Source organism: Talpa europaea (genome assembly GCF_964194135.1).
Source record: "Talpa europaea genome assembly, chromosome: 1".
NCBI lineage: Eukaryota > Metazoa > Chordata > Mammalia > Eulipotyphla > Talpidae > Talpa > Talpa europaea.
Window position 1 is genome coordinate 134,774,904 of NC_140073.1, and position 61,646 is coordinate 134,836,549.

Here is a 61,646-nt window from a genome sequence, read left to right on the forward strand (position 1 = left end):
CAGAGTAAAGAGCATTTCCGCTAGCCTCTAGATTCTCCAGAGACAACCTCAGGGCCTTGAAAGTCTCAGCAGAATTCCAACAGATGGTGAGATGACAAACATATGCATAATTCCTCTAACCCTGTGTGCATGTGCATATACGCACATGTGCATGCAGATGTCTGTACCTATTGGGTTTACATTGCTAGAAGCAATGATGGGGAAAAGGTGAGGAGGGAAGAAAAGTGTTGAGAGAAAGAAAAATGAAGAGATATTTATATTAGGGGAGATACCACGTTCCCCACCCCACCTAACTGTAGGCGGATCTGAGTGGCCAGGTAAGGCTATGTAACACGGAAGGCAGGTGGGCACTAAAAAAAGAAGAGTTCTTGTTCCTGTGACCCAAATTGCACCCTGGAACTGCTGGGAAAAGAACATGGAAGGAGACACGTGGAGAAGAGACATGTAGAGACCCCTGGAAGAGGCAAATGTGTGAGAGACACATGGCTAGGTGGACAGTGGCAGCCATTATCTTGATGTGCTATCTCCTTCTGTCCTGGCTTTCTGGGACCTGCTTCACACCGCTTTCTTATGGTCCCACCAGAACGTGCCTTAAACTTGTGACAAGTTTTTGTGCTTAAGCAGCCCCACCTCAGGCCAACTCTGTTTGTCTGGGCATTTGCCCATGAAGGGTTGAGTGATTTAGGGTATTTTATTGGGAAAAATATCCTTTCTTCCCTATGCACACTCATTCTATTAAAGTTCTTTCACATTAAGAGTCACTTTGCATTTGTGCACACACATGACCAGACCCCTTTAAAGTGTGCAAGTTTGGGGGTTCCTGGATATCCCTTGTTCAGGCACTAAGATTTAGAGCTAAATGTAATCTTTGTGTCACTTTTCTTTTTTGCTAAAGCCATTGCCATACTAATGGCAATCGTTATGAATGATGTAACTATTCTTAGCTTACATCTTAAGGGAATTTTTTCATTAACATGTGTATTCTTTTTAAAGATAAGGGGAAAACGACCAATTTAGATATATGGTATTAAGCCATTAAGACACAGCAGGACATGCCTTATTGGGTTTGAAATTGCCAATGAAAGCTTTTTGCTATAATTATGCACACCCTTAGTGATTTCAGTGGGAACAAGCTCTGAGGGGTCTTAGGAAGATTCACAACAGGCACAAAGCAAATCTCTGGTTTAGACTGATAAATAACCGGTAATAAGGGGCTCCCTTGACTTCATTCATGGAAAATAAAAAGGAAAATAAATTAATTTGTGCTATTTGTGAAAGGGGAAGCCTGACAATCTGCAAAGGCTACACTGGCAACAATTTTATCTTGCCTCTGTAGGTTTCCTCCTCCTCTACCAAGATCAACTTCAAAGTCGATTTCCAGAGTGGAGCTATCAGAGGAGTGAGAAGAAATGGAGCACTGGACCCAGATGACAAAAAAAATGGTCCACGGCCCCAAGCTTTCCCCCCTGAAACCAGGCACACAGTGCCAGGATCTGCCCTTCCTCTAATTTTCATGAATTTCTTTCTATTTCATGAATTTCTTTGACATCCCTTTTTTCTGTTTGTTTTTTTAAGATTGATTTATTTATGCATACAAGAACTGGAGTCTAGGCCAGAGGTGTAGGGGGGTGAGAGGATTCACCAGAGACAGAGAGGGGAGCAGAACAGGCAGACTGACTGAAATACACTGCTGAGGGGAGCAGCGGGCGAGACAGGAGAGGTCTGCTGCACCATGTGTGTAGCTCCCAGGCTGGGGATCAAACTCATCCTGCAGTGGCTGGCAATAGCTTGATAGCACTGAGACTTTAACCCCCGTGCCACCAGCAGGCCCCTTTGACATCTGTTTTTAAAGGTCTCCCCTCTACCCAACACTGCTGTGTCAAAAAGTATTTTCACTTCTCTTTCAAAATGCCTCTATTTTGTGCAAAATGATGCACCTATTAATGCATCTGACAAAAGTACAGGGTGCTAGGCAACAAACCTGCCTAAACTTAGTTTTGATAGCAGAGTTAAAAAAATGTCCAGGCAAAGAGGAAATGTCCCCTACCCACTCTGAATTCTCAGGCTGGTCCAACAATCAGATTAGCATCAGACAAATGAATAGGGGAAAAAAACAAATTTAATTATATACATATGGATAATCCACATGGATGTGGATTCTAAAGTGAATGGGCCAAAATGAGGGTATATATTGATATATATTCAGAATTAAGGAATGGGATAGGGGTCTGGGGTCTCAGGAGGAGTGGAGAAGAGGTGACATGATGAAAAGGTGACTCATATGATGAAGACCAGCTGCTCTGAAATTATATATTTGCCCTGCCATATAGGTAGGTTTCACTGAAAGATTATTTCTATCCTAAATTAGGATTCCCCAATTTTCCCATTTCTCGTTCTTTGGAAAATTCCCCAATTTTCATTCTTCTAGGTAGTTAAGGGAGTGGTAAAAGTTTCTCATGAGCCTGCAGGGTTCAACTTGACCTCAGTTTAAAATAATCCACATGCCAAAGTCACATATCTTGGGGAAGCCTATTTCAACATCTTGAAGAGGTCTCTTTCAAGAGAAATTATCAATGTATGGGGCAGAGGAGGGAAAGCACTTCCTTCCAGCAGAGAGGGACCTAACTATACAAGACCAGGGATCTAGAGCCTCATGGCATCTGGCATCAACAGCCTAGGTGGAAGTCTGAACATGTGGACAGACTTGAGTCACAGGCGACTCAGTATTACTAACCTTGCATTTTCTCTTCTTTGTATCTAATGGGGTGTGTGTGAGAGAGAGAGAGAGAGAGAGAGAGAGAGAGAGAGAGAGAGAAAGAGAAACCACTAGAAGTTCTGTCAAGAAACAACTGAAGGGGCCTCCCTGGTGGTGCAGCGGTTGAGCGCTGGGTTGCGAAGCTGCCCGCAGCCTCTGCAGTGCAGGTTCGATCCCCAGCTGCAGGGCGAGGGTCCCAAATGGCGCGCAGACCTCTCCCACCGTCTGCTGCTCCCCTCAGCAGTGTACTTCGGTCCTTCTGCCTGCTCTGTTCCCTGCTCTGGCTCTGGTGAATTCTCTCACCCTCCCGCGCTTCTGACTGTACCCAGTGCTTGTACAAATGGATGAATCTTAAAAAAAGAAAAAAAAAGAAACAACTGAAGGGCATACTAAGACATTTCTTCCTGGCTAAGAGAAAGCACATAAATATATATAGATATATACAGAGAGATATATAGATATATATATATATATACAAAATGTGTATTTATATCCTCAAACATCTATTTTTCAATTATGTTATGAAGAAGTTGGAAATAGGAGATAAAATAGAGTGTTAATATTCATACCTGGCTTTTATCCTGCGGAGTGGATTGGGCATGACCAAGCCTGGGTCTGCTTCTTACCTTGGGCTTGTCATTCAGTTCCACACTTGTACCATTTTATTGCATGTATATTCATTTTCCTTATGAAAATCATCAGATATAGATATATATATATAGCAAAATGACCATGTTTAGTACTCCCTCAGGTCTCTTAATTTTTTTCTAAATATTGAAAAATATCTTTATCAGAAAAAGTTTATTAGATTTGCTTACTGGTTGAAAATCCATTTTCCAAGTATAATGTGAATTATAGTATGAAAAGAGTTCTTTGGAAAAACGGAGTGATCAAATCTAGGTTTGCAGATCACTACTACTGGAGCTTAGCTTAAAGAGAACTGTGGAATGACATGCTAACTGGAAATTTCTCTGGGAAAATATATTTTCCTGCTCTGAATTTTGATAAAAGCATTTCAAAGGTCAGGTTGAATCACATCATAAATCAAAAACAGTTAAACATCCGCAATTTCATTTGAATGAGTCTAATACAATTGGTCTGAGAAAAGTATCATTACTTTTCTACTTGGTTATAATAAAAATTCCACTCTAATTGTATACGTAAATGAGTGAATTTTATGTAAATTGTATCTTAACATTATGACTGAACATGTCCTCCAAAATTTCGCATATTAAAACCTTACTCCTCAGTATAGCCTTTGGGAGGTAACTAGGATTAGATAAGGCCATGAGGATGGAGCCCTCAAGAATATGAAGCAATCTGCAGCCCCTGCAGCGTGAGTTCTATCCCCCGCCAGGGAGCTGGCCCACATGGCTCAGCAGACCTCTCCTGACTCGCCTGCTGCTCCCCTCAGCAGTGTATTTCAGTGGAACCACCTTTTCTGCTCCCCGCTCTGTCTCTGGTGAATCCTCTCACCCTCCTGCACCTCTGGCCTGTACCCCATATCTTTTATGCATAAATAATTTTTTTAAAAAAGAAAGAAAGTTATTTTTCTATTCCTCTTTTCAAATCATTGATCAATCATCACTGAGCTTCCATGAAGCTTAATGACTTATCCAGAGAATGGAAAACCAACCCATAAATGAAAAGCTCAGACCTTGCTCTTCTTGGCTCAGTTCCCTAGCTCATAAGACATCAATAGAGAAAGGCCCAAGGCATTCCCACTGTTTGCTTTTCTCTAAGACAGGATAATTAAACCAAGGTCACAGAATGTTTTATTAGAGAAAGCACCAGTAACTAAAGTCCACTATCTCAACTGCTCCTTTTTCCAAGATAGAGTTAACCATTAACTTGAGTGCACAAACAAGGACTTTGTCTTTTTCTCTGATGCTCTTCCTTCTACTGTGCCACACCCGCTTCTCCTCACCCCACTTCCCAAGCCCACCACATTTAAGTGTTATTGCAGACGAGCTTCCTGTGAATCCAATTCAACCAGGAGAATCCATATGGGAGAGGAAAAAAAACAGCATCAGCACAGCATTCTGAAAGCCTTGCACTTGGTGCCTGGCAGGACACAGAACAGTGGCGCGCATCCCTGGTAGCAGGTGGCTCTACTAAGCTCCGGGAAGTCCTCTGGGGGATGCTTCCCAAACTTGACTGTGCACCTGAATCTTCTGTGGGTCTTATTATGACCCACAGTTTATGACTCTTTAGGTCTAGGGTGGACACTGAGTCTGCAATTCTAACAAGCTCTCAGGAAATACTGAAGCTGCTGGCGCAGAGACCACACTTTAAGTAGCAAAACTCTAGAACAGTGCTGTTCAGTAGACTTGTAAGGCAAGGCAAAAATCTGAGCCATATATATACTTTAAATTTTCTGTTAGTTACTTTTAAAAATAGAGAAACCGTGGGCCTCCCTGGTGGCATAAGGGGTTAAGACGCAGCACTATGAAGCTATTAGCAGCCACTGCAGCACGAGTTCGATCCCTGGCCAGGGAAGTGACCCACATGGTACAGCAGACCTTTCCTGACTTGCCTGCTGCTCCCCCAGCAGTATATTTCAGTAGATGTACCTGTTCTGCTCCCCATTCTCTCTGGTGAATCCTCTCACCCCCCACACCTCTGGCTTGTACCCCAGTTCTTGTATGCATAAGTAAATAAATATTTTTTAAAAATAGAAAAACTGATCAAATCAATTTTAGTATGTTTTTAGTTTATCCAATAATTCAAAATATTTCAAGGATATAACAAGGATTTATTAGGAGTGTTTCACATTTGCTTTTTCTTTTTTTTTAAGATTTATTTATTCATGCATACAAGAGCTGGGATGCAGGCCAAAAGTGTGTGTGTGGGGGGGGAGAGGATTCACCAGAGACAGAATGGGGAGAAGAACAGGCAGATACACTGAAATACAGTGCTGAGGGGAGCAGCGGATGAAACAGCCATGTGGGCCAGCTCCCTGGCCTGGGATTGAAATCGTGCTGCAGGAGCTGCGGATAGCTTCATAGTGCTGACGCTTAACCCCAGGGAGGCACCACACTTGATTTTTCAATACTAAGTTTTTGAAATTTAGCACATCTCAATTCCAGTGAGCCATGTTTTCAGGGCTTGGTAGCCCCATATTGTTATATGGCACAAATGAAACGTGGACACCAGGGCTAACAAGAAGCAGGTTTAATGCACTGGTGCTGACTGAGCAGATTCACATCCCAAGGCTGAGTCCCCTTTGGAGGAAGTCAGGAGATTATACACATTTTCAGTTTCTACAAAGTTCCGGGTGGGCTTGCATTGGTAACTGTACGTGGTCAGATAGGATGTGGCTACATACCAAGAGGTGAGTCATATAGTTGCATACCAAGGGGAGAGTAAGTGTTAGTAGTCATGGGACCCCTCAGGTCCATTCTGCCTCATGGTGGTACATGATCTAACATGAAGCAAGATTCATAACAGGAACTAAGTTGCATACCAGGAACTGAGCAAAAGGTTGTTACTAAGGTCCCTAGGCTGCTTATCTCAGGTCACCCATAGTTCATTCTGACCAGTGTCTGGAGTGAAGGAGAACACAGTTCTAGGGCCTTCTTCACTGGCTCCATAATGGCTCGCCTGCAATACTACTAGCAGCCAAGACCAGGGGGAATTATTTCCCTCATTCTGCTCTATATTATCCTAGTGGGAGCATAGAGATAAGGACTCTTATCTTTTGAGGGCTACTTATCAGAGACAGGGAGGGGCATGATGAGGAGAGAGGAAGGAGGGCATTTATAATTGGGAGCCTGCTAACAGAAATCTAGCAAGTGCATTAGGAAGCTATGGGTGGCCACTCTGGTGGGTGAGAGGCAGGGCAGCTGCTCACCCATCAAAGACTCTTCACCACCCATGATTGACAGAGTGCTGCTGGGTCTATGCCCTGGACCCTTAGGTCACAGCCAAACATAGAAATCTGTGGCTTGAATTTACTATCAAAAACAAAGATGGAAAGAAAAATATTAGAGAAATAAAGAAAAAAAGGAATGTTGGGCCTCCCTGGTGGTGCAAGGAGTTAAGACACAGCATTATGAAGCTATCTGCACACACTGAAGCACGAGTTCAATCCCCGGCCAGCCAGGGAGCAACCCACATGGCGCAGCAGACCTCTCCTATCTCACCCACTGCTCCCCTCAGCAGTGTATTTCAGTCAATCTGCCTGTTCTGTTCCCTGCTCTGTCTCTGGTCAATCCTCTCACCCCCCACACCTCTGGCCTGTACCCCAGTTCTTGTATGCATAAGTAGATAAATCTTTAAAAAAAAATTTTTTTTTACAAAGGAATGTAAAGAAAGTGGGAGATAGGGCCTCCCCGGTAGCACAGCGGTTGAGCGCTGGGTTGCGAAGCTGCCCACAGCCTCTACAGCGCCAGTTCAATCCCCGGCGATCCCCGGGGATCCCCGGCCACTGGGCGAGGGTCCCACAAGGCGCGCAGACCTCTCCTGCTGCCCGCTGCTCCCCTCAGCAGTGTACTTCGGTCCTTCTTTCTGCTCTGCTCCCCGCTCTGGTGAATTCTCTTACCCTCCTGTGCTTCTGACTGTACCAAGTGCTTGTATAAATAAATAAAAAATAAATAAATCTTTAAAAAAAAATGAACTCAAAATGGATAAAATATCTGTACATAAGATCTGAAACTATAAAATACATAGAAGAAAATACAGGTAAAACACTACAAGATATACATCACAGTAACATCTTTAAAGACTCTTCACCCAAAGCAAAGAAAGTGAAGGAAAAGATAAATACCTGGGATTACATCAAACTAAAAAGCTTCTGAACAGCAAAAGAGACATTAACTGAAACAAAAAGTCACCTCACTGATTGGGAAAAAATCTTTGCACTCTATACAACTGATAAGGGACTGATCACAAAGATCTACAAAGAACTCACACAACTCAACAAAACCAAAGTAAACAATCCAGTCAAGAAATGGCCAGAAGGGGCCTCCCTGGTGGTGCTAGGAGCTAAGAACAGCACTACGAAGCTATCGGTGGCCTTTGCAGCACAAGTTCTATCCCCAGCCTGCCTGGAGCTACCCATATGGTGCAGCAGACCTCTCATGTATTGGCCGCTCCTCCCCTCAGCAGTGTATTTCAGTCAATCCACCTGTTCTGCTCCCCACTCTGTCTCTGGTGAATTCTCTCACCCCCCCAACTCTGGCCTGTACCCCAGTTCTTGTATGCATAAATTAATAGATCTTCAAAAAAAGAATTTAAGAAAAAAAGAAGTGGGCAGAAGAACTTAAAAGACACTTCTCCAAAGAGGAAATGCAAATGGCCAACAGGCATATGAAATAATATTCAACATCCCTTATAATCAGGGAAATGCAAAACAAAACCACAATGAGATATTACCTTACACTAGTAAGAATGGCACATATCAAAAAACTAGCAACAACAAATGTCGGCAAGGATGTAGTGAAAAAGGAACTCTCCTACATTGCTGGTGGGAGTGCAAACTGGTCCAACAACTATGGAGAGCTGTCTGGAGGTTCCTCAGTCTACTAAAAATGGAGCTACCATATGACCTGGCAATTCCACTCCTAGGGATCTACCCAAAGGACACAAAAACATTGATTCAAAAGAACACCTGTACCCCTATGTTTAATGCAGCACTATTTACAGTAGGTAAAACCTGGAAAAAACCCAAATGCCCAAAAATAGATGACTGGATCAAGAAGATGTGGCATATATACACAGTGGAATATTATTCAGCAATCAAAAAAGATAAACTCATGCCATTCGCAGCAATGTGGATGGAGCTAGAAGGAATTATGCTCAGTGAAATAAGCCAGAAGGAAAAAGAAAAATATCAGATGGTTTCACTTAGAGCAGGAATATGGGAGAATCAAATAAGACATCAATGTAAAAAAATAATAACAGTACAAAACACAACAAAGCAAAAACGGACAATTATAAATCAGAGACATCCTGCAGGGGAGGAGGAGGGAGAGGGATCAGAGGGAGGGAGGGAGGAGTACAGGGGACTGAGGTGATGGAGCACAGGTGCATTGGTGAAGGAAACTCTATGGGGACTGCACCTGAGGGGGTGGGGGAAGCAAACATTGTTTAAAAATGAATGATGATGTAAAATATATACAAATTAATTACTTTTTTTAAAAAAAGAATCTTCCCAGTAGAGAGCTCACATGATCTTGATTTACGTTTTCACAATATCACTGGCTGCTGTTTTGAGAAGAGCCTGACAAGGACCCTGGACAAATCAGGGCCACCAGGCAACTACTGAGATAATACATGCGAGAAATGACAGTTGCATGGACCAGTATAGTAACAATGGAGGTGGTTAACCCAGAAGTAATCAATCAGTGGTCAAAGTATATTGTGAGAGGAGTTCCCAGGATTTACTGAATAACTAAAGGGGAGAAATCAAATACTGTACAAAAATTAACAATGATGTAAGAAAGTAAATAAATAAATAAATTTAATAAATAATAATTGATGGAGGATAAGGATAGAAAAGTTGGAAAGGAGGCACCCCAAGACCACAAACCTGGCTCATACAATGCCAGGAGCAGGAGGTCAGAGTAGAAATGATTAGTTAAACCAGTTATAGTAACTAAAAATCCTCGGGCGCCAAGGCACAGACCTGAGTAAAATGTCAGATGCTGTTAGTGTCATACGGCACAGCCCAGAGGTAAAGATAGAAGATTGAGGGTCTTGTGGAACCTCAGGTACCTTTCAAATTCTACATGGTTATCCTAAATCAACAGCAAATAAACCACTCCCACAAAGGGGTGAGCCCCTCCCAAAGAGAAGACTACATAGTGCAATCTCTGTGCTGGCAGAGTGTACTCGTCCTTCTGCCCACCTGTGATTATGCAGGTTGCTTTTTTTCACCAACCTTTTCCTTTTGCAGAATCGCCAACTCTCTCCCTCCACGGGGCAGCATCCTCCAGCCTCTGTGTGTGACCTCTACCGTGCCGGGGCTTCTCTTCACTCACCTCCCTCAGCTGAGGCAGCTTTGGCTGCAGGCCTGCAACCAACCATGCAGGTCTCTCTTTCAGCAAATCTGTACCTTTCGGGGTAGCCCTTTCTGGATGTCCTGATCAAACTTCACAAACACAGGTTTTATGGACTCCACCCCCACCCCAGACCAAAGAGATCCAAGGCACCAAGAACTACAAACCCCATAATGTCATCACCACGGAAGGGAGGATGCTGGGAACTGAGGGTGGAGTTAAGCAGCCAGGCTTGGGGTATAATCAGACATGTGGGCCTTAACAGGTCCCTTGGTTTTTCATCAGTTTTCAGCCTGCTATTGGGGTCCCAGCTCAGTAGAACTGGTAAGACACATTCGCCAATTTATCTCTCTTTCTCCCTAAGCTATTCCCTTCTTTATTTTCCCCTTTTTATTAAAAAACCCCCATATTATTAACCTTTTTGTGTGTACCTGCAGTTGAGTCTCATAAGTCCCTTTAAACACACAGGTGAGAACCTACACTCAGGCCACCCCATTTCACATTGGGGTTGCCCTGTAATTAACACAAGGACCAAGGAAGAAGGTGCAGTAAATGCAGACCTATCTTCCAATGACTAGAATCATGGCAAGAGCACATGAATTTGTCTTTGATTGCTTTAATTTTCTTAGTAAAATAGGAAACAAGGATATTTGCTAAAGTTATGGATGAGACCAACTAGAGGTTAATATTCAGGATCTATGAAGAATGCAGGGCCCCACCTGGTGGCACAGCGGCTTGAGCGCAGCGCTGTGAAGCTGTCCACAGCTTCTGCAACGCGGGTTCGATTCCCAGCTGGCCATGGAGATACCCTCAAGGCCACAGCAGACCTCTCCTGCCTCGCCTGCAATATTTTTGGTCGGTCTACCTATTCTCCTTCCTGCTCTGTCTCTGGTGAATCCTCTCACCCTCCCGTGCCTCTGGCCTATACCCCAGTTCTTGTATAAATAATATAAATCTTTAAAAAAAATTTTTTTTAAAAAGAATGCAACAACTCAACAACAACGGAAAAAAAAAATCGTAAAATCAGAGAAGATCTGAACAGAAACTTCTCCAAAGAAGACATACAGATGGTCATCAGGCCTATGAAAAAAAATGCTTAGGGTCAAGAAAATGCAAATCAAAACCACAGTGAGATATCCCCTCACACCTGTGATAATGACTCATCTCAAAAACAACAAGTGATTTCACTCATATGTGAAATATAAAGAAATAAAGCAAAGGATCAGGCAAAACCAAACCGAAACAAACCTTTGGATCCTACTGCAAAGTCCCCTCACTGAGCCCACCAGTGAGGGACAGATGGGGGAGAGCGAAGGGTGGAGGGTTGTTAGTGGGCGTGGGGGGGGAATCATACATGGAAAAGGTGTGAACTTATATTTGTAAAACATAGAGTGTAGTAAACCATCATCTCAATAAAAATAAATAAATAAAATTTGAAGATGGGGCCTCCCTGGTGGCGCAGGAGTTAAAATCTCAGCACTATCAAGCTATTGCCAGCCACTGTGGCATGAGTTCAATCCCTGGTCAAGGAGCTGACCCACATGATGCAGCAGACCTCTCCTGTCTCACCTGCTGCTCAACTCAGCAGTGTATTTCAGTCAATCTGCCTGTTCTGCTCCCCACTTTGTTTCTGGTGAATCCTCTCACCCCCCCTACACCTATGGCCTGGACTCCAGTTCTTGCACATATAAATAAATCTTAAAAAAAATTTGAAGATGAGGTATAAGGTGAGATTTGAGGGGCAAGGAGAAAATGTGCCCTTATCCTCTAATAGAGGGAGAAGAATCAAGGATTAATTATTTGCTAGGTAGCATTATAGGTACACTTTAATCTAGCAGCTATAAAATCATGTTTATAATTCCAACTTTAAGAATAACTAGGAATCAATAAGTGAAAAAAACTGACTTCACTACTAAAATCATAAGATCCTAGACTTAATTACAAGATACTTTAAATACAATCATTCAACTTCTTTCATTTATAAAGAAATATAAGACATGGGAAGTGAAGATATTTGCTAAACAAGGTCCCTAAATAAGCAAGTGGCAGCACCCAGCTCTTCATTGTGGGGAGGAGAATAAGTACTTGATTGACATGCCCCCAAATGCAGGATATGCAGCAGTGATTGCAATTTATAGATTTCAGCTGAGTATGGTTGTCTTATTTGATGTCCAATAATGGGATGGGCTACCTAAAAGGGAGGAAGGCAGAAGAGCTCTATAAAGAATGGTTCTTGGGGGCCTCCCTGGTGGTGCAAGGGGTTAAGCGTCAGCACTATGAAGCTATCTGCAGCCACTGCAGCACGAGTTCATCCAGGACTAGGGAGATGACCCACATGGCGCAGCAGACCTCTCCCATCACGCCCGCTGCTCCCCTCAGCAGTGTATTTCAGTCAGTTTGCCTGTTCTGCTCCCCACGCTGTCTCTGGTGAATCCTCTCATCCCCCACACCTCTGGCCTGCACCCCAGCTTTTGTATACATAAATAAATCTTAAAAAAAAAAAGAATGGTTCTTGCATTATGGAGTTAGTTTAAATTACCTTCTGTTTCTCATATTCTAGTGTGGCTATGGGATGTTCAAGAATACTCTGTGCTGGCTACTAAAGAAATAACAAGGGCAGTGTTAGGGCCACTAGAATAACTAAGACTCTAAGCTCACTTAAGAAGCTCCCTCTCCACTAGATTCTTCAATTATAATTCTTTTTTATATTAATTTTTTTTAATTTTTTACATCATTGTTCATTTTTATTATTTATTTTTTAAGATTTATGTATTTTTATACAAGAATTGGGGTACAGGCCAGAGATGCAGGGGAGGGTGAGAGAATTCACCAGAGACAGAGTGGGGAACAGAACAGGCAGATTGACTGAAATACACTGCTGAGGGGAGCAGCGGGCGAGACAGGAGAGGTCTGTCCTGCCATGTGGGTTTCTCCCTGGTGGGCCGGGTATCAAACTCATGCTGCAGTGGCTGCAGATTGCTTCATAGGTTGCATCTTAACCCCTGCGCCACCAGGGAGGCCCCATTGTTCATTTTTAAACAATATTGCTTCCCCCACCCCCTCAGGTGTAGTCCCCATAGAGTTTCCTTCCCCAAGGCACCCGTGCACCATCACCTCAGTCCCCTGTGCTCCTCCCTCCCTCCCTCTGATCCCTCTCCCTCCTCCTCCCCTGCAGGATGTCTCTGATTTATAATTGTCCGTTTTTGCTTTGTTGTGTTTTGTACTGTTATTATTTTTTTACACTGATGTCTTATTGGGTTCCCCTATATTCCTGCTATAAGTGAAACCATCCGATATTTTTCTTTTTCCTTCTGGCTAATTTCACTGAGCATAATTCCTTCTAGCTCCATGCACATTGCTGCAAATGGCATGAGTTTATCTTTTTTGATTGCTGAATAATATTCCATTGTATATACATGCCACATCTTCTTGATCTTCAATTATAACTCTTATAACAGACTGATGCTCCCTATTTGCCCTGTGTATACTGTGGGACTTGTGTTCATACTACACGCAATGTCCATAAAACAAGGTGGAAAAGTCAAGAGACCTAAGGAGCTTGAATAATAAACAGAACAAATAATTAGTCCTTGAATAATTGATTAACTTAGACTCCAAGGCTGTTATTCCAACAAATAGTCTTTTTTTTTTTAAAGATTTATTTTTATTTATTTATACAGGCACTGGGTACAGTCAGAATCACAACCCAGCACTCAACCGCTGCGCCACTGGGGAGGTCCCCAACAAATAGTCTTAATGGTACCAAAACAAATCTGAACATTTTCCCAATGCCAACAAGTGAGTGGATGACAAATTTGCTCCCAAGAAAGCACTGTGCAGAAATGGTGAGTGTGTTGCTATTCCGATAATCAGGAATTGCCAGAGCAAAGAAGGTGCCTTTAAAATATAATCTGGGGGCGGACCTTCCCTAGTAGTGCAGGCGGTTGAGCACAGCGCTGTGAAGCTGTTCGCAGCCTCTGCAGCGCAGGTTCGATTCCGGCTGGCGAGGGTCCCACATGGCGTGGCAGACCTCTCCTGTCTCGCCTGCTGCTACCCTCAGCAGTGTATTTCAGTCAGTCTGCCTGTTCTGTTCCCTGCTCTGTCTCTGATGAATTCTCTCACCCTCCCGCGAATCTGGCCTGTACCCAGGTTCTTGTGTAAATAAATAAATAAAAATCCTTTAAAAAAATATACATATATATATATAAAATCTGGGGGCTTCCCTGGTGGCACAAGGGGTTAAGATGCAACCTATGAAGCTTCCCGCAGCCACTGCAGCACAAGTTTGATCCCTGGCCAGGGATAAACCCACATGGTGCAGCAGACCTTTCCTGGCTCGCTTGCTGCTCCCCTCAGCAGTGTATTTCAGTCAGTCTACCTGTTCGGTTCCCCATTCTCTCTGGTGAATCCTCTCACCCCCCAATATCTCTGGCCTGTACCCCAGTTCTTGTATGCATAAATAAATCTTTTAAAAAAAATAAATAAAATATAACCTGGGAAAATTCTGTCTGATCTAGTTTGTTCCATGGCTTGTTTGTCTTTTAAAACTTCTCTAGGGGCCTCCCTGATGGCATAAGGGGTTAACTCGCAGCACCATGAAGCTATCCACAGACACTGCAGCATGAGTTTGATCCCCCACCAGGAAGGTGTATTAGTACATCTGCCTGTTCTGTTCCCTGCTCTATCTCTGGTGAATCCTCTCACCCATGCCTACTGCATCTCTGGCCTGCACCCCAGCTCTTGTATGCATAAATAAATAAATCTTTAAAAAATAAATAAAACTCCTCTACAGCATATTTGGAAAAGAACGAGGAGGATGGCAAGGAAAGACAGAACAAGTCAAGCAAGGGAGACAGATTCCGCCAGTAGAGAAAAAAGGAGCCAGTTTATATGCACACAGATGGCAAAAGGACAGTGAGCAAATGGGCCGGTTTGTCATGTCCTTTGTCCCCCAGGCAACACCAAAACAAAAGGGGCCAGATTACCACAACACAGAAGATAGTTTGCTCTGTTGCTGATGAGTCACTGCCAAGAGGGGACAAAGCAGTTTTTCAGCCTGAGGCTATATTCTAAAAGGGCTGACTTCCTCTTAAGCCACTAGAAACTGTCTACTGATGGCTGTTCAGGAAAAGTGGGAGACAAGTGGAAAACAGTCTGATAGCAGCTCCTGACAAGTGTCCCGACACCAGCATAGGGACCATGTGGAGACAGGTGCTGTGCTGGAGTCAGCCCCTACATCTTGGTGAACTAGAAGAGGGTCCTGGGAAAGATTACAGAGGAAGCAAAGACACGCAAAAGTCCATGAAAAGAGCCAAAAGGCATAGCGTGATTAGGAAGCTTGAGTACTGGTTAGTCAACAAGGGCAAAGGCAAGAAGTCACACAGGCAGTAGTAGTTGCAGGCTGGGTCCACAGGGAGTAAGGGGCCACTTGCTGGAAAGGCCAGCGGACAACACATACAGGAGAGGCCAGCCTCTGCCCAGCACAGGAACGTGAATACTTTAGGTCATCAAAACAGAAGTGTTTAAGCTTTTTAGCATTTGTAAAGGCTAACAAGCAAAATAACAAAACATTAGAAAAGCATTGTTTTAGGGCCTCCTTGGTGGCCTAGGGGTTAAGCCTCAGCACTATGACCATGGGAGTTCAATCCCCTCCGGGCTGAATTCGTTCCCCTACCAGGGAACTGATCCACACAGTGCAGCAGACCTCTCCAGTCTCGCCTGCTGCTCCCCTCAGCAGTGTATTTCAGTAGATCTGCCTATTCTGCCCCCCACTCTGTCTCTGGTGAATCCTCTCACCACGGCCGCCCATCTCTGGCCTGCATTCCAGTTCTTGTATGCATAAATCAATAAATCTTAAAAAAAAATTTACTCTATTTTAGTAACAAAATTGGGGGGGAGGGCGAGAAATACCTACCTTGTATTAGCAGTTTCCATCAATAGCCAGGCAATTACAGTAAAACCAAGGCTACTTCACAGCAAGATTTATTAATACATCCAAAAGAAAGAAAGAAAAATCATTTTGTCACACTATATACAGATAATACATACAGTGTTTTATACACATATTACATCAGTTTTTACACAAGAAAAATATACATAAAAATGTAAACTTTTGTATACAAAAACCCTTAAACAAATTAAACAAGGACCAGATAACAAAGGAGACCAATCCGATATTATTTCATCAAATTTTTAAAACAGTAATACAGTACATTCATTGAGATATATATGGAAAATGTGAGCCATCTCTCCTTGTTTAAAGGGAAATTACAAACCAAAAACTCATCACCTCCCACAGGGTGGCCACCCTCAGCAACACCACACCATGCCATAGAAATGCCTTTCTATCCAAAGCAGGGGCTCTTACTTAACAAGATGTGCCAATCTCATCTTGCTCCTATAATCTGTGCAGAAAGAAGTGGCTCCTAGCTTTTGTGCATATAACTTCCCAGCCACTATTAACACAAATACAGAGAAGATTCTCAGTTTGTAAGTTCCCTTTAAGCAGCTTTTTTTGTTGTTGTAAATATTTTTTAATGTATGGCGTGTTCAACATACTCGTGTGCCAAGGTGAATGAGAACACTGAAAAAGGGCTTAGAGACCTGCTAGTCCTTGCTACCGTGCAGTTACTTGGTTAGATTTTAAAACTGGGCAAACTGTCTGTCATTTACTGGTTTTGAATAAGCTACCTCACCTTTGATTTCCCACTGCAACTTGATTCCAGCTGACACTTCATACTCTAGTTAGTACCACACAACCGCCAAGAAGAGGCTTTCGTTAAAGGCTGCTTCTGATATCAAGTTCCAGCTAAGCTACTCTCAAGTCACTCAAACCCCAAGCTCTTCATTTCAGTCTTCAGAGGGTCCTCTTTCTTCACTGCTTTTTCGTAACATCTTAAAATTGAGGATTGTCTATCTACCTTCCTCTCACTGTTAAGGTCTTGCTGCTGACTCATCATAAAATATTTAACAGCTTTTTCTTAATATTCCTTCATTCAGTGTGTCAAATTGATGTATCAGTGAAAAATACCTGAAGCTGTGGGGAATAACAATTAAATCTGTTAATTGCATACAGACTTGGAGTTCTTTTTTTAAAAAAATGTCGGGAAGACCATTAACTAAATAAAGCAAAACATGCTTAAGACCGCATCAAGAGAAGCGGCCATCTCTCAAAGTTGAATTTCAAAAAGGCAGAATAATAATTAGGAGATATATTTCCCTGCAGCTAGAGAGTAGTTAACTTTCCCCAGGCAAAATGATCTCAATGATCACTATTTATTAATGAAATGAAGAGGCAAATTGGTGAATTAAGTCAATCCAGGAGATAGTAGAGGACATACACTAATGGAAATATTAGGACTGCTTTATAACTGAAATCAACAGGCTGGTCTGTGGCGCGTCTCCATTTCAGAGAGGAAAAATTGCACAGGGTGCCCAGAGTGCATCTCCACCTCTCTCTCTGATTCCCATGGGACAGATAGCATTTTTAAAATGACAGTCTCCCTCAGTTAAAAAAAGGAACAATAAAAGGGAAAGGAAGATAAATAAATAATGTGTAGATGTCTTTAGATGACTTTTAAATGTTCTTTAAATAATTTTTGCTAATGTATTTTAAATCATTACATACAACTGCCATTGCAGTGACAATATTCCAGTAGGGGCAGCATTTTGCTAAATGTAAGATTGCCATTTAAAACTCATACATATACATGTGTATATACAGTATATCAACACTATTTATATACATATATATCTAGAGAGCAACATTTCATTGCCTTTGAATATCTATAGATCTACTCCCACAATATATACTGGAGACATACTGTGTGAGTCTATACCAAAGTATATGTACACATGCTTCAACATGTATATATACACTTTTTGTCTGTGTGTGCATAAGAGCTTTAAAGGCACAATATATAGGGATGCAAGTTTTCTAGAGAGCTGCAGCAAAGTTAAAACAGAATGTTACAAGTGTAAGAAAAGTCAGAAGGAAACATACCAGAATTCATTACACAAGAATTCATTAGAGCAGTTTCATCATGAGTAAAATGAGTTACAGAATTCAAGAGGCTCACGTCTGACTTTTTTCCATTATTGAAAATGTTAAATTTATGATTAAACCACAAAAACCAATTTGTTAAGGTAAGTTAATGCTAATAAATGAGAAAATGGACTTAAACCTAATATGAATCATAAAATCATAATCATTTTCTTCTTCCAATTTATGTGTCCCAAAATTATTGAGGTAAAACTTCCAGATTGGTTTTGTTTGAATGTTGGGTTTTTTGTTTGCTTGTTCATTTTGATACAAAGATGAATGCCCAATTTCTCAAAATTACTATAGAACATATAACCAAAACTTTTTTTTATATTCTGGGAAACTCAGAGATAAAGATCTTTAAAGGACAACTTTGTGTAAATCTTGAGAAGTCAAAGGAAATTAGCTTAAGTCTGCTGGCTAGAAAGGACATAATACAGGGGGAAAAACCACAAGTGAAGTATGGTTTTTAAGTGATGAGAGACTGACTAAGAAGGTAGTAAAGACAAAGAAAAGTAGAAATGGCAAGTAAGAATAGTTCTGGCAGGAACTAATTATAATAACCATACACAAGACTATAATCCAAAGGACTTCCATTTCAGTATGCTCTGATGATATACTCTACATTGTCACTTCCTTCTGCTTACAGAATAATCCAGAATTTTCCATAGACATATAATCTTGCTTAACAAAGGCTGTTTATCTATTATACACACACATTTTTTAGGGAAATATATGTATATAGCTTTATCTATACACACACATATACATACGTGTATATATAGATTTATACAAATGTATAAATAAACATAATACTTTTCAATCTTTCCATTGACAAGGCAAGTTCACATTCAGCAAAGTGCCACCACATCCCATATACACATCTCTGTACAGATATACACAAAAGGGTCTATTTTCACCCTTCAATCAGGGGGAATTTATTCTAGCAAATCCCATTAACCACTAACTGAAGGGAGAAATGGCACCAATACAAACTCCCTTCTTTCATTTGCATGCATATGTACAAGAAATATGCAGATTTTTTTTAATCCATAAAGCAAGAGTGAGTGAAACTGGGAGATGCTGCAAAAATACAACTGTAAAAAAAGAACAATATATAAAGTTTTCCTAGGTCTTGACTATATCTAAGATGAATGAGGCTTCAAAGACAACTACAAATTCAGTGTATTATCAGAAGTTGTTTGACATATTTCAAAGTAAATGTTTTTTTAATATTAAAAATAAATGTGATCAGAGCATTTAATAACAAATCTAGTTTTGACTATTTTAGACCACCAGATACTCCAGTAATGAATGTAGAGCAAAATGACAATTTAAAACTCAAAATACAGGAATGTATTTTTTTTTTTAATTCCATATGAATCCAGGTAAAGTCAAGGGTAGCATAATTTTTCCTGTAGGCAAAATATGATGTTGGGGGCAGGGGCACTTTACCTTCATAAATAATAGCATGACTGATTAATTAAAAACATTTTTCAGAAATAACTGATATCCTGAAATCCTCCCAGCTTTGAAATATGCATGGTGAACACAGCAGTCCCTTCAAAAAAATGCTTTTTTAAATAAAAGGCCTATAGTTTTCTTAACTTCACCAAGAAAAGATGAGCAACAATATTTTCTAACTCAGGATATGAAGAAATATAATAACATAAAAAAAGATTCAACTGATCACTGGTCCCATCATTCCACAGATAAAAACTGCTCACATCTGGATCTCTCTCTCTCTCTCTCTGATTTTTATGCTTTTAAAAGCGAGAGGCTGGTTTTATAATCTGCTGTTTCGCATGTTATTTTCAAAACAAGGTGTAATATAAGTTAATCAAAAGGTTAAAATAAAAAGCACATGATATCAGAGCTAGCCTTTTAACATAGCATAATGAAGAATTTGGTGTATTTATACAACAGAGACAATGAGAAAGTAATTCCAAAATCCTCAACATAAAACATATTTCTATAATACATTCTGCTACCTTTCTCTATTTTTACCTAAGCACACATTCATCTTTCTCACACACGTGCCCCCAATGTATATTTTTGCATGTGTGTAAAAACACAGACATCTACATGCACACAGTAATTTAAATCTATTTTTAAGTCACAGTGGGAATTCCTTAGTGAGGAGGGATAAAAAGTTCCTGAATAAGACACTGAGAACATCTAGATTTATTATTTTCTCTATTTTACTTCCCAACTTACAAATTAAACTGTAAATTAAAGAATAAATCCATAGGAAATAAAAGAGGTCTTAAAAACAGTTTACAAATTCCAGCTACAGTAGTTGGGAGTTTTACTTGATCTATGTTTTTCTATTTACCCTGTAACTAAGTTTCTAGCCATCGAAAGTGTAAACCACAGATCATTTACTAAAGAAACATGATTCTCAACAGTTCTATGAGCGGTAGTAAAGGTCTAAAGGTGTTCTACATTTTGAGGCCCCAGGATATCCTTTTATTTTATATATCTGCAAGGTAGCAAAGGATAGCTAGACACCTTGACACGGCAGAGATCCAGTGTAAAAAGGTGCTTCACTAGTTTGTTTTGTAAAAAAAAAAAAAAAAAAAAAAAAGCTCATATATATTTTTTAAGCTATTAAACACATAGGCAACATAATTCATTACACTCAATACAGCTTTAGTATAAAACTTATAATTTATGAGGTGATGTTAATAGCATAAATTAATATACCTTTTTCTCTTAAAATCTACAATAAGTATTCTGAAAGCTCATTGGGGAAGGAAATTTTTAAATAAAAGTTTTAAAGCTGTGCGTGATGGGAAAGGATGCTGGGTGCTGAGTCAAGAGCCTGAAGGAGAAAGGAAAGAGGTCCTGTGCCAGACATTGTGGGCTGTGAAACCAAACGTTTTCTCTTTCTTGCGCTCTCTTTAATGATGAGTCACCTTTAGTTTCTTTTAAAACTATTTTATTTTAAAAACTGCCCTAATTTCCACAAGGAATCCCTGAGACATACTCAACACTATACAGTGAAAAGAACCATCACTGTTGAGAGGAGCTGATTCAACTCTTCCAAGCAGATGAAGACAATGGTCAACAAGTTTCAAACTTCCCACCACTTCACACCAATCCGCTGGAGCCAACTGTACCTTAATGAGGCAGGTGGGGCCAGTTCAGGGCAAATCAGCATATTCCCCAAGTAAAGGCAATGGTGCAGCAATTGAGCTGCATAGAGCCTTTTGCACTGCATGCTGGAAATTCTTCCAAGGGGAACTTTGGGTGCATATAGAGCTTACATCAGTGGTCCCCAGCTTAAAACAATGAAAACAAGTGAAAGATTCTACCAGCGCAGATCTGGGTGTGCATACTTTAGGACTGGGGCGGGCTGGGGCGCGCAGGCAGTGGCCAGAGGAAGAAAAGTTTCACTGCCCTGCGTAGCTCACTAGAAGTTAGACAGGTTTCTCTTAAGATTATTTTCCACAATGAATTTTAGATCATCCAAAACTCTGCCATTCAAAGTAGCCAAAGATACAGGAACCTAGGGTAAAGAGAGTCACACCAAATTTGCTGTCTCTCGGAAATGCCATCATATTTCCTTTGATTAGGAAGCTAACAGGGAAGAGCTGGAGTGAAGAGAGAATTTTTGATACAGAAATCAGGCTCTCTAAGTTTCACCCACAATTTTCATGTGAACAACACTGGTAATTAGGGGAGACATAATTATTCATAAATGTTTTGTGTTTTCTTTCCTAACTCACTGGCCAGAGGAAATGCTTAACAGATGTCCAGATATGTTCCTCATTGATATTTCACTTCAAATATTTTCAAAGATAGCATTTAAAATGTTTCTGTCATCTACTAAATGAGGATTTCATTTCCCCCACCCAGAATGTGATATTGGAATTTCAAGATATTAAGAGGTCATTAAACTGTGTTAACTTTCTATAGAATGTCAGTGAAGATTCAATCAATTATTTTTAATGTATGGAGCAGGGAACTGAATTTGATCACATACCTATGCCCAACCTCATCCCTCCCCAAGAAGTATCTTTCCATCAGGTGAAAAAATCCTTGGAGCAATGTAGGTGTTAGTGATGAAAGAGCTACAAAAGTGCAGACTATTCAGTATGACTACATTTTCTTTCAAGGAATCCTTTAAACTGCCCCCATATTAAACTGCAGAGTTCTGCTGATCATTTAGAAGACCATCCTACTAGGTTATTTAATATATTTCATATTAAAAATAAAATTTAATAGAATTTTTAAGAGAGTACAAAGAAAGAAGATAAACTGGAAACTTTGACATCTAAAGTTTTTCAAATGATTTCAAACGTATTAGTTTAGTGTTATTAATAGCCTCATCTTTTTACAATACCAATTTCACCACAAGCCTTGGAACTAACCTGGAGAAAAGGCAATGGCCTCACACAAACATCACCAAGAAAGCTTTTCACCAGCCATCACTGCCACCCCAGGGCGCAGGCGCAGGCGCAGGAAGGACAGGCAAGCATCGCGGGATGGACAGCATGGGAGGAACCTCCATGCTCAAAGTTTGGTGCCAATTGGTAAAAACTGAGTGGTATAGGTCTAGAAATATAGAATCTTTCACATGAGATGAAAGTTGTCAGACAGGGCACCTGTGTCGTCACATACATCCTTTTCTGCCAAATCAAAGAACTATCTTTGTCTCTGTGGACTGTGATCATGGATGGAGAATGAACTCTGATTAAGTTTTAGTGTTAGTCACAAAAAATGATGATTCTTAACTTGCAGTTGAAAAGACTGGGCTTATTTAAGAAATAAGTCTTATAAAGAATTACTTGGAAAAGATAAAGTAGTAGCTTTCTTTAGCCTTAAAGCTACTAAACACAGTAAAATTTTGAGGAAAAGAAATCCATTTTCCAAGTTGATCTCCACACCTACTATTTGCTTCTCATTAAATTATAATCTTTTCACGGAGGGACACTAGACACACCACACCGCTTGCCCACATGAAATTGCTCAGGAAGTCATTTATAAAGCAGTTATCTCACATGGTAGGTTTCTAGAGAAAATAATCCTTCACCGAATAAGCTATGCGACATTAATTAGAAAAAGTTCCATTGCATAGTCTGTCACTTGGTGGGTTAAGTGTAATTGCTATTTACTACTGTGGATTGTTTACTAGCTACATAACCTACCCAGATGTGCAAATTGCTAAGCCATTTTTACAGAGAAAAAAAAACAATGTCTTAAGTACTTTAATTAAAATAATACTAACAATTGTGTAGAGAGTAAAGGAGAGAAAACACATCTTTCTTGAGATGCTACAGATCACAGCCAGTGAATATCATACATTAGAATGGAATTCAGATTCTCAGAATACAGAATGCACCCATTAACTGCAGCAAGTTTGTACATTAAATCACATTAATACAATCGAACTGGCCTTTATAAATGGTCCCAAAGAACTGCAGAAACAGAATGAGGCTTCGTTGTACTATTTCTCATGAGTTTAACACTAGGATAAAAGCTAGCTTTCACCTATTTAGGACCGTATTTAAAATTTGTTTTGATTCCAGTATTGCCTTATGATAAGTATTATTTTAGAAGACACTAATTGTTTATATTTCTGGAGCAAAAGACACTTCCTTTCTTTACATATCCATAGCAAACCTACTACCGACAGACTAGAAGCATCCATTAGCTAGAAGACCATAACGGATATCCCTGGGTTCACAGATGTTTTCTCTTCCAAAAAGGGACTCACAAGAAATGGCAAAAGTAAAGCAAACTGTAAGCTCAGATTTTATTTTGAAGTAGATGAAATGAGAGGAAAACTTTTGTTTTTTTGCTAATTCCTCAAAATCTACACTGGTACTTTCTACAGGTGCCCTTTCTTCAGCTATCATCGTGGGCGTCTATAAACAAAAATGAATTTACTCAAAATTTTTGGTGTGAAGCTGTAACTGGCAACATTCCTGATCATTTCATGCCTCCTTATTAGAAAGCAGAAAAGGGCTTTTAAATGCACATACAACAGAAAATTGCAAACTATAAAATGTGCAACTTACTGCAAACTCAGCTTTGATAACTGAAGAATTTCAAGCAGCTACCATGAGGGACAAATCAACTACCCAAGACTTTCCTTCACTGTGAGAGAAGGGCTGAGAAGAAAGTCAATGTGCTCTTCTGCTACCACCTGTAATTAGCATACAAAGGAGACTAAGTCAAATCGCTGGGAATGGATGGTTTTCTAGTGAGGATTGTACTGGGATGTGAAAGAGTTTAGCAAACTAAATGACACTTTTGAGCAGAGGTAACTACTCAGAAGAATCATTTCATTACAGTACAGTAACATAAAAAAGCTTGCTAACATAGGCTCACAGGTAAGAAATAGTCAAATTAACTATTCTCACCACTAGGAATAGAAATTTATGGTGATACCAAATATAATTTTGCTTTGTGACATAATTTATAATTTAGAAATTTTTCAATCTGCAAAAAAAGGCAAAGCTATTAAAAATAAATCCTCCAATCAATTATCATGATTAAAAAAAAAACAAAACTAAATATATTACAAACACATTTTTGGCCCACAAAAAGAAACTTCAATAAATACAAAATAGGGCATATAATGATTTCATACAGTCACGTGACATTTCCCCTCCATTATCTCAGGCACGTGGTATCTGCATAATGCCTGCTGACCACCATCATTCCTTTAAAAAGCAGAGAAAGAAAAGCTTTCAAAAGAAGGGACTGGTTAGAATTAGCATGGCATAAAGAGAATACATATAGGAAGTAGGAAAATACATCCAAATCTTTACCTATTGAAAAGGAATTAAGATCAAATATTCCCTGACAAATGAATTATTATATCACATCATTAATAGATATGTTCTCTCTACTCATCTTTTAAAATATATATATGTAAATTAGACTACTCAGGTATAAATAGCCAATGGTATATCTCAGGGGACAGTGAAACTTCTCTGCAAAAGTAGAGAAAAGATGCCTTTAAAATCTAGTTCCACGGGGGTGGCAGGTAGAGGGGAGAAGGCAGGTAAAAAGAAAACTCACATATTCATTCTATAGTCACCAACTTACTACACTACCCAATATGACTTTTAACCCTATAATCCTGTATCTTAAAAAAGTTTCCCCCAAATTTAAATCTAAGTACTTGATTTTTTTTTAAAGTACTGAAGGGTGCGTAAAATTTGTCTCATTTCCATATACTGCTTTGAAACTTCAAAATGTATATCCTTCAGATATTACACATCACTTCACAACTGGTACACTGATTTCTACAAGTGTCTTCAACATTTTACAAATCTTACCAAAAATCACTACCGTAAACATGAAAAATTCAAAAGCAAAAGATGGATCAAGGAGTTTGCAGGGCCCACCTTTCCACATCTGCCTGACCTATCCTGCTTGCACATCCCAATGGTATATTTTTTTACATCTTGCAAATGTATTCCACGGGAGAGGGATTCAAAACAAATGCATGTCTGAAAAGGCAACACAGCCACCACCAGCCTCAGAATTTCAGCAGCTGCAGTCCCGCCTGCTCCTCCCTCCCCCAGGCACACCCAGCATTCAGCTTCCTGTGCTCTGTCCTCCTTGGGATAACTTAACAGAAAAGGGTTGTGCTATTCTCACCTCTAATCCACCACCCTCTCTGTTCAGGAAACTTGGTGAACTCAGTGGGAAATGACCAACCTTATCAGGGTTGTGAGATGTGGGTAAGGAGAGATAAGAACCATACTCATTAGGAAAAAAAGACACCAACGGGACAGCCATTCCCTGGCCTGCACAAGAACACACACGGGGTGTACACATACACACTGGCGGTCAAGAGACCAACTTTCTTTTTTTTTAATGAAACATGATCATAAGTGGGAATGGAATCCTGGCCTCATGTGGCGTTTAGCGGTTGGTGCAGTCAGAGCCGCGATCTGCCCCTGCACACCAATTGCTACCTCTTACACAGGAACTCAGTTAATAGGAACTTTCTATCTAGAACCACCTATAAAGATCTGGCAATATAATGGAAAGCGTTATCTGAATACTAGGAAATAGTAAAGGGCACTGGTAATCTGAGGTATCTTCCACTTCTAGGACTTGCTGCTAAAAATCAATTCTATCCAGTCACTGTGCTGAACCACTAAGGAAACCACTGGGGTGCAGTGAACCTGCCAGGAGGGAATGAGCACCAGTGCGCAGGAGCACATGTGAACACTGAAGCGAGGTCCACTGCGGGTAACTTGTTTTAACTGGAAAAGGGAGTTCCCCTTGTGTCCCCATCTGTTATTTTTAAAATCTTCTTTAGGAAAAGGGGAAGGGGTGATAAAGAGGAAACAAAGATAGAAAACACCAAGTTCCCCACCTGCCTGCAAACACAGACACGCTCAGTTAGGGGAGGTGAAGGGAGAGGATGCATTATTGGTACTTGTAGCTGTGGCACCTGTTACTGTGAAGCCTGTAGGAGGGGCTATAGAGCTGTGGCTGGGCTGCAGGTCCTTGGGAATGCCACTGTGAGAACTCAGCTGGTGGCCGAAGGCTGCGCTGAACTGAGGGAGTTGCTGCTTGGGAGAGGTGGAGGCCATAAGTTCAGCAGAAGGCCCCATGCCACTGAAGCTGGTCTGCGGTAACCCCGGAAGCACACTGGAGCTGCTGGGGGTCACGGTGGCGAAGGCAGGCTGTGTGGTCTCTGAGTTCGAAGTGGTGGGTGGCGTGGACAGGGAAGTGGAAAGAAGATGTCCATCTGCGCCGAGAAGGTTGCTAAATGGAGAGGGATCTCCAAGGTTGACAGGGAGATTACCCCAGTGAGTTCTGGGGTTTACGACTCCTCCAAGTGGCACCTCAAGTTGGGTGGGGAGCAAGTGCTGCGCCATGATGGGCATCTCTGCTGAAAAGGTAGCTGCCATATTATCACCAGAGTAAGATGTTGTGTGGGGAGACGTGATATGGTCACTATAGGGAGACGGCACGTGCTCACTATCATAATGGCTTCCATGGGGCGAGGAGTGTGAGTGATCACTGCTGTATTGCTGTCGTGAGGTGATTAGGTCATCTGCCTTGCTCAGCAGCTGGGCAGGATGTGGCCTCTGGGAGGCATGGCTGCCATCATGAAGTCCATGAAACTGTCCTGGGAAGGCTCTCTCCCCAAGTGCACTCTGGCTGATCAGAGTGGCAGAAGTAAGGCCAACGTTGGCTGGGGCAGAGAACTGCCCCTGGATCTGCCCTGCCAGGGGTGTAGGTGGGTTGGACAAGGTAGCAGAACGGAGCAGATTCTCATCCAGCTCTAGACTAGAAAAATTATCATGTACTATACGCCCATTCAACAGCTCCCCGAGGTCCGTGTTGACTTCTCGGCTCAAGGACTGAATTCCTGAAGCTCCGGTTCCTGCAGAGAACACCCCTATTCCTCTGTCTGACAACTCCTGGACTGGCACTCCATCCGACTGGGTAAGTACCCCAATGGTACTCAGGCACTCGAGAGAGGTTACAGCCTGCAAGGCCCGTTCAAGTTCCTCGGCCTCTTCGGTAGTTGGGATGAGGTCTCCGTTCTTTCCTGAGGAAACAAAATTCACCAAGAATCAACAGTGTTACCCACCTTAAGCCAGGAACAAGGCCCCTTTGAATGATTAACAATGCTCTATTGAAAGAGAAGTTTCCAAGGATTGTATTGGAAGGAAAAAGAGGGATATTAATTTGCAGGACAGTCCTGAAAGGATCAGCTGTCCCAGGCCATGTATCATCTCTTCAGTTTAGTTACAGTGTTTTCAAAACCCACCTTATCTTAATGTTAAATTCCTAGGGAGTCTCAGGATTACCAATTTAAGACTCACAGTGACTATTTGGTTATACATAAGTTTTTTGCCTCAAGTTTTGTTCAAGTCACTGAGAGAAAACCTATCATATCAGTTCAGAGTTGAGACAGAAGACTGTAGGGCCCACCTTGGTTCTTCTAACCTTAGACTCTTCCAGTTGGAGGGGAAGCTGTGGAAAACTAGCATACAGACTTTCATACACGTGTTTTGTTTCAGCACAACATGAAACAACACATTTCATGGGTTATTTTTGAAATTGCTTTGAGTTATTCTCTAATTCTTCTCTCACATTCTTTCCCATTTCTAACTAATTTGCATAAAACCAGAAGTCCATGGGCCTACAATGCCATTTCCAAACTAAAAAAATCTATTGTCAACAACTTGACTAACCACTACAAAAATACCCAATTTTGAATAGTGAAATAAACATTTTAAAGATATGAAATATTTCCACTGAAAGCAAGAAGCAATTGGTGGGATTAAGCAAACTTTAGTTGGGAAAAGTGTACATCAACTGAAGTAGGGGGTGGGGTATTGAAATTGGGACAAATTCTAAAAAACTTCAGTAAACTTCAAGTTTAAAAATATCTTTGTTCAGGGCCTCCCCGGTGGCGCAGCGGTTGAGTGCTGGGTTACGAAGCTGCGCGCAGCCTCTGCAGCACCGGTTCGATCCCCGGCTGCTCCCCGGCCACCGGAGGAGGGTCCCACATGGCGCGCAGACCTCTCCTGCCGCCCGCTGCTCCCCTCAGCAGTGTACTTCGGTCCTTCTGCCTGCTCTGCTCCCCGCTCTGGCTCTGGTGAATTCTCTCACCCTCCCGCGCTTCTGACTGTACTCAGTGCATGTATAAACAAAACAAACAAACAAATAAAATAAATAAAGCATGCCTCTAATAAAAAAATTAAAAAAAAAAAATATCTTTGTTCAAAAATAATGTAAAATCGGGGCCTCCCCGGTGGCGCAGCGGTTGAGCGCTGGGTTGCGAGGATGCCCGCGGCCTCTGCGGCGCCGGTTCGATCCCCGGCTGCTCCCCGGCCATGGGAGGAGGGTCCCACATGGCGCGCAGACCTCTCCTGCCGCCCGCTGCTCCCCTCAGCGGTGTGCTTCGGTCCTTCTGCCTGCTCTGCTCCCCGCTCTGGCTCTGGTGAATTCTCTCGCCCTCCCGCGCTTCTGACTGTACCCAGTGCATGTATGGGCAAAACAAACAAACAAACCAGCAAACAAATAAAGCATGCCTCTATAAAAAAATAAATAAATAAATAAATAATGTAAAATCACTCATTCTTTTTTTTTAAAGATTTATTTTATTTATTGATGCACACAAGAACTGAGGTTTAGGCCAGAGGTGTGGGGAATGAGAGGATTCACCAGAGACAAAGTGGGGAGCAGAACAGGCAGATCTACCAAAATATGCAACAGCAGAGGTCTGCTGCTCCCTGGGTTAGCTCCCTGGTCAGGGATGGAACTCATGCTGCAGTGGCTGGCAATAGCCTGATAGCGCTGAGACTTTAAACCCTGCACCACCAAAGAGGCTCTGAAACCACTCATTCTTAAGAAACAAAGTTATAAACCTAGCTGTCAGACTATCACTCTACTAAGCTTGTCAGATGGTTAGACACAATGCACATTCCTCACGTCGAAAAGGGGTGAAATACTTTTAGCAATGTTATATTTTCATAATCACAGTGAAAGGTCTTATGTATGTGGAGGAATGCTTCAAACATCTCAAAACATACTATTTCCCTCTTACAGACTCATTTTTAAAACCAGTCTTCTTGAATCAAAACGTTGACCATACCTTCAAAAAAATCAAAATCCTGTAAGTCATCAGGTAGCCGTGGCAGGACATCTGAGAAGTCTTCCTGGTTCAATTCCAAGTCGTGTGGAATGTCAGAGATCTCATTGGCAATGTCATCCGGCAACTCATCAGCACTCAGCTCTGGCGTGGACGGGCTCCTGGGGGACAGGACATGGTTGGCCCCACCACTACCCTTTCACCTCGACACTCACGTCACCGAGACAAGCGCGTCCAACATGAAAATGAGAAACCCTAACCAGTGTCTCCTTTCCACCTTAAGATAAGGAAATCTGAAAGCAAAAGAATAGCCTGCACTGTGTATAGTCACATATAGCTGCAACCTTTACCCACACATTAAGAGAAGATAACTGTTTCAAGATAGCATTTTTACTTTGAGTTAGTAGAATGAATTACAATCTGGGATATCAAGAGTGTCTTAATGCTTTTTAGAAGACTTTGGTAATACATACACATATATGTACATATTTAAATGAGATAAACAGTTAATTTCTAGCTATAACAGAAACCACATTCATTTGGTCAAAATGCTTGCCCTGGCCAAAATTAATAATGCATCAGATTTCTTATGAAATATGGAATATCTATTAAAATAGAAAAAAAACTGAACATATACAATAAAATTCTCAATTTCAACATCTGCTCTCTTTGGTATCATCAAGAACTAACCTCAGCAGATATTTGGTAAAGTCTGCACTGAAAACTAAACTGTCTAGGTCAATATACTGAATGGCTGCTGTAGTTAGCTCTTTATACTAGACAAGTCAACATAACTAAATGTTCTGGAACAATCAGAACATGTGAAGGAAACATAAATTTGGGCTCCGTTACTGACCGGATCTGAGAGGCCTCCACTGGCAGTGAGACGCTGGTGGGCATGCTGAGGTTCCCTTGGGGGACTGCAGGGGGAATGGGTTTTTGGGGTCGACGAGGTCCACGCCTTCTTTTCTTCTTGTGTTTTTTGGTAAGTGCAGGAGGCTTGGTTTTTTTCCTGGGTTTCCTCTGCTGCTGGTGCTGAACCTTACGGGAGCTATCGCCTCTCAAGAAATTATCCTTTGGATTGAATAAATGTGTATTTTAGCCTGGGATTATTTGTAAAAAAACCTAACAGCTATCTAACAATAATCAAATGAATAAAAAATAAATTTTAAAATTCGACTCAAACCAGTTCAATACATGCAAATAGCTCATCCCACATTCAAAAACAATTCGGTAGCTACTGTAAGAAAATGAAGAAAATTTGTGCTCAACTTAATTCTCCTATGGGAAAAAAACGGATACAAGTATACATAAAGCATAGAGAAAATTGGGTGATAATAACACAAACATCTATGAGCACACAAAAGGGAAATCAATTACCTTTAGGTGTTAAAAGATAAGTGTTTGAGGTGTTAAAAGATAAGTAGGACTTTTATTGGTTGGGATAGGGGGAAAATTATTCTGTGTTAAAGAAAGTGGCACAAACAAAACTAAGAGCAAATAGTTGGATATGACTAGTGCTGAGGGTTTACATGTGATGAAATATAAAAGTAAATTGTGAAGAAATTCGGGACTAGCTCACGTATAGCTTACAATATCTCATTCTAAACTTTATTTTACAAGTAATGGGGGGGTGACTTTTGATGAGAGAAGTAACATGAAAGATTGACTAATTGGTAGCAATGTAAAGAGATGCACAGAAGCAGTAAACGGATGGAGGTAATAATTCTAATTAGGGGGCTCTTTGAACAGATGATCCAAGATAAACAGCTAAAAGTAAAGAGAGGGGGAAAGAAGTTGCTGAGATAGAATTCTCAAGAACAGATCCTGGAATGTGGTAAAGATGAAGGGGATGTAGAACTAATTGTCCCTTCGATTACTCAATTTGAGTGATTAATGGATGATGAAACTATTAGTTGGAATAAAGAACAGAGCAGAATAAACAGATTCAGAAGAAAACTTAAAGAATTAGTTTGGCTCACATACAGTTTGAGGTATGAAGATGTTTAGGGAGGGAGAAAACTGTACTAGTACACAGGAATAAAGAGAGCGATGAAGATGTAGACTTGAAAATTATGACACAATAAAAGTCTTTCAAGTAATTTAAGGGCCAGGAGACAAGGTAAAGAGAGAAGCAGTGGGATACAGCCTTATAAAATTGCTGCAATTAAAGATAAACCAGTAAAGAAAAATAAGAAATTGACAAGATAACTAGCTTTCTTCAGCTAGGAACCTTAAATCTGAATGCCATATTTCATCAATTCAAAGATGCACATTTTAATATCTGCAATTAAGGAGGATTTTGCAATAATGGTATTTTACAACTGCTACTGGCCAGGTGCTAGTTATTATAGTTGGCACTGTCTACACATGCTTAAAGCTGGTCACAGCTTTTTGTACTGGCATTGTTTGAAGTAAAGGTATGTGCATTACTGATATCACATGTGGAAGGAAAGGTGATGTGTATGCAGAAAGGCACGTTGCTCGTGAAGCAAATATTCATTATTGAAGACAGACCACAATTTCTTTTTTTTCCAATCACAAAGCAACAATCAAGTGAGAAAGGAAAATAACCACAAAGCTGTGTGACAGCTAAAGTAAATTAGAAAATACTGCCTTTCACAAGTCAAGTAATACAACTGAACCAGGAGTTGAAAATCAGTGTCAAAGTTTAAAGAAGGTATCTGGTAAGTTAAAAACAAAAATTTAAGTGATAAGAAAGCATCTTGGAGAATTTTTTTGTCTTGGTGGCATATAAAACAACAGTGGTTTTTACAATTGATATTATCTTTGATTTAATGAATTCAGGAATAGCTCATAACTAAATACATTTTAAATTGTATGGTTCATAAAAGAAATCTAAAAAACAAAACAGATTTAGCGTAGAAGTTACTGAACAACATAAATGAAAACTATGGTCCAGAAAGAATGAATCATTAGATTCTAGCAAACATTTACCAAGTGTCAATGTCAGGATCACAACCTTAGACTATTAAATTCTGGGCCACTGGCTATTTAGATACCCTATACCTCTGAAAACTGTCACATACTCACAGAAGCAAGAGTTGGTTTACTTTTTTTGGTATAGAAGGTACCTGGCATAATACCTTCAAATAGCAGAAGAATTCAGCAAGTTTCTGATGTGTGAAAACAATAAAAATGCTTTTAGTTTAAATGATTTCCAGACATATAAATGGCTGACAGGCACATAAAAAGATGATCACTATCTCTTATTATTAGGGACATGCAAATCAACAAGCTCTCCCTCTCATCTATGAGAACGGCCAATGTCAGTAAGACCAGAAACAACAGCATTAGTGAGCATGTGGAGAAAAGGGAACCTTCCTGCACCGTTGGTGGGGACATAAGCGGTGCAGTCACAATGGAAAACAGTATGGAGATTATTAAAAAAATTAAGAACAGAAACACCAGATGACCCAGCTATTCCACTTCTAAAGGAAATAAGTCCGATGAAAAGGACAAATACCATATGATTTCACTTATTTGTGGGAGATAAAGAAATAGAACAAAATTCAGACTGTAGGAACACAAGGGTGGCTAGAGAAGGGTGGGTAAATTGAACAAATAGGAGAATGGAAACTAGACTTTTGGTGGTGATTACAATGTAATATATACAGATGTCAAATTATGCTGCTGTATATGTGAACTTTGTGTGCTATAAAACAATGCTACTTCAATAAAAACCATTTTAAAACTAAAATAAATGATTATATAATTATTTAATTCAGCTCATTAATTCAGACTTAGCCTCCAAATTTTTCTGAATGAATTAGGGCTCATGATACTAGCATTAACTAGAACAATAATTAGTTAAGTTCAATAGGATTATGTAAAGGTTTGGCTTTTGACTGAAATTATATTCAATATTTACAGAATTGTATAGAAAAAAAATGGGAGAAATGGGCAATGAAAGTGTGGGAAGCCTGCTAAGTATAAGAAAATGCATCTTTAGACGTATAGACTATGGTAAACACAATGACCTTGTTTGAGTACCTACTAAATAACTTCTGAAACACTGTTTACTTTTTTTAAATAGTGGTATGAAATTAACTCAAATGCATCAAAACTAGCACTTTTTTGGACTACTGTTTTCTAACAGTAATAGAACAAAGTAGAAAATATCAGGCACTGAAAGTATTACTTCACAAAAGTTGTTACAGTGATTTGTATATACATGTAGTTGGTACTGAAAGTCACAAGATACTTCCTGCTGTCCATAACTATCAGCATCTGAAAGTCTCTGTTCTATAAAATCAAATCTGAACTCACCATTTTTTTGGCATGTTCTTCACACAGAGGTGTCTGGTGTGTAATGTCAAATACGGGCACAGAGCATTGCTGTCCATCTGCAAACTTGGCCGTGCAACTTGAGAAGAGCTGCTGAGAGCGGTTCAAGAGGATATCTGGGTTTTTTTAAGTTAGGAATAAAATCGCTGAACCTCTATATAATGTTCCAATTTCTACATAAAATTTACTCTTTCCCTTACTTTATTTGATAAGTATACATTTTATTATGTATAAAGGATAACGTATCAAGCCAACTATTAATATGGGAAAATTATAATAATTGAATTTATCAACCCAATTTATCAGAATATCTATCTAAAGGAGTCAATTTTGCTATTGGGCTGTGAACATAAGCCTCCTTTATGGCCTTACTGATTGCTGTGATTTGAAGAAGGGTCATTTCCTTTTTACACAATGACTATTAAAAGTTCCACTATTAATGGTTAAATAGCCAACTTCTATTAAGGAAAACTCCTGCATATGATACTCATCAAGAAGAAAAAATTTAGAGACATAATTATAAAAATATCATTCGGCCAAGTTTGGATTTTTCGTATCACGTTTCCAATACCAAACTGAAACCTTCAACTTATGAAAAATTATTTTAAAATCAAAACCTTACTATTAAAATTGGAACATCAGCTTTACATGATCAACATATTTAAGCATCTGTACTTTTATCGACTAACTACATTTTCACAAGATTTACTGTATGTCTAACAAGGAAGTATCTTCCTGTTTTTCCTTTTTTGCTTTTATAGTTAAGACTATCTAAAAAAGTTGTGAAAATGCACAAAAACAGAGAAGGGCAGTAATCAGATAGTAAAGAAGAGTAAGTTATTGCTGCTGTACAACAGTATAGCTTTCTTGGAAGCATAAAAATAGTTTTTGATTTTTCCACCAATAGTTACATAATAATGATTTTAAACATTAAATAGTTGTAGCTTCAAAAGTCATTCACTTGGTTTAAGAATGAAATAAAGACCCCTCTGTTTTTGCCTCCCATAGAGTCACCTATAATAAACTTTTCCCAGTTCTAAAGAAAAACAAAAGAAAAAAGAAATACACAAGGGCCTCCCCAGTGGCGCAGCGGTTGAGCGCTGGGTTGCGAAGCTGCCCGCAGCCTCTGCAGCGCTGGTTCGATGCCCAGCTGCAACCCGGCCACCGGAGGAGGGTCCCACATGGCGCGCAGACCTCTCCTGCCGCCCGCTGCTCCCCTCAGCAGTGTACTTCGGTCCTTCTGCCTGCTCTGCTCCCCGCTCTGGCTCTGGTGAATTCTCTCACCCTCCCGCGCTTCTGACTGTACCCAGTGCTTGTATAAATTAAATAAATAAATAAATAGATAAATCTTAAAAAAAAAAAAAAAAAGAAATGAAAAAAGAAATATACAGCCATAAATGAATCCACACTTTCTAATGAACACTCGATTTAGTTAAGAGGATACGCTGGAAGCAATGCCTGGTGAATGGAAGGGCTTTGTTAGTGCACTGTTCACCCTTCACAGTTCCACTGCACGCTGCTGGTTCCACCTCCCTCAACTTGGTCCGACTTATGCTAAGACAAGAAAAAAAATTAATTAAAAAATGTTTCAAGAATTCGGGGCAGTTTTTCAACATTATGTTACCACAGTGCAACACCAACATTTTACCTACCTACATTCATTAATTAAAATGCAGTGAGTTACGGGGCCTCCCTATGAAGCTATCCGCAGCCACTGCAGCACAAGTTCAATCCCCAGCCAGGGAGCAACCCACATGGCGCAGCAGACCTCTCCTGTCTTGCCTACTGCTCCCTTCAGTAGTGTATTTCAGCCAATCTTCCTGTTCTGCTCCCCACTCTGTCTCTGGTGAATCCTCTCACCCCTCACACCTCTGGCCTGTACCCCAGTTCTTGTATGCATAAATAAATAAATCTTTTAAAAAAAATGCAGTGAGTTACAATGACCAAATCAAGTTTTCCCCCCAATCTATTGACAAAACAAACAAATTACATTGTAAAGAACTTGACTAAGTCTATGTGGTTGTTTGTTGTTTAAAGATTTTTATTTATTTATTTTTGCATAAAAGAACTGGGGAGTAGACCAGAGGTGTGTGTGGGTGGGGGTTAGTGGTAAAAGGATTCACGAGAGACAGAATGGGGAGCAGAGCAAGCAGATTTACTGCAACATACTGCTCAGGGGAGTACAAGTAAGAGAGAAGAGGTCTGCTGTGCCACATGTGGGCCAGCTTCCTGGTTGGGGATTGAATTAGGGACATTTTTACTCAGGCCGACTTAATGATAGCACTGAAACTTAACCCTTAGGCCACCAATGAGGCCCTGTGGTTGTTTTATTTTTAAGTGACATTCTGGTTCCTTTTATTTCACAAAGATACAATAGAGAGAAGTGATAAAGACTAGATCTGACAGACCTGGTTCCAAATCTTAGCTCTGCCTAGTACCAGCTGTGTGACTTTGGGCAAGTTACTCAGCCTTGCTGAAACCTCTACTTCCTCACCCATAAAGTGGAAATAAGAGTACGTTTAGCTGACAGCTAGGCACTAAAAGACTTGACCTAATAACATGAGGAAGTAGATAGTGAGATGCAGAAATGAGTGATTTGCTCTCATTTTCCAAAATGCACTCACTTTAGGCAAATTTTTAAAACTTGATATGTGCAATGTCATCTTTCATTAAATCAACCTCTACTTTTTACCTTAACTATTTAAATCTTTTAACTTTATTTTTAAATTTTACAAAGAGGCAACATATCCCCCTTGGTTCAAAAAAAAAAAAAAAAAGTCAAAGAATAATGAACTAGGTAGTAAAGCAGTAAAGAATCTCTTTTCTGTCCCTGTCTGACAAGCTGGTTCCCACTCCCTCCACATTGAAAGACTCAGCTATATGTGCGATTCTATAATAATCACAAATTATTAGGCCTTTACATATGCCTGACTACGTAAAAAGAATCTACTTAACAGTCCAAATCACAAGTCAGGTATCAAAACTAAAAAAAAATCTTGAAAGTTGTTTGCTTCAAGATCTTTTTAAAAATCCAATGCAACGATTTACATTAATCAGAGAGGGTCATGTAGCATCTAAATGACATGAATTTACATACAATTTAAACAAAAGAATATTTTTATTATAATTATTGCTTTCAATAAATAGCTAATGCAAATAGAAAACCAGGAGTTATTTAAGAGTTCTGCAATATCTGTTGGGATCACGAGAATGGGGAAGTGGGTCATTCAGTTTAGCCCATAAAAAGGATATACAATTTCAAATAAATAAAGCTTTACGATGCTGGCAGTTAAGCCCAAATTCTCTTGATTAATAGAGAGACCAGAGCTCTCTATATTAAATGGATAACTTTTATGGAAAAATTTCACGTTTTGTTCAGTCATCTACCAGGTCCAGTGTGCAACACAATCCCTCATTTTCTTTATCCTGGATTTCAAAAGCAACCATTGTTTTTTGTTTTTTTTTTTAAGATTTATTTATGCATACCAGAGCTGGGGAGTAGGCCAGAGATGTGGGGGGGGAGGGGGAGAGGATTCACCAGCAACTGCGTAGGGAACAGAACAGGCAGATCTACAGAAATACACTGCTGATGGGAGCAGCGGGCTAGACAGGAGAGGTCTGCTGTGCCATGTAGGTCACCTCTCTGGCTGGGGATCGAACTCATGCTGCAGTAGCTGCAGATTGCTTCATAGTGCTGACGCTTAACCCCACTGTGCCACCAGGGAGGCCTTCAATTGTGCTTTTCAATACGAACACATAATTCACCGGGGATTTCATCCATACACAGACACACACTACATGGAGGTGCATGTGCATATACACATTCACAAAGAGACTAGAACCCAAACGTTCACAGTGCTTATTCTGTTTTGTGAACAGTGATATTATGGAGCTATTCACCTTCTTTTGGCTTTATTTTTCAAAATTTTGTTCAATTAGCTAGCATTTGCATTATAAAGGGATTTTTCCCCCAAAAGAAATTCAACACAATATTCTGAATACAAAATATGTGGAATAATGTAACTATTAAAAGAAAATACATTGGAAAGAAAAATTTTAAATATAAGTAAAAAATATAAAATACCACTTCTGTAGTTAAAAAACTATTTTAAAATACTTACATAACACGAAAATTTCTAAGCACTGTATTTATTTTAAAGTCCGATAACAGGGTCCTCCCTGGTGGCGCAAGGGATTAAGCTGATATCAGCACTATGAAGCTATTTGCAGCTACTGAGTTCAATCCCCAGACAGGGAGGTGACCCACATGGCTCAGCAGACCTCTCCTGTCTCGCCCGCTGCTCCCCTCAGCAGTGTATTTCAGTCAATCTGCCTGTTCTGTTCCCTACTCTGTCTCTGGTGAATCCTCTCATCCCCAACCCCTGGCCTGTACCCCAGTTCTTGTGTGCATAAATAGATCTTCAAAAAAAGAAACAAAGTCAGGTAACATTCTCAAATCTTATTTGAATAAATTTTAATCAAACTCCAGCAAAACTATAGTAGTGTTTCAACTTTACTGTCAGTTCATGGTGGCATTATTTTGCCACCTTTGTAGAACTCTATCTGAGCTACAAAAACAAAATATAATGCTTAAATATTTCAGGCTTACATGTCCTTAACCCATTGTGTCTCAACCAGCCTCTTAAAAACTACATAAAACAGTGCCTTCCTTGCTGGCACAGCAGGTTGAGCGCAGAGCTGTAACGCTGTCTGCAGCCTCTGCAGCGCGGGTTCGATCCCAGCCGGCCAGGGAGATACCCACTTGGTGCGGCAGACCTCTCCGGTCTTGCCCGCTGCTCCCCTCTGCAGTGCTTTTGGTCTGTCTGCCTGTTTCGCTCCCCAGTCTGTCTCTGGTGAATCCTCTCGCCCTCCTGCACCTCTGGCCTGTACCCCAGCTCTTGTATAAATAAAATAAAATCTTAAAAAAAAAAAAAAACTACAGAAAACAGACTGAGACAAGTTCCTGAGAAACAGGAACTTGGGACTCTACCTGGTTCGACTGCATGCAGCTCTCTGCAGCTCCTGTATCAACTGACCAGCACATTCTGGCTCCCTGCTGGCCGCCTGCAGCAGAGCCTTCCTAAACGCATGCCGGCACTTCTTCTGGCGGGACTCTGCCCGCTCCAGGCGGCAGAGGTGCTTATATTTCTGCTGAAAGTAAGTGCAAAGTTGGGTCACCCTGGAGCTCCTACTCTCTGTATCATCATCGTCTGACCTGGAGAAACAGGGAGAGAAATAAGACTGATTACAGACAGGCTCAAGGTGGCTGAATGCACAGGGTTAGAACTTGTGGCATGTGAGTGTATAATTAACAAAATGAAAGGAAGAAAATTCCAGTAGAGCTGAAAATAAACACACTGTTTCAACAATAATGCAGCACAGAAATTTCAACAGCTTTAAGAAGTTTAACCTCTGGGCATGTCACAATTAGATACAATACAGCCATGTCTTCTAGATTTTAAGTGATCAGGGGTTCTTGGGAAGAAAATAATTTCTTTACTTACTAAAATATCTGAGTAAATGACATGGCAGTTATGAGGAAACACTGATCACAATTTTTATAAGCTAGGTCAGACCAGAAGTAGAGCAGTGAATACTAACAGTGCATTATCAAAGAGTTGCCTATTAGATGTACTAGTTGTTTCAAACCAGCTTTTTCTGAGCACAAGGGACTATGGTGATGGTCCATGGGTGAACTGGTGGTAGGAATTTTACAGGGACTACATCTGACAGGAGAAAACATACACTGTACAAAAAGGAAGAATGATGAGAAATATGTATAGAATATATATAGAATAAAAAATGTAAAAAAAAATACAGCCTTTTCTTGCTAAGCTCTTAAGGAGTTTTGGTGGTAGGGATCACAATCATGCCATGGTACTTTATCTATATAGACACTAAACAGAATTTCATATACCAGGGATTATACTGAGGCTCTTGTCATTATGCTAATATTAACTGACATGGCTCTGTTAGATGTTTGGAATCTGTACCTCGGGAGGTTAGAGAGGTCACTTTTGTATCAAGCAAGTGTGATCTCACCTTTCTGTTAGGAATAATGCATAATAGACTTGAAAACTGACCTGTGTCATTTTACCTTCTTTCTCTTCCATCATAACACAAATAAATAACATAAGTGTGATACCACAGACCATATTATCTTGCTAATCTTCTGTACATCATTGCTTGGTTTCTCTTTCTCTTCTTAAATGATATTACTTTTTTTCCCCCATCACAATAGCCCTTCACAGGTGATTCTGTAAACTTCTGTTTATTATCTGTCCTAAGTAATGTGTTTTCTTCAGTATATAGGCTATTACAGATATACCAACAGAAGGATCTTTACTTCAGTCTTTTTGCTTATTCAACATTCAAAATTTACTGAATGTCAATTTTGCTGAGTACTGCCGAAGAGAAACAAACATTTCCTGGAATTTGCAATGCAATTCAGACAAGACATACATATCCTGAAATTTAAACAATTCAAAAGGACAGAATCAGTAACTAACACTGTGGTAAAGAGAACAATGATTCAAATATCTAAGCACAAATTAGAAAAATCTAGAAGCTTTTAAAATTTCAGATTCTCAGGTATATTTACTGTGAATTGTTCCCTGAAGTACAACAGCAAGTCTTCATTTTTCTTCTTTCCTCTTGTCTTAGTCCTCACTCCATTTCTGGGAATACTTATTCATTTCCAAAACTTTAACATTGACTGACATAATAAAGACACAAATCTGTTTTCTAGCCCACATCTTATAATTAAATTTCAGATACAATGCATTTATTTTGTGTGTCCTTCCATATCTAATTAACCAAGAAGTGCCAGAATTAAGCAGGACAGAATACTGAGGAGAGGAGCTCAGAGAGAATTTTAAAGATCTGCAGAAGGATCCTCTGAGTCTTTACCTGAGAATTGATCCTTATGTGGGGTGAGAATACCCAGAAAAACTACATGAAAAGGATAGGACAAACACATCCTTGGAGCTCACCCAGGGCCAGGGCTAGTTTGTGTTCTCACCATCCAGAGTGGAAAAACCTGTAATACTCAGGGCTCTGGAGAAGTGTATTGCCTCAAGACTGGGATAAAATTAGTGCTAACCCAAGTATGTTGTGGTCCCATTTAGCAAAGCTTAAAAAGCAAGACTTGAAAGTCGTTTCTAAATAACATAATTACATCTCCAAACAAAACTCAATAATATTTAAATATTAAGTATTATAATTACTTAACTATTTTAATATTTATCTTAAAATATTTAAGACAAAAATAACCAAAAATCAAATAAATAAAAATGTCCGACATTAAAAGTAATCAGGCATTCAAAGAAACAGGAAAATAGAACCCATAAAGAAGAGAAAAATCAATCAACAGAAAGAGAACCCCAAACAATACAGATGATAAAATTAGTAAACCAGATATCAACAACCAGTTACTATAACTATGTTCCGTATGTTCAAGAAACTGTGAGAACAGAAGCAAAAATGGAATATACATTGCTCCTCATCAATAGCAAATAGCAGTACTCCCAATACTGATGTTTAGATCACCCTGAAAATTAAAATAGAAATCATAACTACCACTTTTTAATCATTTCTCAGGTACCAGGCACTGTGCTGAGTATTTGAAAAATTAACCCGAAATATCCCAAGTTAAGTTGATGTATTACACTCAGAAAACATGCTTGATCGTATATGTACCTAAGAAAGCTTAAGCTCATTTATATGTCTATCTGAAAGAATATACCGATGATAAGTCTTGAATGACATATAAAATGGAACTTCAGAGAGAAAAAAAAAGTATAGTATTTTCCAGTACTATAGAGATCTGGTAGGCAGGGACCACAGTGTAAATGGATGCATCAATTCTAAATTCAACTTAATTGGTTCCTTCAATGATAAGTGAAACAGGCACAGAAATAGATTCACCAAAAACAGTTAAGAGTAGCTTTCTTCAAATAATGGAATATTTTTCTCCCAGGTACCTAGGTTACTACTATTACAATAAAACTAGATCCAGTTTAAAAAAAAAAATAGTATATACAGAGAAAAATCAACCTACCACAATAGCAATTTAAGAGTAAAGCAAAAAGAGACTCACATGTGTCTTTCGTATCTGAGGGCTTCTCGGATGGACCATGCAACCTGGTATGGAGAGGCCTGCTCTGAGTCCTCCGGCTCCTCCCCACTCTCTTCAGACCAGTCCAGCCCTGGGGCAGATGGGAGGATGTTGCAAGTCAGGGAAATTTGCTCTTATTTAAATTTAGATTAAAAGGTACAAAATACACAGCACAAATAAGGCAAATACTATCATAGTGTAACGAAATGCTGATGAGTCTCTTCATGTTCTTACAGATATTAATAATGAACATATGATATACACTCAGGTTTAAAAAATGACATTATCACAAAAGGATTATGTTCCAAGGATGAACTTCTTTCATTAGTTGTTCACTAATGGAGTCACAGTGACACGGGTAAAGAGAGAGTTCAGGTTAGGGGGAAAAAAGGTGTAATTTCTTACAAATAGCAAAATATCATACACTACAATAATGTCAGACAGATATAAAACATATTCAAGATGATGGGGGAAGAAGCTGAACATGTGTTCAGGCAAAAACAAAAACCAAAACATGCTGAGGGAGTCACTCTACGCTTCAACCAAGGGCTCTGGGGTAAATGGTCAAAGGCAGATGTGCTCGGCTACTTCCAGAAGACAGGACTCTGTCCACTGGCAGGGTACCCTCTGGCTCTTGCTCCCAGAGGAAGAGAAACAGGAAGGTGGTTCTATTTCTATGTGGCTTGGGTTTCTTTTCATTCATTTAAACAATAGCTGCCATATTGTTTAATGTGCTTCACTTTGAAAACCAAGTTTAGAGGAAAAATAGAGACATATACTATGAACAATGCTTACTTATTTTAAAATTGTTAATGACTAGAAAATTGTTGCCTCCCAAAATAAACGTTTTACCTTCTTAAAAGTTTTATATCTTGAATAGGTCTGACTGACATTGCACAGTCTAAAACTTAACGGAGTGGCTATGTAACTCGAATACACTCATTTACTGTACAACTTTGACTTTCTATCTCCATAACTAACATTCTGTCTTCCTCAAAAATCAGACCCTCAAAAATCAAGACTACCTTCATTAGACAGTTATGCTAAAAATGACCTCACATATTTCTCCCATAATTCAAACGAGTTTGTGCCAAATAGGGAAATTAAGAAAAGGTTAATAGAAATGCAAATTATAAATGCTTAAAATTAAATAACACTGTCACTGGCATCAACAAACCTCAAATCTAGTTAAAAAGGTTACTCTCTAAAATGTCAGGTCACCTCAAGAAGTAAGTTTCTTTTTCTACACTAAAATTACTAATTTTTTTGGAAAAAAATCTACAGAAAAACAAGCAGTCGGCAGCAGATCTCTTGCCCGGGGCTTCTCTTCCTGTATTTTAATAAATCCACCTTTTCTGTTCTCAAATAAGCAAAAAACCCACACATTAAGCAATCACAACAATGTCAGCTTCAGTATATTGAAGGATGAGGCCTTTCAAATATAGTCACAACTAAGGCATCTTTAAAAATTATAAAATTAAAAATTATAAAATGAGTTATCTTTTATCACTGCCAGGACACCTAGACTTTCTCTGAAAATGTGAACTCTAAGTCATAAGAACTAAAGTGGAAGTATTTCTCCAGTTGTGAAATTAACTGTCCAATAAAGTAAACCTTTGATCTTAGCTTCATTATCGTTAGTTTTAATGTAACTAACTGAGATAACCAGCCCAGACAAGACTGTAAAAGCTAATTACAAGACTGCATTTTTCTCTAAGTACTTGCTGAAATGAATGCAGGTTGTGCTTGGTAATAATAGTGTGTTGCAGTTACTAGTTTCTCCAAAATAATCTTTTCTTTGGAAATGTGCATTCCAATACATTTGAATTTAAATAAAATGAAAAGATAATACTCTTTCTTTAAGTTTTCATTCTGTTCAAAATGACTAAAAGTCAGCCCTCAATGCAATACAAAATTTCAGTTAAAAAAGTTAAAGTTGCCAGTATTCAGAAATAAAAATTTAAGTGAAAATTTAGTAGATGAGGGCATCCCTGGTGGCACAAGGGGTTAAGCACCACACTGTGAAGCAATCTGCAGCCTCTGCAGCATGAATTCCATGCCCAGCCAGCCAGGGAGCAACCCACATGGTGCAGCAGACCTCTCCCTTCTCGCCCACTGCTCCCCTCAGCAGTGTATTTCAGTAGATCTGCCTGTTCTGTTCCCCACTCTGTCTCTGATGAATCCTCTCACCCCCCACACCTCTAGCCTGACCCTAGCTCTTGTATGCATAAATAAATAAATCTTTTTAAAAAATTTAGTAGATGATATAGGTAAATGGTGGACTAATACTTTTTCAGAAAAGTTACATCTGTCTCAAAAGTTAAACTCTCATGACTCTCTTAACAGATGATTAAAATATAAGTAATAGAAGAACTAAAAAGAAAATCTAGGGCCTCCCTGGTGGTCTAGGAGTTAAGTCTCAGCGCAATCACGCTGTGGCCTGAGTTCGATCCCTGGCCACGGAGCTAACCCACATGATGCAGCAGACCTTTCCTCTGTTTCCTGCTGCTCCCCTCAAGCAGTGTATTTCACTAAATCTGCCTGTTCTGCTCCCCACTCTGTCTCTAGTGAATCCTTTCACCCCCTGCACCTCTGGCCTACACCCCAGTTCTTCTACACAAATAAAAATAAAAAAAAGAAAAGAAAATGTAGGCATACATGTTTATATACACCAAGAATGAAGTGGGGGGGCAAGGGTGAGGAAAGTCTGACTCAAGAGATAGAAACCTAAAAAAAAAGAGAGAGAGACTATAGGGCCTCCCTGGTAGTGCAAGGAGTTAAGACACAACCTATAAAGCTATCCATAGCCACTGCAGCATGAGTTCGATCCAGGCCAGGGAGCTACCCACATGGCACAGCAGACCTCTCCTGACTCACCCTTCTCTCCTCAGCAGTGTATTTCAGTCAATCTGCTTGTTCTGCTCCCCACTCTGTCTCAGGTGAATCCTCTCACCCCCCACACCTCTGGCCTAGACCCCAGTTCTTGTATGCATAAATAAATAAATCTTTAAAAAAAAAGAGAGAATACATAAAAAATTTAATTTCAAAATTCCAAAATCATTAGATATTCAAAAGCAAATAACAAATGGGAGGAGAGACTTGGCAACAAACACAAAATATGTATAAAAAGCTCTTACCAATCAATAGAAGATAAAAACATCAAGAAAAATGAAAGAAAAACTTAAAAGGCAAAATAATGAGGGATAGGGCCTCCCCTGGTGGTGCAGCGGTTGAGCGCTGGGCTGTGAAGCTGCCCGCAGCTTCTGCAGCGCTGGTTCAATCCTGGCCACCAGCGAGGGTCCCACATGGCGCGCAGACCTCTCCTGCCGCGCCCGCTGCTCCCCTCAGCAGTGTACTTCAGTCCTTCTGCCTGTTCTGCACCCCACTCTGGCTCTGGTGAATTCTCTCACCCTCCTGCGCTTCTGACTGTACCCAGTACTTGCATAAATAAATAAATAAATAGGGCCTCCCCGCTGGCGCAGCGGTTGAGCGCTGGGCTGCGAAGCTGCCCGCAGACTCTGCAGCTCCGGTTCGATCCCCGGCCGCCGGGCGAGGGTCCCACATGCCGCGCAGACCTCTCCTGCCACCCGCTGCTCCCCTCAGCAGTGTACTTGGTCGCTCTGCCTGTTCTCTTCTCCACTCTGGCTCTGGTGAATTCTCTCGCCCTCCCGCGCTTCTGACTGTGCCCAGTACTTGTATAAATAAATAAACAATTTAAAAATAAATAAATAAATCTTTAATTTAAAAAAAAAAGTAAAAAAATAAATAATGAGGAATAAAACTGCTCCAAAAGCATATGGACAAATATTTAAAGCGTCATTATTAATTCAAAATAGCAATTCTCACTCAAAGTATGGTCCACAGATTCCCAGGGATAACTGAGGCCCTCTAGGGAATTCCTTAGGTCAACATTACCTTCAAAATAATACCAAGACGGGGCGTCCCTGGTGGTGCAAGGGGTTGGGACACAACCTATAAAGCTGTCTGCAGCCACTGCAGCACGAGTTCGATCCCCTGGCCGGCCAGGGAGCAACCCACATGGCGCAGCAGACCTCTCCTGTCTTGCCTGCTGCTCCCCTCAGCAGTGTACTTCCATCTGTCTGCTTGTTCTGTTTCCCGCTCTGTTTCTGGTGAATCCTCTCACCCCCAACACCTCTCGCCTGTACCCCAGTTCTTGTATGCATAACTAAATAAATCTTAAAAAAAAAAATACCAAGACATGATTTACCTTTTTCACTGTGCTGACATTTGTACTGATGGTATACAAACCATGGTGGTTAACACTGTTGGCACCTTAGTGTAAAAATATCCTTGATATAGCCCTTATTTATTAAAGATGGTTTATTTTATTAAATCTCTACTCTTGAATATTAGTCTTTATGATGCCTGAAGTATCCATTAAGACCTCTGCTGCATATGAAGAAGCTATGATAGTTGTATTGACAAAGAGCACTTGTGTGACTGTGTTCACTATGACTTGAATGGCTTTTTTCATTCAGCACCATTTTTATCTGAAGAATGACTGAAACAACTATGGTTATTAAGACTTGGATATTTGGCAGTCATTTTCTCCTATAGTGTAATTATCACTTTTCAAGGAAAACAATGGACGGTATTGGTTGCCAAATATAAAATTCATATTTTGACTTAAAAGTCTGAATTTTTGATTTTTGGAGAACTTGATTCAATCATTGAGAGCATGACAACTTACTAATAGTTGATAGGCTTTTCTGAGATTGGTGGTAATATTAAAGTATGAGATTTTTTAATTTTGCAACATTAAGTATATCAACATTTGGAACATCTGTGTATCTCAGTAAGCCAGTATTTTTCTAAACGACCAACTCATGATGTTACAACAGCATACACAGGTGAAAAATCCATTCACAATAAAAGACAGCCCAATGAACTTTAATGTAGCTGCATGCAAAGTCCCTTATAGTTGCATGCAAAGTTCCTTCATAAAGTTATAAATGTTTACATTACAACTAGACTCTAAAAAACTACTTACCCCTTGACGGGTTTTGATGTACAAAGAAAAATACCCAAAATTACTTGAAAAAAATTCCTCGCACTTATCCAATGGAATGCTCTTCAGCTATTAAAAAACACAAAATAGGCCTCCCTGGTGGCCCACGCAGTTAAGACACAACCTATGAGGCTATCCAGCAGCCACAGGGAGCCGACACATGGCGCAGCAGACCTCTCCTGACTCACCCGCTGCTCTCCTCAGCAGTGTACTTCCATCAATCTGCCTGTTCTCTTCCCACTCTGTCTCTGGTGAATCCTCTCACCCCCCACACCTTTGGCCTGTACCCCAGTTCTTATATGCATAAATAAAGAAATCTTTAAAAAAAAAAAAAAAAAAGACAACATAGGGCCTTCCCAGGAGGCATAGGGTTTAAAGTCTCAGCACTATCAAGCTAGCACTAGCCAGTGCGGCATGAGTTCGAGCCCCCGACAGAGAGCTAATCCACTTGGTGCAGCAGACCTCTCCTGTCTCACCTGTTCCTCCCCTCAACAGTGTATTTCAGTAGATCTACCTGTGCTGCTCCCCACTTTGGTGAATCCTCTCACAACCCCCACACCTCTGGCCTGGACCCCAGTTCCTATATGCATAAATAAATAAATCTTTTAAAAAAATTCTTAAAAAATGTAAAGGCTTTTACATTTTTATTGTAATTAAAATTCTTAGAAGTAGAATAGGCAATTCTATTTTTTTAAGATTTATTTTATTTATTTATGCGTACAAGAGCAGGGGTACAGGCCAGAGTGCCAGGGTGGGGGTGGTGGGGGTGGTAAAAGGACTCATCAGAGACTGAGCAGGGAAGCAAAACAGGAAACTGACTGTAATAACTGCTGGGGGAGCAGTGGGCAAGACAGGAGAGGTCTGCTGCTCCATGTGGGTAGCTCCCTGGCCAGGGATAGAACTCATGCCACAGTGCCTGTAGATAGCTTCAGAGTGCTGAGACTTAACCCCTTGTGCCACAGGGAGGCCCAACAATTCTATTTCTAAGAATATATTTAAAAGAAAAATTAACAATGTGTGGGTCATTTTTAGAAAAGCTCTATATATCTAATAATTCATGATATAAACTGGAAATAATTTAGAGAATTCAGCTATGACAAACCATACTGGGTATGAAAATTATGAATTGGATAATATATTGTGAAAACCTTAAAAAAAATGGTTATAAAACAGTACCTATCGCAGGAATTCAATTTTATATATCTAAAGATATATCAAGGATTAACAAATGGATATTAATAGGAATTGGGATGTTCTAATTTATTATTTTTGTTTCTATTTTTTTAAGTTTTATTATTTTTAAATACCAAAAGTCATGCCTGGTTTAATAACATTTAGTAACAGGTGGAACAATATAAAGATACAGATGAGGAGTTATTAATCCCATCTCCATAAAATCACACACTATCTAATTCCTCAGCCTGGTAGTATATATGCATTCATACTTTTCCTATGTGAAATAGGCAAATGTCTAGCCATACTCTTGATCAAAGATATAATAATGTCCCTTGCTCATTAACTTTGCTAGTATTTACAAAAATGGGACAATACAATACCTCTGCACTTTTTCTACTTGATATATCATGGGCACATCCAGGTAGAAAGATAACCTGATTTCATTCATTCTTCTTAATAGCTGCCTCATACATAAAATGTATGTGCCAGAATTTACTCAAGGTCTCCTATTGGTTGTTCAGGTTGTTTGCAGATTTTTAAAATCTTAAGTGATGTTGCAATAAACATCCTTGAACAAACATCCTTATATTCTGGTATGTTTTTATCCATAGGATAGTGAGTTTGCTAGTTATACATATACTATTAATTAGCAACTACTGCCATATTACTCACCAGCAATGTATGAGATCCCATATCCTCATCAACTCTGATATAGCTTTTGCCGATCGGTGGTAAGTCACTGTTATTTTATTTGCACTTCCACACCTGCTGTGGTGACTGAAGTATCCCCAACCTTTGCCCATTTTGCTACTGGGGTTATATGTCATGCAAACACTTTTTCTTGAAATTAAAACCATAGCTTACACCAAATTCAAGAATAAATTCCAAAAGAATTAAAGGTTTAAATGATGAAAAACAATCATACTAGTAAAGAAAATAGAAAATACTTGTATAAACTTGGGATCAGGGAGACTTTCTTGAGCAAAACAGATGACTTAGAATTAACAAAGGAAAGACAGACATTTGACTACATTACATTTCTATCTGTATTTTTCCACAGATATTGTGAACAGGTATTGCTTATATTGCTTTGGGAACTAAAAAAAAAAAAAAAAAAAAAAAGTTTAAAAAAAAAACTGTTGGCAGATATTAACACCACTATCATTATTCCAAAGTCCTATGATAAGACATGTAAAGAACTTTATTAGACACACAGCATACAAACACAACTGCTGTTAATGTAGCCATTAACACTCCCAATAGAAACGAGGACTAGAAATGCTAAATTCCCAACTGCTATTTCTGTATCTGCTCACAAAGTGATAGTACCCCGGCAGTATATTTACTTCAAGGCCTCTGCCTCAGTCCAGATCTCTAACTGGACCACTGTATGAGGCACTTCCCTATCACATGTGCGATAGTTATGAAAATGAAGCCTCCCACAAAGCAGCAGGGTCTGTTAATCACATACACATGATATGGCAGAATGGATAACTCACCTAAATGGGGAAACAGATCAGTGTCCAACTGATGCTTTTGGGTGCACAGTTTCACCAGTCTCTGCAGTCGACTTATACAAGAGAAGTGTGGCGAGAAGGCTGTGGCTTTCATAAGGACCCGGTCAGTCCTGGGCGGGCCCGCAACGGGTGCCCGACTGGATGGCAGGAGGGGCAGAGGCCTCCTGTGAGACGCCTGCCTGGCTTGTGCTATAGTGTGTGTGGTGGAGGCCACTCCCTGCATTGGTAGGCTGGTGTTCTGAGGTTGAGGTGACTTGCAGACTAAACCCTGCGGTGGCGCTGGAGGTTTTAAAGAAGTGGATAAAGGTGACAGGTGGGAGTGCGGCTGCGGAGGCTGTTGCTGTGAAGGTGCAGGAGGGGGACTAAAGTGCTCTTGTCGAACTTTTAAAATCTCTGTCTCTCTCTGGCGCTGCCGATTCTGGGCCAGCTTGCTCTGCAGCTTCTTCCTCACGGTGGCCCCTTTCTTCAGGTCATCGTCTTCCTCGTTGAAAGCAAACGGATCTTCCAACTCAGTTTCCAGGTAGTGGAGAGGGACCCTTGCCCCAGGTGGAGAGAGGGACATTCCATCCAGTCCATTGGGCATCTTCAAGGCCAGTGTGGGCACCGTCAGGCTAAAGGCCATGGTATCCATCTGATGCCTGACCTTTACCTCATCTATAGGATCATTCTTTTTCTTCCTCTCTTTTTTCGGGATAAAGCCAAGTACCTGCAGGTGGCTGTTGCAGTACCTTTAAAAATAGACACACACGGGAAAATGTTCATTATACATATTATGAAAAACAATACAGAGCTACATATTCTAAAACAGGAACCCTAATATGTTCAATGCATGTAGTCATTCTTGACATCCATGGGTTTAATATATGCAACTTCTGCTACCTCAAGGAGTTCTTAAAGACTGTGGTACTTTTGCTGAAGTGAGTAAGTAAATGTACACGTAGAGGCTGCCAGACAAAACCTAGCCATTCAGCTTGAGAGTGGCCTTGGAAAAGAACACAGCTACTGCATCTCACACGGCTTTGCTACTCTCTATTCACAGCACACATGGTAACTGAACAAAGAGCCAAAAAGATGAAAGATCACTTCAATTTCTCTTATGCAGAAAAAAAATATATGTCCGAATGCCGTTCATGCATTTGGAGACTCACAAAGATCATATGACATAACCCTTAAAAATGTCACGTGTTGGGCCTCCCAGGTGGCGCAGCGGTTGAGCGCTGGGTTGTGAAGCTGCCTGCAGCCTCTGCAGCGCTGGTTTGATCCCCGGCTGCTCCATGGCCACAGGAGGAGGGTCCCACATGGCGCGCAGATCTCTCCTGCCGCCCGCTGCTCCCCTCAGCAGTGTATTTCTTTAGTCTGCCTGCTCTGCTCCCCGCTCTGGCTCTGGTGAATTCTCTCACCCTCCCGTGCTTCTGACTATACCCAGTATATGTATAAATAAATAAATAAATCTTTAAAAAAACAAAAAAAAAAGACTGTATCCCTTAAAAAAAAAAAGTCATGGGCCTCCCCAGTGGCACAGCGGTTGAGTGCTGGGTTGGGAAGCTGCCCGAAGCCCCTGCAGCGCCAGTTCGATCCCCGGCTGCTCCCCGGCCACCAGAGGAGGGTCCCACATGGCGCGCAGACCTCTCCTGCCGCCCGCTGCTCCCCTCAGCAGTGTACTTCGGTCCTTCTGCCTGCTCTGCTCCCCGCTCTTGTGAATTCTCTCACACTCCCGCGCTTCTGAATGTACCCCGTGCATGTACAAATAAACAAAACAAACAAATAAACAAATAAATAAAAACATGCCTCTATTAAAAAATAAATAAATACATTTAAAAAAAAGTCACATGTTTACAGTGTGTGTGTTTGTGTGTGTGTGTGTGTGTGTGTGTAAGGGGGGGGAGAGAGAGAGAGAAAAAGGGAAGGAGGAAGTAAACCAATAAAACTAGTAAGTGCGAATACAGACGAAATGAGCCTCAATAGCCACCTATAACTACATAGAACATCTCTATACCTAACTGTAGTAGGTACTGAAATAATTCCCTTTATACATATGAGAAAACTAAGCTTTTTTTTTTTATAGAGGCATGTTTTATTTTTTATTTATTTATTTATTTATTTGTTTGTCTGCTTTGTTTATACCAGCACTGGGTACAGTCAGAAGGGCGGGAGGGTGAGAGAATTCACCAGAGCCAGAGTGGGGAGCAGAGCAGGCAGAAGAACCGAAGCACACCGCTGAGGGGAGCAGCGGGCGGCAGGAGAGGTCTGCGCGCCATGTGGGACCCTCCTCTGGTGGCCGGGGAGCAGCCGGGGATCGAACCGGCGCCACAGAGGCCGCGGGCAGCTTCGCAACCCAGCGCTCAACCGCTGCGCCACCGGGGAGGCCCAAGAGAAAACTAAGCTTTACAGGAATTTTGGGCAAATAACTTGTCCAATTCAGCTGGAAAGTGACAATAATTGAGCGTTGAATTAAAAATCAAAACTCACAAAGACACTGATCAGTCTGCAATATTGAGGTTATTTTTGTAAAGTAAATGCTATTTTAAAAACACTATGAAAGGATAGAATCCTATGAGAAAGTAGAACGCCTGTCTTTCCTACAAAGCACACTAAAAACCCATGTCCTAGGCCTCCCTGGTGACACAAGGGGTTAAGCACAGCACTATAAAGCAATCCGCAGCCCCAGCAGCACAAGTTCAATCCCCGGCCTGCCAGGGAGAAACCCACATGGCGAGGCAGTCCTCTCCTGTCTTGCCTGCTGCTCTCCTCGGAAGTGTATTTTGGTCAATCTGCCTGTTCTGTTCCCCACTCTTGTCTCTGGTGGATCCTCTCACCCCCAGCATCTCTGACCTGTGCCCCAGCTCTTGTATGCACAAATGAATAAATCTTTAAAATAAATAAATAAATAAATACCCAGGACACATTTAACTAGTAGAAAAGTAGTATTTTCCAAACTAATATACTTCATTCAGTTCCACAGATATTAACAAGTATGCAGTAAAAACAGTAGTCTGTGTGTAACTATGAAAAATGTGGGCTTACAAAGAATTGGACAATAATTTTGTTGTTTGTTTCTGCAGAATCACTTCTTGAGGCATGTTGTATACTAATGTGCATTACGGAGCTCCAGTGGGGGACATGTGCACACCTGGCAACATTTCCAAAACTTTTTTTTTTAAAGATTTATTTATTTATACAAGCACTGGGGTACAGGCCAGAGGCATGGGAGAGTGAGAGAATTCACCAGAGACAGAGCAGGGAGCAGAACAGGCAGGAGGATCGAAGTACACTGCTGAGGGAAGCAGCGGGCGAGACAGGAGAGGTCTGCACACCATGTGGGAATCTCCCTGGCTGGCCTGGAATCGAACAGCAATCTGTGCTGTTTACGGCCTCCCTCAGAGGCCGCGGACAGCTTCACAGCACTGCGCTCAACCCACTATGCCACTGGGGGAGACCCAACATTTCCAAAACTTAACACCTAAAGGGGGAGTTCCTACACCTTTAAATCACAAACAATGTTGTCGACCAATGTTACCACAATCGAGAAAAAGAAAGAAATATATTGATCAGAGATACTCTTTAATTTTAAATAGGACAAATAAGAAAATCTTTTCTGTACAAAAGAGATCTACATGGTATATGTATGTGCTGCCTAGATAATTAGTACTAGGTCCCCCAGATACCTTAAAAATAGAGCATTAAGGGGGCCTCCTTGGTGACACAGGGGTTAAAATCTCAGCGCTATCAAGCTATTGCCAGGCAATGCATCATGTGTTCGATCCCTGGCCAGGGAATTAATCCACATGGCACAGTAGACCTCTTCTGTCTTACCTGCTGCTCCCCTCAGCAGTGTATTTCAGTAGATCTGCCTGTTCTGTTCCCCACTCTGTTTCTGGTGAATCCTCTTACAAGTACACAGCCCCACCCTGGCACATCTGGCCTACATCCCAGTTTTTGTATACATAAATAAAAATAAATCTTTAAAAAAAAAAAAAGAGCACAAAGCCAAGCCAACACCTTGCAATCCAGCAAAAGCAAATCTGCATACACAGCCCTCCTTTCGCCTATCCTTAACTCTCACATCAGTCGATCAGCAGTCTTACAACATACAGTCTGAAATCTAAAAAACCTTGCCTCCTGTGAGAGCATTCTGCATAACTAGATGTACAATAGCTTCCTTAGCATAGCATTCAAAATAAGTATACAAATATGAATTTTTAGTGTAAAATAATAAATAGGTGATTGTGAATGGGTTCTTTGGAGGGATGAAAATGCTGTGAAACTAGACTGCTGTTAACAGTGGCACAACTCTGTGAATATTCTAAAAAATACTGATTTGCACACTTTAAATGGGTGAATTTATGTTATCTAAATATATCTTAGGTTGTTTTAAAAAAGAATAAATGTACAGGAGACAAGAATATTTCTGGGTACATATATACCACCGTGTGTGTGTACATATATGTGTACATATAAAAAAAATTATAGCAAACTAATATTTAGAACACTGTAAAAACCAACTGAATATAACCACTTATCTCTGAAATAACAAGGCTATATACACTAATGACCCTTAGCTTCCCAACTGTACAAGAACATTAGAAAATAGACTTTACTTTTTACTTACACCAGTACTTCTATTAGTGCATTACACTATTATATTTCAAATAGGTAGAATCCCATAACTTAACATTTTTAAAACATACCAGGTAAATTAGAAATCAAATATTAAAATGCTTCCTCTAGCTGACCTCCCATCAGATAATTTTGTCAATTAAAAGTCCTTCAGGGGCCTCCCCGGTGGCACAGCAGTTGAGCGCTGGGTTGCGAAGCTGCCCGCGACCTCTGCGGCGCCAGTTCGATCCCCGGCTGCTCCCCGGCCACCAGAGGAGGGTCCCACATGGTGCGCAGACCTCTCCTGCCGCCCGCTGCTCCCCTCAGCAGTGTACTTCGGTCCTTCTGCCTGCTCTGCTCCCTGCTCTGGCTCTGGTGAATTCTCTCACCCTCCCGCGCTTCTGACTGTACCCAGTGCATGTATAAACGAACAAGCAAACAAACAAACAAATAAATAAATAAATAAAACATGCCTCTATTAAAAAAAAAAAAATTTTTTAAAAGTCCTTCAGAATTTGTTACCTAAAATAACACATAAAACCATCTCAAATCTGTGTCAAGAGTAAGCATATTAATAATACTGAAATCTTGTTTTCAAAAGGATATTAATCTTTTCTGTATTATATTACAGTGTAGTTATAATGATCAATACACATATATAAGTTTAGACACATTATTACATTAATTCAACCTGGAGTGTTATCATCTACTGATGTCTATTTTAAACAATTTTCAAACAAGTCTACAAACTAAAAAATATCTGTGTTCATATGGTCTTGGACCAACTTGGGAAAAAAACATATAACTTTTTTTTTAAGAAAAACTATGCTTAGCTTGACACAGCAACACAGCACTATGAAGCTATTGTCAGCAACTGCAGCATGAGTTTGATCCCCACCCAGGGAGCTGACCCATATGACGCAGCAGACTTCTGTCTTGCCCACTGCTCCCCTCAGCAGTATATTTCTGTAGAGTTGCCTGTTCTGTTCCCCACTCTGTCTCTGGCCCACACCCCAGTTTTTGTATGTATAAATAAATAAAAATAAATCTTTAAAAAACCAGGAAATTACTTGGAAGACATGATACGGAATAAATAGTTCAGAAAAATCAGAAGTGATTCTCACTTCACTTCTTGTTGTCTTGCTGTTAGCTACTAAGAAATAGTTGTTTCAGCTAAAATTAAAAAAAAATATTTCAAGGTTGGCAACTGATTCAAGCTCAACCATTCTTCAAATTAAAAGGAGTAGGGGTGGGCCTCCCCGGTGGCGCAGTGGTTGAGCGCTGGGTTGCGAAGCTGCCCGCGGCCTCTGCGGCGCCGGTTCGATCCCCGGCTGCTCCCCGGCCACCGGAGGAGGGTCCCACATGGTGCGCAGACCTCTCCTGCCGCCCGCTGCTCCCCTCAGCAGTGTACTTCGGTCCTTCTGCCTGTTCTGCTCCCTGCTCTGGCTCTGGTGAATTCTCTCACCCTCCCGCGCTTCTGACTGTACCCAGTGCATGTATAAAACAAACAAACAAACAAACTAAATAAATAAAGCATGCCTCTATAAAAAAATAAATAAATAAAATAAAAAAAAAAATCTTTAAAAAAAAAAAAAAAAAAGGAGTAGGGGTTAAAAAAAAAAAAAAAGGAGTAGGGGTTAGAAGTGATCATCTTCAGTATGCTAAAACCAAGTGGTCTCTTTCTCACCTGAGATTAAAATTTTATTCTTTGCCTCACTAAGCAGCTGTTTCTAATTTTCAGGTATTGTAATTTGAAACCTTAAATGCACATTAGAAATTCTAAGAATTGCTTCTCGGCCTTTTGGCTAAGATCAAGTGTAGAAATTCTAAGAGAGTATCCCCAAATCACCACATTATACTAATTCATTTTGGTAGACTCAATCATTACTATTTCATATTAAAGGTGTAAAATTTGCCCATCTGAACATAAAATACATTTTTCAACAATTTTATGCAGGTAGCATTTTCTTAGTTATAGGAATAAGGATGAATGTTGTATATATATTCTTAAGATAGTAGGAAGTTCCAATTTTCGATTTCAAACTAAGAATTTGAGACTTTGTGGAAAACAAGCATGCATCCCTGGGTAATATCTTACTACAATGATCAACATGATTTCTGGAGAATTGAAGCAAAGAGTATCTGAGGTAGAGTATAAATTTTCCTATGAACATGGAAAATGAATAACAAGCATAAAAATACCCCATATTGTTAGTTTTATTTTAATTCAGCAAAGCATATATTTTGTAATTCTAGTCATAAAGTCTAACCTTCTGTGAAAGTAGTTTCTAAATATGGTAAATATACTCTATATGAAACCCTTTATAACAAAAAGAGGCAAGATTATAGAACACTCCCAAGCACAGTTTAGAAGTCTGTTAGAAAGTAAATCTGAATGATTCAAGTGCACGTTCCTTTGAAAAATTCTTTTTCAATAAGTACATACACTTTGTGACTTTTCAAACACGGACTGAAAAATTCCAAAATTATTATCATTAATAACAACCTACATAGTTTCTATAATTTCTCTCATTTAGGCAGAAGACAAAGCTAACCAGAGAAATCAGGAGTTACTTAGCAAGGCTGAAAACCAAACACATCAGTACTAAGACTTCAAGCAACAACTTTGAGAAACATCTTTTTTCAATAATCCCAGAAAGTCTGTAAGATCAAATAATTCCCCAAATTTGCTTCTCCATTCTTGTTAAATGGCCATCTTTCATCCTTCCAAGCATTTCAAAGTTTATGTAGAGTATCCACAAAACTCAACATTTAAATTCACTCTATCAAAGCAAAAAAAACAAAAATGGGAAAAATTCCAAGTCCACTAATTAAATCCAGGATTTATTACTGGTTTTGGCGCTTACCTACGATCCTCTGATTTGGGGATGGGGTTGGTGCAGCGTTGGCTGTTATACTTGGCCACATATTCACATTGCTTGAAGGGGGCAGTCTTGTCCTCCAGAACGTGTCTGATACAGAAAGCGTAGCCGTTGAGTCGCCGCTGCTTGCACAGTTTGGGGCTATATGAGCACAAGGGCTTATTGTCAACCTCAGAGAAGTGTATATGTTTCCCTTCATACATCACGTGACTCTATTCCTTGTGAACATCAGCTAAAAGACCATCACAAAAAAAGAAACCCAAATGATAAGTCAGAGAACATAAGGCAGATTTAAGTTGAGAATTTCACTGAGGGGCTTCTAACCCCACAGCCATACCTGATTTTAAATCTTCTGCACCATAGCAATGTTAAGACAACCCCAAGGATACCAGTTTGGAATGCTGCAGAATCAAGATGAAGCAGATTGTCTACAAAAATATCAAAAGGCCTAGTTAACAAATAGAAATAAGCAAAGTTGCTCACCTGGGAATTAAAACACCAGGCTATCACCCTTCCAAATGGGAAGGATTCTTCATTGTAATTCAATATCCCAATATTGAGTTCAAACAAGAAAATAAGAGACATTAGAAAATATTAAGCTACTTTACCCCTCCAAATTGAACTAAATATAAATAGCTTTTACTCTGCTTACGTTTTGTAAATACCTCAAAGCTATAGGGCTCTTCCACCAAACGAATGTCATAAGGTGGCAGACTTTTTATCTTGTGACTGGCAGTTTTTATATTATACATATTTTCAGAACCCAAATCCCCTTCCAATGCCAATGGAATGAAAGGGAGACCAAAGTTTCCCTCTGAAATCCTTTATTTTTTGGTATGATGGCAAAATACCTGGCACCTTTATAATAAATGTTACTGTGAAATAGAGAGAAAGAACAGATTCTTGATTTTTTTTAAAAGACATTGCACGTTAAGGTCCCCCTCCTCCCTTATCCCATACAAAATATAAATTACTTTAGCCCAAAGACTAGTCACCCAGCCACACTCCCATCATTCAGTCCAGGGCTCCCTGCCACGTGGTGCTCAGTTACAACAAACAGGGCAATAGTCACAACTAAGGAATCTTTGGAGCTTTGATGAGAAAATATTAAGGGGGGGGGGGGGAAATCACACAATACTCACTACACTCTCCACACACAAAGTCCAGCAGTAGCATTTACATACTATAACACATGTAGCCACAAGGAAACCGAATCAGCTCTGTGAAGTCATGATCATAATAGGTTAATGGCATCAAACCACCTTCTTTCACACTCCAAAAGGCACCCAGATGGTGGATGGAACAGTTTAGACACCAGTGACAGAAACTCAGGAAATATTCTCCTTTAGAAAACGGAATGTGAAATTCTTTACACCAGTGAATGACAAGCTAGATAAATGCTGGAGGGACCAAAAGATGTGTCTGCCCAAGTCTGAAATTTGCCAATTTCAGTGTTGGTTTGAACAAATCATTTAACCTCTCTGAATCTCAGTTTTCCCCTCTATAAAACAAGAATAATAATAGTAGCTGTGTTATCATCAGCTTGTTCTAAGGAGCAAATGATACAAAGTATGCAACACACTAAGTACCATTCCCAGTACATGTCAAACACCAGACAGATGGGAGTTATTATTCACAAATGTTAATTTTTAATATTCCTACATTCTACCTGCTGACAAAAAAAGGTGGAGAATATGTACTCTCTTGGGGAAACATTTCACTTACTCTCGAAGGAAGGAAAAAAGATCTAAGATTTTAACTTGGTTAAAAATCATATTCATGCTGTCAAAACACCAGCAAAAATGTAAAACAATGCTACTTCAATAACTAATTTTAAAAAATCACATTCACTGCTAATATAATCACATCAAATAAAACAAAAACAAGAGTTTTCCCTTCTCACTTCACTATGATGCAAGGAAGAAAACGGGACCAAAAAAAAAAAAAAAAAAAAAAAAAAAAAACAAACCAACACATTAATTCAGCTGCCCTAAAGTTCTGGATGTTCAGGATAGGAAATATTTCACAGCAAGTTCATGCTGTCTTACTTTACACTCTTTGGCCTGCTTATCCACCTGGCACACATAAAGCTTTCAATGAATTAGCTGAAGTAAAATTACATGTACTTCAGGGAAAAAGAAAAGAAAAAACATGCTGGATATAAGTGGGAAAAAAGTAATATACAGTCAATTTGATTGCCTTTACGAATGAAAAAGCAGTCTATAGATCTACGTGTATGAGAAAATTTCATAAACCACACAAGCCCAAAGCCAGTCATGGAAGGGTCTGAGGGTAACTTTTTAGGTAAACACAAAACCTATGAAAATTGATCTAATTTTTTTAAATTAGCTAGAACTGCTAGAACAGTATTAATAATAATGTCTACTACCATTGTGGCTAACTTTAAAAATAAGAACAGCTTAGGCCTCCCCTGGTGGCGCAGCGGTTGAGCGCTGGGTTGCGAGGCTGCCTGCAGCCTCTGCAACGCCAGTTCCATCCCCGACCACCGGCGAGGGTCCCAGAAAAAAAAAAAAATAAATAAAATAAGAACAGCTTCAGGTCAATGGTAGGAATTAGGCTGACTTTCATCCTAAGATGTGTTTTCCATCCTTAATAGTAATTCCCACTTTTTTTAAAAAACAAAAAGCTCAGAATTGATGGCTAATTTACTGAAAATTCTTTCAGTTTCTAGGAAGATGCTCCTTTTTCCCTCCTTTGCACTTTTTAAAACAGGATGATTAGTATTTCCTGATCCTGAGTTCTTTTTACATTCCTGGCATGAAAGCAATTTGGGCATCATGTATTATCCTTTTAATGTACCAATGAATTACACTTTTTAATATTTAAGATTTTTGTTTCAAAAATGAATTTTAATTAATGTGCTGATGAATTACACTTTCTAATATTTAGGATTTTTATGTTTTAAAAATGAATTTGTGTGTGTGCGTGCTGTCAGAATTTGATATCAATATAACATTTCAAAAAATAACTTCCTGTTCTTTAAAATTTTTAAAGCATTGCAGTTATGATGTTCCTCAGAAGGTTGCCCCAGCCCAGCAGTGCCTTTTTTTGTGATCAGGTTTACTAATCCATCTGCATACAATTTAGTAGTATGCCCTCTTACATTTAATTCCCTAAATATCTGTGAATCACTCATATTCTACATGCGTTATTTGTGCTTTCTCCTCGTGTTCATGATTCAATAGAGGGCTACCTGTTTAATATTTTTTACCATCAATCTAAAATCTCTGGGACTTGCTAGTACCTGTTTTCTCATTTATCAATTTCTGATTTTATCTTTGTTAGTACCTATTTCTGCCTTCTTTCCATTTTGTTACTTTTCAAAAAACTTATGGGCTGGACTCCTGTATTTTCATCCTTTTCTTGTTTAGTAATTCACTTATCTTATGAATTTTCCTCTTAGTTCTGCTTAAATATTTCCTATAGGTGTTAATATGCATATTTTTGATTATCAATACTTCTGGTTGATGTGGGCTTGATTTTTTATTTTCTCCTTTGACCCAAGAGTTATTTAATTTTTTCAGAGGGTAGAGATGCTTTCCTTTGTTTTAGTGCTAATAAAGAACAAGCATAATCTGCACATATCTGCTTTTTTGATCTGACTCAGATCTGTTGGGGGTGTCTAGCAGATACTCTTCAAAAAGTCTTCATTGCTTCCAGGACATGTGGTTTGTCATACCACATATCATGCTATATATGTCCAGTATGTTATTATTTATCAACAGTTCAAAGGGATGGACAAAATCCTCTATAATTTGATTTGTCTGTTTCTCATTATTTTTGTTTCATAAATTTTAAAGTTGTATTACTCCACCCTTTACCACTACAAAGTGCAATCGGTTATCAACCTTGTTTGACACAAATAGCTGGACTCTTATTTTTGTGGCTTGAATGTGCTAAGTCTTTGCCTGTCCTTCTGCTCTCAAGTTTTCTGCTTGAGAGGAATTGTTTTTAGATAATAGGTCAGCAATGTATGACTTAATAGGACAAATTTGGCCCACTGTCTTTTTTTTTGCAAATAGTTTTATTGGAACACTGTTCTGCTCATTCATTTATATATTGTGTCTGGCTGCTTTTGTGCTATAACAGTTGAACTGAGTAGTTGCAACAGAGATTTACAGATGTAAAACCTAACATATTTACTAAAACATTATTTGTTGGTCCTTTTTCAGAGGCATCTTTTACTGGGTTTGATGTTTTTGCTCCAATCTGAGTGTTTTCTTTTAATAAATGAATTTATTCAATTTATAATTATTTACTTATATGTACTTCATCTTAATTTTACTTTTTTGAACTGCTTTGAGCTTTCAATTCAATCTTTTAATTACATATTTCATTATATAGTCTGTTTTTTTGGAAGATTTATAGTTGAGGTCCCATGTCTGTATTCCTCACTACAAAAATTATAGTGTACTTTGCATTATTATGACTAATATGAAGAGAGAAATTTCCCATTTGTAATTATTGACCCAACCGCAATGCTCAGTATTTTTTCCTCAATTTATTATTTCCATGTTGCCATTGATTGTAACAAGCTAATGCTAGTTCTTCATATAAATTTGTTTGACCATAATCACTAATCTTTTTAACTTAATTTTCATTTCTCAATTCAGTATT

At 39.7% G+C, this 61,646-nt stretch overlaps 1 protein-coding gene across 1 annotated transcript; it reads right to left on the reverse strand.

Annotated features, from left to right (window-relative positions):
- Positions 1-26,166: 26,166 nt before the first annotated feature.
- On the reverse strand, positions 26,167-57,431 carry INO80D (INO80 complex subunit D; the record flags this gene model as incomplete). The annotated part of the gene is made up of 10 exons (XM_084232030.1): positions 57,346-57,431; positions 56,994-57,240; positions 49,513-50,258; positions 41,791-41,899; positions 38,683-38,907; positions 35,137-35,246; positions 33,675-33,808; positions 30,241-30,458; positions 29,388-29,545; positions 26,167-27,332 (listed from the first exon to the last, which is right to left on the reverse strand). Exons 2-10 carry the CDS (start codon positions 57,209-57,211, stop codon positions 26,167-26,169), a joined length of 3,084 nt encoding a protein of 1,027 aa, XP_084088156.1. The 5' UTR covers positions 57,212-57,240; positions 57,346-57,431.
- Positions 57,432-61,646: the final 4,215 nt, after the last annotated feature.